The sequence below is a fragment of the Teleopsis dalmanni genome, chromosome X, assembly GCF_002237135.1.
Source record: "Teleopsis dalmanni isolate 2A chromosome X, ASM223713v2, whole genome shotgun sequence".
Taxonomy (NCBI): Eukaryota; Metazoa; Arthropoda; class Insecta; order Diptera; family Diopsidae; genus Teleopsis; species Teleopsis dalmanni.
In genome coordinates, this window is record NC_051848.1 from 48,537,473 (window position 1) to 48,593,986 (window position 56,514).

General features: G+C 28.6%; 4 protein-coding genes across 4 annotated transcripts; 2 read left to right on the plus strand and 2 right to left on the minus strand.

Annotated features, from left to right (window-relative positions):
- Positions 1-255: 255 nt before the first annotated feature.
- LOC119689272 lies at positions 256-3,202 on the minus strand. Its single transcript, XM_038104065.1, has 5 exons — positions 3,006-3,202; positions 2,863-2,940; positions 2,405-2,803; positions 622-929; positions 256-547 (listed from the first exon to the last, which is right to left on the minus strand). The coding sequence occupies exons 1-5, from the start codon at positions 3,119-3,121 to the stop codon at positions 264-266; spliced, it is 1,185 nt and encodes a 394-aa protein (XP_037959993.1). The 5' UTR covers positions 3,122-3,202; the 3' UTR covers positions 256-263.
- Positions 3,203-7,467: 4,265 nt separating this feature from the next.
- On the minus strand, positions 7,468-20,122 carry LOC119689130 (ras-related protein Rab-14). Its single transcript, XM_038103879.1, has 5 exons — positions 19,714-20,122; positions 10,034-10,147; positions 9,784-9,964; positions 8,768-8,950; positions 7,468-7,736 (listed from the first exon to the last, which is right to left on the minus strand). Exons 2-5 carry the CDS (start codon positions 10,137-10,139, stop codon positions 7,559-7,561), a joined length of 648 nt encoding a protein of 215 aa, XP_037959807.1. The 5' UTR covers positions 10,140-10,147; positions 19,714-20,122; the 3' UTR covers positions 7,468-7,558.
- A 2,632-nt stretch (positions 20,123-22,754) lies between these two features.
- Positions 22,755-25,963, plus strand: LOC119689628 (nucleolar protein 10). Its single transcript, XM_038104498.1, has 7 exons — positions 22,755-23,046; positions 23,166-23,429; positions 23,491-23,628; positions 23,689-24,114; positions 24,168-24,353; positions 24,796-24,905; positions 24,971-25,963. Exons 1-7 carry the CDS (start codon positions 22,981-22,983, stop codon positions 25,941-25,943), a joined length of 2,163 nt encoding a protein of 720 aa, XP_037960426.1. The 5' UTR covers positions 22,755-22,980; the 3' UTR covers positions 25,944-25,963.
- Positions 25,964-32,628: 6,665 nt separating this feature from the next.
- On the plus strand, positions 32,629-50,783 carry LOC119689093 (defense protein l(2)34Fc). The gene is made up of 3 exons (XM_038103830.1): positions 32,629-32,710; positions 50,101-50,433; positions 50,507-50,783. The coding sequence occupies exons 2-3, from the start codon at positions 50,122-50,124 to the stop codon at positions 50,666-50,668; spliced, it is 474 nt and encodes a 157-aa protein (XP_037959758.1). The 5' UTR covers positions 32,629-32,710; positions 50,101-50,121; the 3' UTR covers positions 50,669-50,783.
- The last annotated feature ends 5,731 nt before the right edge of the window (positions 50,784-56,514 follow it).

Genomic DNA, 56,514 nt, shown 5'->3' on the forward strand with positions numbered 1-56,514 from the left:
TATTAGATCATGATCCTGATGATGACTCTCAAGGAGAGTTGAAATGTAGAATAAATTAAAAAATATTAAACAAACATTTAATTTTAATTTTAACAAAAAGTGACCTATAGTTGGAGAGAAAATATATAAAAAATCATTATTAAAAAAACTAGATCGACAATCAAATTCAAAATTTAACAAATTACTTTTATTTTAAAAATATTGTATAATTTTAAATTATTAAAGATATTTAATAAATATATTTTAAAAATTCCCTTTGGTTTCTAATCGAGGCCCGGAAGTGGTGGGCAATTAACTTTACTACAGCTATCGCCATGAGCTTGTGTGTCGACCTTGCAGTAACAACTACTTTCCATAGTATTTAGGATTTCTTGGATTTCATCTAAGAAGTTCTCCATTTTTTCAGGGGCTTTCACTACTGCTGGATCAATCGCATACTCATAATCACTTATAATATTCCAACGCTGCATACTTTTTACGATCTCTGTACAAAAATCTTGAACACTGACCTTTTTTGTCACACGCGGAGTTAATGCTTTATGGCTCCCTGTAAACCACAATAAAGGTTTATATGAATATATACATTACTTTGCTTGTTTATTAGAAACTAGAAATACTTACTGCGTGCTCTATTCTGTGCTCGATATTCCCTCTCTTGAGCCTTTTCTTTGTTCATCTTGGCCTCATATATTTTTAGAATTTTATACATCAGTTCACCATACTTTTTATAACACTTCTTACATTGTGGCTTACATATGTCACATATATCAGCTCCGGGATAAGGTACCCTCGTCTCATATTGAGATTTGTAAAACTGTTGTTTCGCTTCGTGAATTGGTGGCTCGTTCTGTGCACGTTTCAAGCAAATTTCGTAATTGAGCTTCTTTATACTCGCAGTAGTAAGCAACTTTTCCACCTTTGACAAGCAGCTAAAAGACATTATTCAGATTTATAACAACCTATTTAAGATATCATAATCTGGGAGTCTATAGTGCGTACATTGCAATATAGTCACTCGTTGAACCTATTTCTGCATAAGTATAATGTATTGTAGTTCCATTATCTCTTCTTACGCTAGCAAAAACTCAAATAGTCATCAACCCAACGAAAAGTAATTCTCAAACTTCTATTATCTATATATTTTTAACTGGGGCACCATCAGTGCTATAGTAATCAGTAAACCATAGTTTCTCATGCTATAGTTTTCTATTCTGTAAGTAAGCGCATATCAAGAATAAATATTTTGGCCAAGCCTAGGTCAACAACAGTCATTCAATTATAGCGTTATAGAAACTGTTGCCCGGAAAGGATAGGAGTGGAAAAAATATTTCTTCTCACGAAGCTTATCAATTCTGTCTTATACCAAACTTTACAAAGGGACTATGTTTAAAATATATTAAAATACTGTAGATAGAATTTGCAATTGTCGATTTTTGTGGGAATGTTAGAAGATGATATCTAGCACGAATAATAAATTTTAAATTCTTTTACTTATACAAAATCTACAATTTAATTGATTATTAATCACTTAGATATCACAACTTTGAGCTGATCTTGGTCACGTTCTGCATACCCCGCCAATTGTGAACAATCCGCAATCTAGAATATTACTTTCAAATGAGAAAAGAAGAGACAAAGGCAAAAGCAAAGAGAGTTCTGTACTTGAAAATCCACAACACACGTCTTTAGGAAAATATTGACTGAACAAACAGATATATGCATGTATTAGAGATTCGAAAAGACGAAAGAATAGGTTGACTTATTATTTGCCATATGGATTTATCACAAAACTAATTTAGTCACATAAATTGATAAAGAAAATAAAAAATTTTAGAATCGAGTCTAATTTTCTTCCAGAAATAGAGTATAGTATATAAACAGAAGCAAATCAGAGGTATCTTGGTTAATATTTGTCTTTATAGGGCACTGGACCATAGGACGGCATGCAGCTAGACTTGGCCTATCCTGTGGTATTTCCTGTAATGCATGTCTACCAACTCTCGAAGAAAAGACACAAGAACACCTGATGTGACTATGTCAAGGCTTGACCAGAACTAGACTTAAGTTTCTGGGGCCCCCCTTCTTCAACGCACTCGGAGCATTAGCATTGGTCAGATTTTTGCCTTTATAAATGTCTCTGGCTAGTTCTAGCTTGATCTTCTCCCTACTACCCACTATTACGAGGTTTTATGAATTCAAAATGGTTTTTTTAGCTAATTGAGGAGGACTCGTTCCTAACTAACTAACTAAAATATAGTAAAGTATTTAAGCTACAAGTAGATTTTTAAAATGTGATATATCAGTATTAAAAGTAGATACCAGTATAAATCCTATATAATGTTATGAAACCAAGCTCGAGATCGAAACTGGCTCAAAGTGAATACTAATTAATCCATTTACCCACCTAGAATTACGAATGGAATATATGCCAGGTATTTGATGCGTGCGTAACAGATGATGTAATCTGTATGCAACACAACTAAGCAAATCTTCGGCAGCTCCCAGTTGTAAGCGTTGCAAACGATATTGATCGTGTATATGCTTCCTTACCAGATACCCACGCCAAAAGGCTTGTATAATCTGTGCCGCACGGTAATAGTGAGCTTCAATACTTTGTTGAACTGTGAACTCTAGTAAGCGATAATAGTAACGCTTTGCGAAAAAAGATTTCCAAGCACGTTGTATGATCTCAGCAGCTTCGGTTTTTATTTTCAACATTTTACGTGTATAATATCCTCTCCAGGCAGCCTGAATTGTACGCGCCGCTTTGAATTGAAAGTACTCGAGTAATTTGTCACGAGTACTAAAAAAACGGAAAATGATTATAATTTTAAGAATATTTTTTTATTTAATTGTTTATACTTCGGTGGTAGGTTTTTTAAACGTTCCCATAATAAATTTATTCTTCTCATTGATTTAACTGATGATCCCCCCTCCTCCCTACAATTTAAAGAGTTTTTTGAAAATCATACAGTTCATATTCCTCACATTATACATATACTAACCAATCCAACCAATCGTGCATGTCGGTGCCATGTGTAACCGATGAGAAATCCTTGTCAGATTGTAACGAAAATCGTACCGATGCAGATTTTTGTGAACTAGGCGCTTTGCGTTGCATTGTCTGTATCTTGACAATTAGAAATTAATGTATGGAAATTCAAAGATAATCAATTTTATTGTTTTGTAATATAAAATTTAACAAAATATCTTTAAAGAATTTGTTATTAAATTTTTTTTTTTTGATTTAAAAATCGAAGTTTGAAATAAAAAGAAAGGTAGATATTGTAGCAGTGAGATATTTATTATAAGCAGGCTACATACAGTCAAACTTCCATAACTCTAACTTCTATAACTCGAATTTTCTATGATTCGAACTAAAAAGAGTGCAACAGGGTTTTAGAGAGCAAATTACATACAATTCTGTTTCCATAACTCGAACTACTATAACTCTAGGTTCTCTATAACTCGAATAAAACTATTATCACGTATCAATAGGAATATAGAAAACTTGGGAAATAAATTATATTATATTATTATTATTAAAGAAATTTGTGTATTGGCGATTGCTAAAATTTAGAGCAATAAAAAACGGTTATATACAACAAGAGACTACTACTTAACTGTTAACGGGATCCAACGATTTTGAACGACCACGCCAGAGTCAATATGCCAGATGCGTTTTCAAAGTTACAGAGTTAAGAAGAAGTCATAGAAGAATTTTTATGATAACAGAAAAAACAAACAAACGTAGATTCAGGAAACTTTTATCTAAATATTCGAATATGGTATAGCTAATATGTAAAAAGACTAAAAAGTGAAATTACTGTTGTGAGTACTCACTAGAAGACCTCGTGAATACACATTCTCTTGGCTGTAAGGACGTTGTAGATTGCGAACAAGAGATAGCGTGAATTATCTCTTAACGAGATATCAAACATTATCACTACCAAAAAAATGGAATCGGAGTAAATAAGTTTGACTTATTCAAATCTCGTACAATATGCAATGGCAAATATATATATATATATATATAGGAATGCTTAAGGCTCAACTATGTGCTGTTTTCTGATTTAACAAACACAAGTGAAATTAATCCCCTACGCTCGAAGAAGTGTAGGTCCATTAGTTTAACTTTATTTGTTCTGAAAATGCTTAACAAATTATTAGAAACATTCATTAGAGTAGCTATAATGTTACTTAACCTATTCAAGGTTCAGTGTGTTTACACCAAAGATAGATAGGTACATGAAAACTGACTTCAATTATTAATACAAAATATAGAAAAACCTCTGAAACAGGTTTTTAATATTCGCCTATTATAATTAAATCATATTTCCCTAACTCTACTCTTTCCAAGTTATTACTTATTTGTTAAGTAATGCTTAAATGTAAGTCAATTTGGCTCAATTAATGCCCATATTTTTCGATAATCATTTTCATAGCACTCCAGCAGTTTCCTTATTTATAATCAGAATGCATATAGAATATTTAACACAGTATAAAATATTAAGTATAATAACGTATTCCTACGGTTCTGAAAGCAAACCGAAGCTACTTCCCTCAGCGACAATGAGCGTCTAATTGTCACCAATCTTGAGTGATGTCAAGAGCTAGTTACATACGATCGGATATGGTGGAGTCAAATTTGCCTCTAACCATGATAACCAGATCATCTGCAAAGCCCTGAACTTTATATTCGAGGTCACTAAGAGACTGTAGGAGTTCGTCAATGAGCAATAGCCATAGGAGCGGCGATAGAACGCCTCCTTGAGGGCATCCTTGACAGTTAATCTCTTCGCCCCCATTTCAAAGATTATCGTCCTATTTTTCAGCATATTGGTAACCTTCTTGTAAGCAGCGCATGAGATCTCATAAGCCTCAGTTCGTACTCTTGCTCATGTGCGTAAACAAATTTATCATTTAATGGTGGCTCCTGCTCATGAGCATGAGCTCGGCAATTATGCTCGCTCGTGAGCGTGAACAATCGTATTAAAAGAGTTTCTTGCATGCTCATGAGCTGTGAGCAGAAAAGAGTTGCTCATGGGTAGGCAAAAACAAACTCTGATTTTCATAGATAAGAACTTTTTAGACTGTAACAACAATTTACATACATATTTCTACAATATTGGACTTTAAAATCCTAATCTTATATTATAAATATAAGACCAAAAACTGCAACTTAATATAGGCGTTAGTGTCAATTAAAAACAAAAATAATTATTATAATTTCACATATTTAATTTATTGTAGTTTCATAATATTTACGCTATTTATTCTCAATATTTATGTCATTTATTATGTTTTATAAATTTAGTACAGTTTATATTTCAATAAACATAACATTGATATATAATACAATACAATCAATTTAATTAAAAATTACTTTATTAAATATATAATTTATTTCGTTTTTATATATACAAAATATATAGATTCATTTTTAAACGTAAAGTATTGCCAAAATTAATGAAATGTTTATGAAAACATTTTTAGATCTTTCCGGATGGATTTGTACATAACGAATGATATCATATTTTTATCAAAAGTAATAGGTTTAAAATTTTTTTAAGATAAAAATGAAAAATTTTGTAAATTAATCTTTGGAAACTAAACTTTACATTTTTATGTATTTATAAATCTTGGCATGGATTTCATTCGAAGACAACATAGTGAGTGCATGAGGGAAATTTCGGATACCTGTTTTTTTTTTTTCAAACAGAAGTACATCTCTAAGAATATTAACATTAGTTTTTCTAAAGTTAGGGCTTAATTCAAACTATATAACGAGTGATCATCTAATTTGAATCAATTATTATTAAAATAAAATACTTTTATATGAAATGCTAAATCAACAAAATACAGTCGTTTTTATATATATTTTTTTATAAAGTGGTTTTTTCGAATAGTAGTGAACTACAACAACAAAAATTCATTTTGTATTATTTTAATTAATTGAATTTTTAGCTGACCATATAGCTGTTTCGAGTATTACCCAATTAATCGTAAATAATTTTTTGAGACTGCAAGTACCAGGAATCGAACTCGTGTCCTGCCAAATTTGAAGCTCAGAGTCAGAGTCAAATTTTTTTTATTACAGTAATTAGACAGTTATCTTTAAAAAAAATAGAATCTTTTTTTAATAACAAAAAATATTTATAATACACAAAAAGACTAAAACTTTTTGTATTATTTTTTAATATTGAATACAATCAAGTATTATGTTATTATTTTGTTTAGTAATGTTTGTGAATATGTACCCATCTAAGTAATCTATGTAAGCAATAATTTATTAATGCTTTTTAGAAAACATAGTCAGCTGTCAAACAATAGATTTGTCGTCATAAATGTATGAATGTGAAGAATCAGCATCAAATTTTTGTAGCTATAATCTTTATAACTGTTGTTCAATATACACAACAGAATTAAGAGCATAATGCCTTATGTAGATCACATAAGGTGACCTACAATGTGCACAGTATAGTTTCAATTGTAATATAAGCTGATCGAAGTTTCGAACATATTGATATTCGATCATTTGTTGTGATACATATAAGAACTCAAACATTTTCGAACCTTTAAAGTGTTCCATTCAAACAACTTCGCAATAACATCGAATTCGCCTTGAACTTAAATAACATCGTTATGCTCTTTTGAAGCACTAGTGAGACATACACCTTTTGCAGTAAACAATTGTTATTAAAAATAATTTAAACAATTTTTTTTTTACTAATTCTTCCAATAAAAATTTTATTTGCTATTTTTTGATTTTTCATTTTTTTAATATTGTTGGCTAGCACTTCATATTTTACTTTTTTAATGCTGTTAGCTTGCACGTTAGGAATTTGAACTCGGTTGAGCACTGATGTACATGCGTGTCTGAAGCGGAAGGGTTAACTTCGTGATTGATAATTCATATGTAGTGTGACATTTTCAATGAATAATTTAATTACTTATGGTAATGTTCTTTAATTATCCATTATATAAAAAATAATAGTTATATAAACAAACAAACAAAATTCTAATTTAGAAAATAATTTTATTTGTATTATTCATATAAGAAATGATTAATTATAACAAAATTATATTTTTAAATCAGTTTAAATTATAAATGATAGGAATGTTATATTCCTTCCACTCATGCACTCATTTTTATATTCCGTTAGTATATTTTTCACATTATATAAAAGCTAAAAGATCATTTAGTACTATATACTATTAGAATTTAACTACATACATATATAATAAATGTACTAGGCTGTATATTTCATTTATAAAATTATACTACCGACAATCGAGCACAAGATTAACTAATTTTTCTCTCATGTATTTCTAATTTGTCTAACAACTTTTGTATTTGCTGCGTATAGATTAAATTTGTTCAGTTAATTATCTTAATTTTAGGAATAAAATAAAGATAACAACAATATAATAATTATAATAATAATAATAATAATAATAATAATATATTAAAATGTATATGAGAATTTTATTAAATAAGAGTAATAAAAAAATTAATTAAAAGCATATATAAGTAAAACCACTTAGCATAAATAATTTAGCACGAGCACTGATCCTTTACATTCGGTGTTTCATTTGTAAGTGATGTCCGTCCTGCTTGCGATGGCCGATGATGTACTCCCGATTCTGTAGCGTTCAAATCAAGACGACCCTCTTGTATATTCTGATAAATTTTACGCGCAGTTTCGAGAAAGGCCTCTTCTACATTCTGTCCACTTAATCGATACAAAGAAAATTTTATTACTACAAATTCTTTATATATATATTTATATTGAAACATGATATATATTCCAGTTTAACAAATATATTGTTAAACTCATACAAAAACTGTATAACTTCTACTGAATAAAAAAAAGAACAGGTTGGCAAGAAATGTCACGCATAGACATTTGAGTCCTATCAGTTGATTCAGAGAACCGTTGAGAAGTTTGTAATTATGCTTAAAAAGATATATATTCTTAACTGACAGACTTCCCAATCTAAACTTATATAGAAATGCATACGATTAATTTTAATTCAGATAGGCCAGATCTAGAATGCAATTTGTGGTCTTCTAGTTTTCTATGTTTTCTAGTTTCATATGTGGTGTCTTATATATAAATAGTAAATAGTTACGTTTCACTAAGTTAACGTATTTCTTTTTTTTGATATGGAATCTCTAAATCTCTACATATCTCTACGTTATCAACAAACCACGGAGCGTTTGTAATTCATCACAGAATTTATTTATCATAGATTGATATCTAAATATAACTGACTGACTATTGAAATAATTTTTATTATTCTTAATCAGCTTTGCTCACCTATGATTTTAAAAATCATTTAAGTATTTTAGGAACACTTTCTGTCATGTAAATTATGTTATAAAAATCGCTTAACAATAATTGATCAATGGATCAATCAAAGTCAATCCATATCATGTACAAATACTTATCATCACTCCCGTTACGAGTTACACTTTTCACAAAGAACTAGAATATTTCTATTATAATATATGAATAAAGCCATTATTGTTATATAAATATAAAGGTGCTATTTTATAGCAAGTGACACTTAATGTTTCTCTTGAAATTCTTTCATAAACAAATTTATCAGGTTCCAGAAATAGCCTTCCAACCTCTGTCAATAAAGGCAATACCAACAAATACCTTCACAGGTTACTATAAAAACAGCAACATATACTTTTTAAACCTATCTTTATATACCGTCGATTACTAATTACGTATTATTTTATAATTTCACTTACGTCATGGCGCTTGCCTCTAAGAACATCAAGCCATTTTCATCTGCAAATTCCTTTGCTTCTTCATAAGTCACTTCGCGTGTGCTTTCCAAATCAGATTTATTACCAATGAGAAAAATGACTGTACTTGGATTTGTGAGATTACGTGTATCAGTTAACCAACTGCTGAGATGATTGTAAGTTGATCTGTGAAAAAGTAAAAGAAATTAATCATTTGTAAACTTTGTAAACTGTAAACAGTTAATATGTATTAAATTTTTACTGGGGTTTTGAATAACAAAGCAAGAAATAAAGGCAAAAACACAAAAATTTATTTTAATTTTATTGAAGTTTGGCTGACCATAAAACACTGTTTCGAGTATTGCCAAGTACTCTTCATCAGTGGTCTTTGGAATAATCGAATTTTTATTTAATTAATTTATAGTCCGTATATAATTTGTTTGGACTGCAAGTGCCAGGCTTAGAAGTCGTGCCTGTCAAATTAGAAGCGATGACTAATCGTGTTTATCCACAAGAAGCCAAGGCTGCACAAACTTTCAATGCTCAAGTTCCAGGTTTTATTGTCACTTATTTTTATTTAATTAGTGACACCAACCAAAGCACGGCAAGTGCTATTTGTTGTGTGTGTTGTCGTAGCTCAAATAAATACGTAGAGTTAGACGAGATAAAAGAATTCATAGAATAGAATGATATATAATGAGAAAGGATTATATGATGTGTGTTGAAGAATGTGAAAACTGGGAGTTTACTAATTAAAGCTAGCCCGAAATGATGTAAGAGATCCTGTAACTTCCATGGACGATGCCATTAATCAATAGATCTCAAATTGATATATCAATTTGGAGATGTGTACACCTAGGTGCGGTCATGAAGACTTGATTTGCAATTCTAGGCATACACATTTTACATCATAAACAATTGTTTAGTGCGTGTCGATTTTCTGACCTTTAACCGGGTCAATGCATTGGCTATTTAATTTTAGTAGTATATGTATATGTATAATAGCTACATAAACTCACCGCCGTGTAATATCATACACCATGAGAGCACCAGCAGCACCACGATAATACGAACGCGTAACAGCACGAAAACGTTCCTGACCTGCTGTATCCCAGATTTGCAGTTTGATTTTTTTATCATTCACTTCTATGATCCGTGTGCCGAATTCAACACCAATTGTATGTGGACAATTGGCCATAACTAAACGAGAGAATTAATTGTATAATTAATTAACTTAAATCATAATTAAATAATTTCAAAACTACTTACATTTTTTCTCTGTGAATTGATGCAATAGACATGATTTGCCTACGCCCATATCACCGATGATGATATATTTGAAAATGTAATCATAGTTGTATGGTGCTGACGACATGATTGGACCTAAAAATATAAATAAAAGCACTTTGTTATTAATATATACTTTCCTATATTTTTTTATGTATATATATCATACAGCATGATATATATATCGTACAACATGATATATATCATATAGCATGATATATACATATACATGTATATTAGATAACGTAAACGGTTATACATTCTTCTAGAAACTGGTCAAATTTTCGATACGAGTAATTAACAAGTTTTAACATTTTGTCCTAATCTAGTTTAGAAATACTATGAAATGTGAGAAAAAAACTATTTCAAAATAAATGAGCTTAAAAACTGACAACTAAATATTTAAAAAAAATTTTACAAATAAAAGAATTGTTTATCGCTTTGGGAGCTTGGATATGAAAAACTCACTACACACATAAATTATTATGCAAATTTCTATTAAGTTAATTAATTATTTATTCACAACTGTAAATTGTAAAGAAAGAACACACTTTTGCATGGTGACAACAGCTCCGCAGGAATAGAGACGACACAATCTACCCATAGTATGTTAAGTATATTAATGCAGCAAATGATAGGAACTGGAAAGGAGCACACTTATATGAGTGAAATGATAATGTACACTCATAAGATTTTTCCAACAGTTGTTAATATTAGTTTACTACATGACAAAACCACCTTTTAGGTGCAATTACAATCGGCTCATGCTATATTGAGTGTATGTATACAGTACAGCAATTGTTCAAGCAACTAAAGTAACATATGTAATCCAAAGAGAATAATCACAACAAAAAATCTATGTTACAATTAAATAGAAAAAAATATATATATATACCTATATATAATACTTATATACCACACATAATACAACAATTAAAAATAATAAATCTGCAGGTGAATATAGAATTACAGCTAAGTTTATAAAATATGCCACGCCTCAATTTATACACCAAATGGTGGAAACATACATATATACATATATTTGAAAATGCAATACCACCAAATAGTTCCCTCCTCTCTATTTAAAAAAAAATGATACAAACAATGTTGCACATTATAGAGTGTCCACTATAATGGAATAAACTGTGTAGACAACAACAGAATATTAATTTCAATCCGGATTTCGTCAGGATTACTCTATGGTTGATACCATTTTTGTCCTCACTAGTGGAGCACAAGACTTCAGAGTTGTATGTACGTATTTTCTGTAAGCTTTAAGTAGCAAAATTAACCAGATGAGTCTCCTATGGGTCTCCTATGGGTCTCTCCACCAAAATTATGAAAACACTATACCAAAACAATGAGTCAACCATAAGGGATGCTTTGTTTATGGCTACCTTAAGTAAATTTTTTCCTGTTGCAATTAAGATTGCTGATTTGTTCCATAATATGTTTCCATATGAAGATATTGTGCTGTTTACAGATATTGTTACAACTAGTAGGGCCAGTCATAAATAAAAGCAAACCAAAAGTTATGATATTCGAGAAGTATGCCAGACTTCTATCATCAGAGAAAAAAGATAAATGGTGTCTAAATAATAATAATAACAAGTAAATATTATAATCGTAAAGGATTATAATAACCCACGAATAAATCTGAATTATAACACGAACTTTGATATAAATGAGAAGTTGAAAGAGGCTAAATTGACGAAACTGTGCCTGAACGATACTCCTAGGAGATCCGAAGGTAAAATAGATAGTTTTTGGGGCAACGGTTTTAAATTATGCAACGCATATATATGCGTGAATGAGGTCATAAGCCATTAGAAAAATTACAGACATCTATACAAGGAAAACTATTCGATACCCAAACAATATGGTTAATATAAGAACTGGACTACCAACGATATTATGATTAAATCCATCGTGTAATGAACTTGTAAAGATGCGGAAATCCAAAAAAAAAGTGCAGCACTTATTTAATGAAAAACTATTATTTTTTAAAAATTGAATTGCTTTGATATCCGAACTAAATGTGACTATAGACTTTAATAACGACAAAAACTGAGCTAGAAAAATACTTACAAAAAATTAATACTTAGTTCCATATTTACTAAGTATTCATGAATGGAGAAATTTTATAGAAAAAGCAAGGAATAATATCTTGTGGAATGTATCCATTTATTGAAATGTATCGGTAAAGCTTATAGTACGAGCCTCATTAAAATCACTCGGACTTAGTTGAATTATGATATATTATTTACTAAAGGACGCAAATAACGCTTGCTATACTCTACGGAACAATTTACTTAATTTGGATTAATACCTGGACGATCAGCTCTTTGTAAATGAGAAATTCTGGGTATAGTTAAAAGATTTCTACCGACGGGATTATTATTTTTTATCAGATTTTTTTAATATGGATGCTTCAATATTATGTACCATGGGTTGACGATGTTTGTTTTCAGTAACACTTTTCAGTTAACACTTTGACGAATTTCCATATTTGAACCACTGGCATTACCAAATAGCTGGGTTCCATAAGTTCATATTAGAGTTTTTTAATGATGTTATACAAAAGTATTTTTACTCTATGCACAGACGGGACAGTACAACAGAGGGGCTTAATGCTTCATTCCTACTTTTATGATTTGAGAAGGCTTAATACCACGATGTTTTTAACGTATCAAGATAATGCACCGATAAACATCCAATTGACATACAAAGAAGTTCCGCCGGTACCAATTAAAGTTATAAGTTTAGATATAATTTCCTCCATGATGGGAAGTTATCTAAAACCTGTGCTGTTCTTTGGGTCAAAGCATCCGGTTGAAAAACGCAAATCTATATCCAATGAAAGTAAATTAATACAATCATTCTACTAATGTATTTTTAGATCCTAACTACAGCCATCACAAAACAAAAACCCTTTAATGAGCCAATCTCTATTGGTCAGGGCAACCGAAGCTGCGGAATTAAACGAAGTGATACCAAATTTACGCTTTTGGTCAGGTGTCGCCATTTTGACAATCATTTGAAAATGTTAATATTATATATAAACTATTCAATTTCAAACAATTTTTTGTCAAAAAGAAATGCATTTGAAAGCACAATCATTAATAATTTAATTATAACTTTATTTTAAAACATTTAAACAATTCAGTACGCTCTGAGAGTACGTCCTTAACAACTCTACTATATAGTAAGTTGCACTGATGACCAAGCTAATATCTTGCAATTACTATATGATCACACTGAACCTATAACTCATGAATCTTTCGGAATTGTTTTAAAATAATTATACGATGGCCAAAGTTCAAACTGTGAGATAAGAAAAATGTTAATTAACATAAAAAATATTAGTTCACTAAAGAGTTGAACATTTTTATTTAACAACAAAGTAGCAACCTCAGATAGTTACAATAATTTTATTATACATAACATATATGAGGTTCTTTTATGATTTAAATGATGAAATATAATTTCATTTGACTTTTATTTATTCAATTGCCTTTTTTAAAATATGGTATGTACCTTTTATTAATTTTGCGGTTTAAAATATATTCACTTCACTTCGTTAAGCACTTATCGGTCAAATCACCAAAAAGAGAGGTAAAAGTGATAAGAAGTACATGTAAATTTAGTTATAAAATAAAAAGAAAATTGTATAGAAATCAGAAACCCCTACATAAAAGAGGCAATACGAAAATATACCTCAAAATACCTTGAAAGACGTTAACTCATTAGCTTTAGCTTTCTTAGACGATGAGGTCAAAAAGCTTAAAAAGTTGCATGTAATAGACCTCCAATTTAGAAATTAAAAATATATTTATATATATATACAAATATATAATATATTTATATATAAATATATATTATACATATATATAATATATATATTATATAAATATATATTAAAAATATATATAATGCATATATTATAAACATATTTATCATGCACTATGGAGCTAACTAATCTGAATTAGCATAAGGATATAATTAAATTTGTATATTATTATTTATATATATTAGATTAAAAATAAAAACAAAAAAGTAGAATCAATAAATGAAGTTTCGAGAAATAAGCTATATCGACATTTTGTCTAGTGGAAAAATTTGCTCAAAATAGAGGACTACTAAATTGCGTTGTCAAATTGATCTGCCCTGGAAATCGTAATCGCACTGTGACGTGACATTATAAAGAAAACATTAGTAACTTAAAAATAATAGATAATATAATTATCCACTTCTCTGTCACAAATTTGTTCTCAGAAACATACTCTGTCACAAGAAGAGAAACACAACACAAATTGGTTTTAGTTGCAAGCATTCAATGCATTCGAAATCCATTCGGTTTCGGGTAACTACACGTGGCATACATACAGTAAGTAAAACAACAACAACAGTAATGTAAATATAAGTGAAGCACGACACAAATAGCAACTACGTTTGCCTGTCGCTATAGGCACTAAAATTGGTTTTAGTTGCAAGCATTCAATGCATTCGAAATCCATTCGGTTTCGGCTAACTACACGTGGCATACATACAGTAAGTAAAACAACAAGAATAATATAAATATTTGACCAATTTTTATGTTCAATGTTGAAATAAAATGAAATGTTTTTTAGATATTTAAAATCAAACGTTTCACGAAAGTTTTGCTTGATAAGAGCGAATGCGGTCTGTGCTTCCAAGAATATCTCCAATGATATTGTGTATTCTTATGAATCAAAAGAATATATTGACTCATTTTCAGTAAATTGATATTTAATATTAAAAGCAAGGTTTTCTAGCATGTGTTGATGGTCTGGACGTATATTGTACTATGATTGCATTGAGCAAATAATGTCATCAGTATTATTATATTATATATTCAACGTTTTCAGTGTTAATGTTTATTTTTAAATCAGTAGTTTGTGATGAATAAAAAAATAAAAAAAACTATTATTAAATGAAGTAGTGTCATTGGTTCTTGAAAAAAAAAAACAAAATTGCTTTGTCATATATTTCGTATGCAATAGGTTTATTTTTTATCTTTTAAACTTAATTAATTATTTTATTACTTTTTTGTTTTTCACTTAAAATCATACAAACAATATTTGGAATATTTTTGCATATCAGTAAAAAGAATTTTTAAATAAATATTTTTATCTTTTTTATTAAATTTCAAACTAAATACGGGCACATAAATTTAATAAATCATACAGGGCCACAGTAAAATAGGGTCATTTAAATCAGTTTATTTGCGGTCGTCTTTCAGAATTTTCTTTTTATTTTTCATTTTCCACTTGTCATTTGTAATGAAATTATAATCTCACTTTCCATGACATTGGCTATTTGAGAGTATGGATTTTTTCTAATACCACTAATGTACCCGGTTGAGGGACAAACATCTAAAAAGTTTTTTTTTGTGCAATTTAAAAGTCAATACAAAAATCAATGAAAATTTAATTTTATGTTTTTATCATTAGGTTTTAATTTGTATGGACTTACAAATGGAATCAGGGTTATCTATCGCTGACCCTAACTGTTTGGAAATCTTAAGATAAAACTGAAATTGCATTGTAATAAATTTACTTTATTAGATATAATGATATTATAGCTAAAGCTGAAGAACTCACAAAGTTCTCTAAACCACAAAATTATGGATTATAGCTGAAGATTCAGTGATCGAACCCTAGACTTTCCTACATGTAGTCGGAGTTAAAATTGAAGAATAATATTTAAAGTTGATGAAAAGTGTCATGCATAGAGCAAATTTTTTAAATACATTTAATTTAAATGGAGTAGTAAAGTTCAGAGTGGATGTGTAAGCCTTTATACTATACTTTGAAGGCTATATATATATATATATATATATATATATACCAAACGAGGTTTCAGACAAGGTGGCTCCTTGTCGTGTGACTACTTTAACCTAATTTTGGAAATGATAATTCAAAATAATTCAAAATATTCTACAAAAGTGTAATATCCTGCTTGCGTATGCAGATATTGATATTGACATCATTAGTCTGAATAACTGCGCCGACATTGTGGCAATACATACTATTTTACCGACGTTAAGAGGTCCTCGAAATGTATCTGTTCTAATTTTACCACTTACTAGACATATTCATTTTTATAAAATGCTATTATACATATGTATATATTGTTGTGCTTGATTGGGTGCTAAATGCTGCCTCCACCAATTGGAGGCTAAATACTAGGTTGGAAGATCTAACGTATGCGGACGTCATTGTACTGGTTTCGCACTCACATCAGCAAATGCAGTCGAAAATAAATAAAAGAAAAGACGAATCATCGAAAGTTGGCTTAAAGATAAACATCAGTTAAAACTCAACTCACTTTACAATCAATGGGCATCACATCATAGACAACGAGAGCTTCATTTAAAAAGGACACACACTGTGTAAGTCTTATGAAGATATGACGTATGCTGCACTTACTTGGAATCCCCAGGGGCCTAGGCGCAGACGCAAACCAGCAACGACCTGGAGAAGGATAGTTCTGCAGAAGTCGGGCAAATCGTGTAACGAGTTGAGAGCAATAGCACAAAATATAAACCAGTGCAAAATTTTTGTAGAATGCTTAAGATCCTAATGGAGTATTGAAATAATAATAATATATATATTTATACTCTAACAAAACTATTCTCTTTTATTTAATTTATTAATGTTTTTCATAATTCTTTAATATATGTGTTGCTGACGTATAAAAAAACAATACTGATTTTTAAATAAATTTTTAAGATTTTAAAAATAAATATCTATAAAATTAGATGCAGTAATTGACCCTGAATAAAAACCATCTGATGATAACATGTGGTATATCCACATATCTCTTATAATGTTAAAAACAATTAACAATTTTGTTTATTTAATGATTGGTTTTCATAGTATCACCTCATATTATAACGAAAATATGTTTAACAACAGAACAATTCATTATAATTTAGTTGCCTTTTCTATTTCAGTAATTTGATATGTTAAAAAAAACAGATAATTACAGACATTCAATATATTTTTAATAAAATAATTTGTTTAGTAATAGCACATTTCGTAATAATTTATAATGGAATAAAAAAAATTAAATTGATTGCATGTTACAGTTGTGTGTAAAGCAATGCTCATAACTATATTTTATATAGTTGAGATATAGTTAGGCTAATAGATAGTTAAGTAATAATGATTATGGACATCTGAAAAACCACTTTTTCAAAAAGAAAAATTAAAAAATAAATCTTCTTAATATGATAGGATTATATGTTTGCGAACCTTTTATCATCTTGTTACATGAAAACGAGCAAGATACTCTATCAAGAGAGAACATTAAAGTTAATGGATCTTAAGCAATGCCCAGAGTCAAACATATTGATGTATGTATTAAGTATCTATTTTATTCAAAATAATCTTCTTTTAATTCAATATAACGACTTGACCGATTTTAAAGCGTATTGAATTGATGTTTCAGCTCACCAGCATCCGGAATGCTTCTCAAGAAGCTTCTACATCTACAGAACCCTTTTCTTTTCATTACCAAATATTTTTTTTTTGAACAGAAAAAAATTCGTACTGCCGAAAACAGTTAACATAAGTACCGGATGTACAATAATACGTTGATTTTATAAACGCTTATAAAATAACACGGTCACGAAATTTAACTGACTGGAGTGAAGGAACTGATACATTGAAAGAAGCAATGTATATCGTTCTTAAGAGTCATCACATGAAATTGTCTATTACATTTAATTAATTATCAATTAAATATTGTATTATTATTATTATAAATTTTAATTAATGTATGGACTTGTAAATGTTCGTACCAGAGTCGTACAGATAAATAGCTGCTAAGACTCCAGAAACGATTAAATCGTCATTCTGGACCCATATAGATGATCAAGTGCCACTTACAACACCTTTTTAAATTCCATTGTACGCAAGGAAGAGGAACCAAGTAACCTTCGTAATAAACGAAGGAGAAACCCAACCTACAACAACAAGAATAGCATAAGTAGATGCTAGTGAATTTGAATACTTAGGTAGTAAGGTAGCAACTGACGGGAGAGCCAATGCGGACATTCAAAACCGAATACGCAAAGCCCGAGCATCCTTCAGAAAACTTACTCGGATCTAGCGATGTCACGCTCTAACTGTTGTATGGTAGTAAAACATGGCACTTTACGCGAGCATCTATCCAAAAACTGCAAAGCTTCATCAACAGATGTCTTCGGCTAATTCTGCGCATTTGGACATCGAGAGCAATCTCAAATGAATGACTACGGCGTGCAACTATGCAGGCGCCCATCGAGAAAGAAATTCGACAACGGAAATATAGGTGGATTAGAAACACATTACCCAAAAGCACAAATGAAGTAGCACATACGACACTAACCTGGATTCCACATGGCAGTAGAACCCGTGAACGATAATGCAATTCTTGACGTAGAACCATAAACAATGAAATGAATAAATCGATAGGTGAAATAAGATCTATCGCCCGATATAGGCAAAATTGGAAAACTTGTGTACAAACTCTTTGTGAATAGGCTAAATTTATACAATCAAATATTAGGTCTGTTCCACGAGCTACTCATAGTAACTTTGAGTAAACACTGTGTATACACAAGCGCGTTCCACCAGCAAATTTTCAAGTATTTTTGTGTAAATTTTACTTCTGTTTTACTCATGTTTTACTATGAGTAGTTCGTGGAACAGACCTATTGTACAGAATACGCCATAATTATAATATAAATGCGGTTAAGTTTACCACGTGGAACCGCTGTTAGTATCAACAATCAAACTCTGCTTAGTAGACTGAACTAAGTAAAGAAATCGAACTAAGTAAATAAATCGAACCAAGTAAAGAAATCGAACCAAGTAGATGTCGCAAACGCTATCGACACCGCAAATCATCTTTAACAAAAATTTAAGTAATTTATATTTCCACAAAGATGTAACAAGACTTTCGAATTGCATTACGGTTTGCACTTTTCTCGTTAAATGCATATATGTACATATAAAGACAAGCAAAGCCTTAGAGAACTACCAAACATCATCTAATGCACTCAACTCCTATCTACCCTTATGGTGACTTTGGAGCAGCTACAGGTTGATGAAACTTCTTTGTAGTTTCTTCACTTCTACCCTATAATCAGTTCTTCATAAATAGTTTGCCAAAGCAATGACATGTACGGAATTCAATGCAAATATTGTTTTAAAATAAAAGAACAAAGTTGCAATTATTAAAAGAAGCAAAATATCAAAATAATAATAATTAATATTATGTTATTGACTATATATATGTAAATAAAAAAATCAATATATTTCTATATAATTCCACATATAGGTATGATACGATGCTTATTCTATCGAACTAATGTGCTGGCCACAAAGTGTAGCGCTACTTGGGGGTGCATTGGTTTCTTTTGTTTGTAATTCATTGTGCAGAAATTCACACACATCGTGTGTTACATATTATACACATAAATACAACAAAAAGGGTGGTTTGTCACTATCAATTGTAATATTTTTTTTTTAATTTTGTCCTGTGCCAAAAATTAATTTAATTTCTAACTCAACGACAACAACAAAACTGAACATTGCACAATGCAAACATCACAACAACAACAGACAAAGAGGAAATCCTGAAATACTCACCGATTTCTTTTTAATCGTTATTTAAGTAATTTTGTTAATAATTTTATATTGTTCACTATTTTTTGTAGTTGTTGATAATATATTACATATTATAATTAATTAAATTTACGAAGCACTTTTTTCTTTAGCTTTCTTATATTCGTAATATAACTTGTTTTGTAGAAAAGAAAAATTTTTATTACGTTTAACTTTAAATACTGCAAGAAATTCACGGCCTCTTTTCTGTTTTTTTATTAAACAAATTTAATAACGTAATTAAGTATATCAGCTGTTATAATTGGTTTATTAAATTGTATTATAATATTTGCGTTTTTATTTTGACTTGAACAGACATATTCACTTTTTAAAATACTAAAATTCTTTTCAATTTGTTCTGCACTTCTATCCTCGTTTCTATTTTTTTCTGTCTGTTTTGAAAATGTTAGTTTCTCGATAAGAGCGCATGAGCTAGTTATCGAATGTTGACAGTTCACAATAAATTTCACGAAAAGAAAGAATAATAACAGCTCTATATCGCAACAGATATAATCTCTATAATAAAATTATATATTTACATAATTAAAATATACATACAAACATAGCGTTAAAATTAAATTAAATAATATTAAAATATACAATTATTTAATAATCATGTAACTATATACAAAAAACTATCAATAATAAGCGTATTCTCATGCAACAATAGATGATCTCGGCAACTATTACGTGTAGGAAATAAAAAAAAAATAGCAAGTTACTGGACTACAAGCGTTTAGCGAGACACTGGTCTCACTGTTGCAACCCATCAAATGCTTTATTTTCTCAAATAGCATATCTTGTATATGTGCGCATCAATCAAGCGAACTACATTTTTTAAAAATAAGTAATTAATATAAAATTGAAATTTAATATGAATACAGATTTAAAAGAAATGGTAAGAATATGTGCTTTCGACGGCTCATAAGTGTGGCAAAAAACACCAAGTTGCTGGTCTATAGTTGTTTAAGTATACACTAAACAACAACACTAGTTTCTCTGTCTAAGCACCTAGTTCTGAAGTGATATAGAAAAAAGTGTTACCAATATAATAAGCACACTATTGTGAACCCTCATTGGAAATTTCAGCGAATATTCCAATCACATGACAAAAATTTGTAAACAAAAATGCAAAAACAATTAAAAAGTTTCACAATTTTCATAATTATGAAAAAGAAATGTTTAAAAATATGCAAAATTGTGGTAAATACATATTTTATAAGTATGTATACAAATATATACAAAAATTTATATGACTATGTGAAGAAAGTATAACCAAAAAGCACTTTAAATTTTTTAACTTTTAAGTTACATTTTTAATTTTGTTGTAAAGGCAAATTTCATAATATCCTGCATTCTTAACATTGCCTTAACTCATATTCATTTTAATTTTCAATTTTATATTAATTATTTATTTTATTGCAATATGTAATTTGCTTACATCATGTGCATATGTGTAAGATTTGCTCTTTGCGAAAACATAGTATTTGGTAAATTGCATATTATATATTGGCAACCCTATCAACATTTAAATATTAATATATTAGCATTTTAGCATTTGTACTCACAAAAAACGCAATTCAGATTTTTTATGAATTAAATTAACAAAAACTATTTTAACTTAAATTGGTTTATACATAAAATTGATAATGAATTGAAGTTAATGGTAATAATTTTTAATATCAATTTAATAAACGTTATTAAAAAAAGTTTTTTCTCTTTTATCTGCAGAAGTTGTTATATTCATTATTAATCAATTATTAAATAATTAAAAATACAAACTAAAACGATAAAAAATATATCTTTATACACTATCTTTTGGTTCGGTTAACAAACATTTTAAGTTGAGTATTATTAGCCGTAATTTTTTATAAAAAAAAATAATTTTTTTTTATTGTTTTTATAAAAAAAACAACATTAACCCTGGTTGAAAAAAGTTGACATCACTTTTAAAATAATGTTAAATGCTATTTTTGGACATATGTTTCAGTTATGTTGTGTACAACACGATGTATAAAAATTGTAAACAATTAAAATTAATTTAAATAAGAGAAAAGAAAATGAATATTAGAAGGTCAATGGAAAGCATTTTTATCTTATATAATCAAATTCTTTTATATATTTAGGTAATTTAAATTATTAGTGTATGAAATATTCATATGATTTATACGGATAACAGGAATTTTGCAACATATTTCCAGTGAACATTCACAATATACTGATTTTTAAATTTGGCTGCACTGAAATTTAAGGGTTAAAAATTTTTACAAGTAAAATCTAAAATTTTTATTAGTAAACGACTATAGCAAATCATGCTGAGATTTTTTAAATCAATATTGCCAAAACAATATATTAAGAATATGAAAAGTTATTATATATAATAATAATAATTTAAATAAATAATCGTAAGATTTTAAAATGCATTTTTTCTAAAAAGCAATATTACTGTGCACCAGCCATGCTTATACACAGACATTAACAGCATAAGTATCTGTTTTACTATAACTATTGTACATTAATTAAAAAACAAATGATTAACTTTTGCTATTGTTGCAAAAATAATTGATTTCTGGTTTTTATAAGTTCTTATATAAAATTATTAAAAGTGTTTTAATATCATTACAATAAAATTTAAAAATTTCCGAAACTGTATATGGTATGGCTTCCAAACCATAGATTATTGTGAACATAAGCTATCTGCCATTGACACTATTGTGAATAGCAAAGAAAATTGTATGAAGGGAAACTTCTTTGGTGGAAAATATTAATTTTTATAATATAAAAAAAATTTTGTTATTGATGGTAAATTGAGGGAAATAGCAAATTATGTCGGTATGGCAGCGATTAGGTGCTACCATTGTGAAAATTTGAAAAGATGTTTAATAGATAAATATATATAGAAACTTTTAATCGAAAATAATAAATAAGTGCAAAAAATAAATAAATATTTACATAAGTGCAGCGCCAAAAATTCCTAGGAAATTTCAATTCACTTTACCTCAATTTACTCGAACTCGCACACGGCCTTAGTACGTTGTTTTCAATGAAGTCTCCGTTCTTGTCATTGTTCTTTGCTTTTGACAATTTTGATTTAATGTTTTTACATCGCACGTGCGATCTTGGCACGACATTGTTTACAAATTCAAACCGCAAGTCGTTTATTGCCAAAGTTAAGGGAATATATAAAATTTTAGTGTTTTAAAAGACATTAATATTTTTACAGAAGTTTAGTAGTAATATAATGTTTTAAACATGTTTGTTAACGAAGTGAATGATGTAAAAATTTATAATTTAAGCGCGGGCAAATCTGTGCCTGATGTAAGTAAAGTATTATATTTCATTATTCTCCACATATTTCCAATTAACTCCACCTATTTATATAATATATATTGCTATTAAAACTATTAACTTTATTATTTATTTACTTTTATTCACAGTGGCTAACAGATCGTCGCAAACGGAGTCAGTTAATGAAAAAGGTTGACTCACGTCGGCAAATTGAGTTGATACAAGATTTTGATATGCCCGTTGTTTGTACGTCGATTCGCATGAGCCCAGATCAACAGCACATTCTGGCCACAGGCACTTATAAACCACGTGTGAAATGTTTTGAAGTCTGCAATTTATCCATAAAATTTGAACGTTGCTTTGACTCTGAAGTAGTCACATTTGAATCCATTAACGAAGACTACAGCAAACTGGTACGTAAATAAAAAATTCTTTATTAAAAATAAAAAAACCTTAAACATTTATATTTGTCAGATTTTTTTGCAATGCGATCGGTTTATTGAAATTCACTCTGCTTCTGGTCGACATTTTCGTATACGTATTCCCAGATTTGGACGTGATATGAAGTACCATAAACCTAGCTGTGATTTGTACATAGTGGGCACTACAAGAGTGAGTTAGAAATGTAATAATTGCATTAATAAGATTATAAAATAATTTACTTCTACTCAGGATATTTATCGTTTGAATTTGGAACGTGGCCAGTTTCTGCAACCATTTGAAACAGAAGCTAGCTGTTTAAATGCTTGCGAAGTGAATCCTGAACATCATTTACTAGTTGTTGGTTCAAAGGAAGGTACTGTCGAAGCTTGGGATCCACGTACTAAAGCGCGTTGTGCCACTTTGGACGTTGCAATTAAGTTAAGTGCATCAAAAACGTTCCCTTCAATATCTGCTATAAGTTTTAAGAATGCGTTGCAAATGGGTGTAGGTACGGCTTCAGGCCATGTACTATTGTATGATATACGTTCGAAGGAACCACTTTTAATAAAAGATCATTTAAATAAATTACCTATAAAACGTATTGCTTTTAATCCCAATCATCAGACAGTTTATACATTGGACAGTGCTATGCTAAAGTTATGGGATGAGACTACGGTAAGCTTAAGTTTTAGTTTTCTTTTCTCATTTTTAATGATTTTTTTGTGCAGGGGAAACCCACCGCTTATATTGAGTCAACGTCAGAGTTCAATGATTTTTGTACAATACCAAGTACTGGCATGTTTTTCCTTGCACAGGAAGATGTTAAAATGTTGACTTATTATGTGCCTGCAATGGGTCCAGCACCGCGTTGGTGTTCATTCTTGGACAATTTAACAGAAGAAATTGAGTCTGAGGTGAGATATGCAATATTTTATTTCGTATTTTATACGATCATTAATAATAGAACATGGTTGATTATTTTTTTTTATTTTTTGTACATTACAAGCATGCAAAGAGTGCAAAGACACATTTACAACTTTCAAAAATTTTAATGTCTTTAATAGAAATAGTTAATCTGTGTGGTACTTTTTTTTTTCTTTAATCATTTCTATTGAATAAGATTAATAGTGATATTTATTCATATGAACTTTTGATTAATTTATTACTTTGATATTAATTATATATTTTTATATATATATTTGTATATATATTTATATATATTTTTATGTATATTTTTACATATATTTTTATATTACTTCTACATATATTTATATACATTTTTAATTATTTAACATATTGTTATATATAAACTTATCTTATCAAATTCTGTAATTTTTTTTCATATTACAAATTAAGGTTGTGGAGAACTTGTATGACGATTATCAATTTATCACACAAAAAGAATTGGAGGAACTGGGTTTGGAACATCTTATTGGCACGAACCTGCTAAAAGCCTATATGCATGGGTAAGTAGTACATTATCCTTAAGTTAATCAAGGAAAGTAAAAATGCTAATATAATCTAATTACAGATACTTTATCGATGTGCGATTGTATAATCGTGCTAAAGCAGTTGTGGAACCGTTTGCATTTGATCGTTTCCGTAAAGAAAAAATACGTCAAGAAATAGAAAATGAACGCAAGTCACGTTTACAAATACAAAGTAAACTACCAAAGGTCAATCAAGAATTGGCCCTTAAACTTATAGATGAACAATCGAAAACCAAAACAGGCACAGTTAAAAAAGCAAAACAAACACCGAACTTACTCGAGGATACGCGTTTCAAGGCCATGTTTGAGAATACCGACTTTGCTATTAATAAAAACGCTGAAGAGTATAAAATGTTGGCACCTGTGCTGAATCGTTTGGATAAATCAAAACTAAAAGAACTGAAAAAACGTATTGAAGTAGCACCTGCTGCAGATTTGCAGGCTGATGAAGCAAAAGCACACGAGGATAGTGATAACGATGAGGATCTCTTTGGTTTAGATAGTTTTAATAATGAAAGAGATTCAAGCGATGAGGATGCATCATCCGATGAAGAATATAACAAAGAATTTGCTAAAGATATGAAAAAGGCGTATAAAGATGTTAAAAAACAACGTGCAGCTGAGGCTGAGGTGGAAGAAGAACTGAATGCAGTTAATGCAATGGAAACTGAAACAAATGGCACAGTTTCCACAAGAATGCCACATATAAATGAGACTAAAAAGTCTATCAAGATGATACCGCTTAGTAATAAATTCGAAGTGAATGCTGATCGTTTGCAGAGAAAAGCTATGAAAATAAGCTTAGGAGAACGAGTGCGTAGGGTACAAGAACTTAACTCAAATATAACTGATGTGGGCAGTTCATTTGGGAACCGGCAAATGGCTTTTGAAACCAAAAAAGTTAACAGAGATCAAAAGAAACGTGAACTTCAAATGAAAAAACATCACGAAGAACGTAAGAAACTTGTACGTCCAATTCAATCATTGAAATTAAAGAAAGTTAATTTTAAGTAAGACAGACAATTAAATTGTTAAATATGTATGTTACATAAATAGTTTTGTATTTATATGAAAAGTATATAGTAAAATGTATATTTGAAGACGTTATTGAATGTAATTAAATGTAATTAGTTTCTTATCAAAATTTAAAAATGTTTTGTTCAGTTTGCGTATTCTTTGAGTGCTGAGTACTATATGCCCCTTGAATATGCATATAGGTTGTAGCCCGTGGAGCTTTATATAGCTGGAAAAGTATCGAAATTTAACAATTAAATATAAAAAATAATTAATTACTTCAATTATTCTACAGCTGATTTATGATTTTGTTCTAATATAACACAGTGAATTTTTTAATAAACTTTCACAGTAAATTAACAAAATTTTAGAAAAATGCTGACCCTAAGCTTCAAATTTGGCAGGGCACGAGTTCAATCCCTGGTACTTGCAGTCTCAAATATTTATTTACGAATAATAAAATACAATAAATAATTTCAAGATCACTGATAAAGGGTATTCCGTAATACTCGAAACAGCTGTATGGTCAGCCAGAAATTCAATTAATTAAAATAATATAAAATAATTTTTGTTGTTGTAGTTTACTATTTTTCGAAAACACATTTTCAAAATGTGCTGATATGACAATGGATTGTAGTAAAGTCAACTATTTTAAGCAACTTTTCCACTTTAATATTCCTTACTTGTCGAGCCATAGTGGCTACATATATACATACGCCATTTGCAGGTAACAAGAATTAAATCATTTTACCATGATTATACAAACAACGGATAAGAACAAGTAGATAAATGCCAGAAGGTACTTCTATTTGTTTATAGTTTTTAAGTCAAAATTTTTAAATTTAAGAGCCGATTTTGTATTAATAACTTAAGTTTCAAAAGTGACTTTAATATGATTTATACCAGTTAATTTGATGAGTTAAGTATGACTTAGATAAATCGGCCCTAAAGCTCTCAAAAACTATAAATTATTGGTAAAAAAGTTCTACAATTGGTAGAACCTTTTTGGTAAAAGTATTCTACAAATTGGTAAAAGTTCTACAAAATGGACTGGTTTACTTAAATCCTTTGCCAAATGGACGTGGTCAGGAAACACGAAATAGAAATTATATTTTGTTTATGTATTAAATATAAATATATATTATCTTTGGCTCAAAAGTTATATACAGTGACTCCATCGCATAATCGGACAAGCATTTGTTCGATATAAATGTGCTCTAAACTTTAAAAAAAATCCTAAAAATATGATTTTTTTTTGCTTTAATTAATACTTAACATACTTATCTATCTGAATTATAAAAAAAATTAAAACATTTCTCATAATAACTATTAATTTAAAATAAAAAACAGAACCAACACAATTTTTTGGGCTCAACGTATAATCGGACAAAATTAAGCATTCATGCTAAAAATACTGTTATTTTACAAATATGTACTTCAAAACTACAATAATAATTGTCAGAACAATGTTTTTTACATTATTTATATTAATAAATTATAAATTATATAATTGTAACATAAATTAGTATTAAAATAGCACCAAATGGAAAGCAATCTACTGTCGAAATTAGGCAATTAATAATTAAATTGAATTTCGAAGGTAAACCCGTTAGAGAAATCGTCAATTTAGTTGGAATAAGTCAATCTACTATTCAAGACATTATCAAGAGGTCCCATGATGAGGCTGACCAATAAGATCAGAGCAGCTTAAGGCACTATATTAAATGATCGAGAAGAGCATTCGATATTGAAAGAAATGAAGAAAAATCCTTTCAAAACCACAAAAGACCTTAAATTATCATTAAAACCCCGCCCTGGGAAAGATATATGCTTAAATACTATTCGCAATACATTACATAAATTCGATTATCACGGAAGAATTGCCAAAAAGAAGCCATTTATAAGTATTAAAAATAAAAACAAAAGAATAAAATATGCTAAGGAATATTTACTAAAAACAGAAGGCTTTTGGAATCAAGTAAATTGATGGTAAATCATCTTAAATACATTTTCATTGATAATTTTCACTAATGAAAGTAAATTTCATCTGAATAGATCTGATGGTAAGATGTTTGTATGGCGTAAACCAAATGCAGAATTCAACCATCACAATACAAAAATAACTATAAAACATGGAGGAGGCTCTGTTATGGTTTGGGGTTGTATGTCGAGTGCGGGAGTAGTTTTTTTGAATTTTATAGATAGTAAAATGGACAAATCTGGATGCCTCGACATTCTGAAACAGAATGCAAAGCAAAGTACAGAGAAGTTGAGTATCACAGAAAATTTTAATTTTTATCAGGACAACGATCCCAAGCATACGTCAGGCGTAGCAATGCTTTGGTTGATCCATAACTGCCCCAAACTCATAGACACACCTGCACAGAGCCCAGACCTTAATGTAATTGAGCATCTTTGGAAGGAATTAGCTAGGAGAGTGTACCAAAAAAAATTTAACACAATAGTGCAGCTAAAGGAGGCTTTACTCGAAGCATGGTACTCTATTGAGCCAGAAGTGTGCCAAAAATTGGTAAAATCAGTTCTAAATCGTATTCAGGCCGTTCTGGATAACAATGGATATGCAACAAAATATTAAATGCCACATTTCTGTATTTTTAACACGGTTGCTTAATTTTGTCCGATTATACGTTGAGCCCAAAAAATTGTGTTTGTTCTGTTTTTTACTTTAAATTAATAGTTATTACGAGAAATGTTTTATTTTTTTTTATAATTTAGATGGATAAGTATGTTAAGTATTAATTAAAGCAAAAAAAATCATATTTTTACCATTTTTTTTAAAGTTTAGAGCACATTTATATCGAACAAATGCTTGTCCGATTATGCGATGGAGTCACTGTATATTTTGGAACGCTTGAGTAGAATAACTTTGAAGACGGGTAAGCAATCGGTGCCATTACTCCATCGATTGAACGGTATTATATATCAAAGCATTTTGGATAGTATGTGACACTACGTATCATAACAATGCATGCAGTTGTGTACATTTTTCACTGCTCAGGTAGCAGAGTGGCGACACCAAGAATTTTTACCCACTAATGTGGACCATCGAGTGTTCCTGTTCTGCTTATGTATCACATAATTTAAATTATATAAATCCAATTATTGTTTTAATTTATTATTATTTTTTTTGAAACGGACTAAACAGCTTGCTAACTCCGGAATCGAAAGAAGATTCCGGATTCCGGAGATGTCTTTTTTTCGAAAGACAATCATTTATCAATCTATGCCTGCGCAATATATTAGGCATAAGATGGCTTAGAACGATTTCAAATGAAGAGTTATGGAGAATAACGCACCGAACAAACGTAAACAGCGAGATAAGAAGAAAAGAATATGGTTGGATTGGATACACACTGTTTAAGCCTTATGAAGATGTCGCGCATATCGTACTTACTTAGAATCCACAGGGAGTTCAGCAGGAGACGGGCAAATCGTTTAACAAGTTGCGAGCAATAGCACAAAATAGAAACCATTGGAAAACTTTTGTAGACTCCTTAAGCTCCTAATGGAGTATGGAAATAATAATATAAACGAACCAGTTAGGTCAATTGTTTAAATAATACACACATTTTTTAATTATTTTTGAATATATTATTTTATTTTCACCAATATTTCGACTATAGTTTATAGTCATATTTATATTTATGATAGATAGATGGTCACTTATGCTCACTATATTAAAAATGAAAAAAATATATAAAACGTTCCATTCTCCATTTTTCGAGTACATACTTTCTTTTTAATATAATATGTCCATGCTAATTAGTATAGATTTTTATTTCTATGTATTAAATTAAACTATTTTTGTTTTATGAAACAACTAATTAAGAGTCGCTTTAATTGTAAAATATGAAAGCTGATTAGTTTCTATATACGAATTGAATTTTAATTTAGAAAACTTAATAGATCACAAATAAATAGTAGCAGTTCACTGCTCGAGAAGCTCTATGGTGTTAAAGTGGCCTAAATGATAGGGAAGTGAGAAGAGAAGCTGTTGAGCGGCTTTCAAATTAACCGATTTGTGTGTTAAATAAAAATATTGTTAACAATACTTTCATGATTTTATTAGTCATACTTCCAACAGATAAACATTTTTATTAAACAAGAGTAAAAATCCGTAAAAATTTTTAAAAAAGAAGTTATTAAAAATTTCTTTATTCCATCTAAACTCACTTTTGCCTCAACAAACTTTTTAATTTTTATTTTAACTCTTAGATCTTTCAGAAATAAATATCTGTCACTTCTGTATAATTAGTATTGAAATAACTTAACAGCAGACTTATCCATATTGATTAAAGACTCACATTACATGTGAAGCAAAACAAAATCATCACGTTCATTAATGCAATTGGGACTAGTAGCATATGTTAGACCACCTGAATTTAGGAAATTAGTCGTATTCCAAACTTAATAAAAATAAAAATAATTTGCAAATGTCAGTGCTCTTTTGCTTATAAATCATTAAATTACTTTTATTGATTGATGTTTTCAAATATCATCATACTATAGCTAAAGCAAAGTCTTCCTATGAATCGACTTCACTACTGCTTTGTTAGTTATATTTATAATATAAAAATTGCAGCCAATTTTTTAATTTTTATTATAATCCACATAAGGCCTTTTCTTTTGTAAGCATATCACAAAAGAACAACCGCTTGTTTTAAAAATAACATATGACAAAATAACAACAACACTGCTGGCTTATTTAGTCCAACCTTTTTGAAATCGGTTAACTAATAAGCAGCTCAAATCGCATGGTTGCCAAGACTAAAAAGTCGTTCAGGTTCTTCCAGAGTTGCCATCGAAAGTAGTACTTATTTTATTTGTTCTTTTGCGACATGCTTACAAAAGAAAAGGCCTATAGGTATCCTAGAAAAAAAACATGAATAGATTATACGCAAGCATATAGAATGGTTGATGGAAGATACGAATAGAAGATGGTGAAAGTGTAGATATAGCAGTATTGAAACTAGACCGGATTGTAATGAAAAAGCTTTGACATCTCTATAAAGTTCAATCATACATCAATATGATTGAAAGGCGTATTTGCAGTTGCACAGGAAAACAGTTGGACAACATCATGAGCCGTAGAGTGTTATGGATAGACATGTTTAAGCATAATAATCCTGATCAAAGTTGCGATAGTACAGTTCTTATTGCACGAAAAAGTCATGTCGCATTTCTTGACATGATTCATAACTAAATGTATTTTGGTTGTTGACTAACCAAAGATTAGACTGTGGTTCACATCTGTGGAAACTTCCTCCCATCTTAACTGTCCGTTGATCACCAAGAAATAAGTGAATAAAAAACAAAAAAAAATGAGATTTACAACCAAGTAATATTGTTAGGTTTGTCAATAGCTTCAAATGTCCCGTATTATTTTAGAAAACTCTCTTAAGGAATAGCACAATAGATCTTATAGATGTAAGTGTATCATTCTTCTAATCATATTGATAATAGTAATAAGAATCACCAGATATTTTAAATGAGAATTTGTTGAAAAGTTTTTCTCGATGCAAATGTTCTCTTATAGAACATAGCGTGTCACTGTCGTGGGTAGTTAACTATTTTTTGATGGATTATACAAGAAAAAAAAAACAAATTAATTGATTCATACAGTATTTGGTCCAAAAATATAAATATAAAACTATTTTCAAGCAACTATTATAGAAAAAGATAAGAGAATTGGAGCAAAACTTCTACAAAAATGTTTGCAAGATAATAAGGTTTTGATATATATAATTAGGGTTCCACTGAAAGTTTTTCATAAAAAACAACTTTGAATTATTTGAACATCTAAAGTCATTTAGTTAAAATGACCTCTTGTGGATCAAGTTAAAGAATATTTAATGAACTAAAAATCGATACACATATAACTTAATCTATTCAAATAAATCGCTTTTGAAATTTTTTTGACTTTCTACTTTTTGTTTGGACACCATATATCGGGAAACATATTTATATTGAATTTCCTTCCGATACGATTTTAACTGTTGCTTAGATTAGACGTCGAGTATTACTTTCCCCTTCTGACATTAGGAGGTCCTCAATGGGTGACAATTTGGCTTTTATTCAAAGTGCGGAATATCTTAAGGGTCTGTATCAGCACAAAAGATCAACTCAGGTCGCGGTGCTCCGCTCTGTTAGAAGACGGTACCCCATTTATTTCTATTCTATTCTAGACCAGGGCATCATCTGAAGTAATTGCGAAGGGTATACCGGAAACACCATGTACATTTTTTGGTTTTGGTTATTTATGTGGAATATAGGTTTGGTAGATATAACCAGATATGGCAAATCAATTCTGGTCAATTAGAATAATTAATCAATTAACTCTAACTCAGTCACTGCTAAGTCATATATTGAAGTTCTTTAGTTTGTATTTGCTTTTGTACTAGTTGAGATTATTTTTGTGGCATTGCTTGTGTGTGTGTGTGTCAACATTACCGGCCATGAATTGTAGCGCAACATGTAAAAAAATTGTTAAAATTTTCATAAGCTTTTTTTGAGCTTTGAACAAAAAAGTTGCAAATCAAATGTTTTAAGTTTTCTAACGTTCAACTTTTTTTTTTAATTTAAACTTATAAACTAAAGTTTAAAACAAGTTTAAGGGTTTTTTTTGGTAGTTTGTATAAATAAAACTGCGCTCAAGCAGAATTAAATTTTAATTGCAGTTTGTGTTTCGAAGTGCGAGGTGTTGTAGTTTAAAAAATTTTGTTTTTATTTGTCTTTAATTTCAAAAGGTATTTTAAATAATTTATTGTCTACAAAATATTTTCAAGTGAACAATTTATATGAATAAAAAATTCAATATTATAAAAATAAAATTATATATGTTATAACTAAAAATTAAATTAAATTAAATATTTAAAAAAAAAAAATTAACACAAAACAAAAATTTTTTATTTAAAAATTTTTTTTTTAATATAAATAAATATAAAATTTAATAATATATAATGTAATGTAAAACAAATATATTATCTAAAAACTAATATATTTTTTTTTTTGAATCGGTGATCAATATATCAAATTTAAACTTAAGTGTTGTGCAAAAAAGGATCTGAACACTTTTAATTAAATATTTTTTTTTGTGGGTTTTAAAAATAAAATTAATAGTGTCCAAATAAAAAAAAAAATTTAATCTTTAATAGAACCTTCTTTTGTGGTAGTTTAGGAGGAAATTATAAAGTTTAAATATATTATTAAAATTATTAGAATTAATTTAAAAATTAATTCTAATTTTTAATTCGTATATTGGTTAAAAGTGTGCAAAAATAATCGTCTTATAACCAATATTATATTGATTATATTAATATTAAAAAAAAATTATAATAAAAGTAAAATTGCATAATTTTTTAAAATTTTTTTATGTCTATCATTTTTATTATTTAGTATTTATTATTCTTTTTTTTACTCAAATGATGGACAGTTAGTCCATCATTTTCGACACGACAGTTGTTGTCATGGACAGGACCAGTGTTTGATCAAATTTTAATCTGTGGCTATATGTCGTTAGTACCCAAACTACGTGTACTTTCTTTGTCACAATAAACATATACGATTGCCCACTGTATTATTTGTATATTAATTAAAATACAAAATACAGAAGTATCTATATGATTTACGTAAAATAGAAAATAGTTTCCAATACTTTAATGTATAATTTTGTATATATAATTTATAACATCCGATGCTGTTTGCAGCAGAACCGATATTATTGCAAGCGATTTATTATTTACTATATGTGCTTCACTTGATGCCGCTTGTTCTTAGACTTAAAGTCACCTTACCTCTTCAATCCTATTAGAAAAAATATTGTCTATATCTTCTCATTCTCAGTTTCAAACAGAAATTTAATGTTGATATTCCAATTGGACTTATTTGAGAGGTCCCTTATTAGGAGAGGGTTTAACTATTTAAATGATAACTGTGAAATAGGTAGTGGTATAGACACTGACATTTCTTTGGAGGAACTAAATAAGTCCATATGATATACGCTTTTTGATAGAATAGCTATGGCTTGTCTGGAAGTGGGAAATATTTTAAATAGAAATATGTAGACTATATCAGGCAGTCAAGTTACCTTTAAGTCATTGAGTTCAGTCGATTTTACACTTACAACAGTTTTTGACGACTACACATCTCTGAATGAGATGTTGGCTGTCTCTTCAGCTTGGGAAGAAACATTTCCGGCAATACTTTAATGTAAGGTCCTTTTTAAGCGTTTCCTGCGCTTTTTTTTTCAAGTTTATGCCTGGGTCCAGGCCATGCAGTATTTAGTATCTAAATAAGTAGTAATAATAGAAATTATAATTAGCAATAGTAACTGTTACAGAAATTAAAAATGATAAAATTATGAAAAAAGTTAATATAAACAATGTGATTATAACATAATTAAAAAGAAAATATTAACTACAGTAGTTATAATAAAAAATAAAAAATTATAAAAAAAATAAAATGACTACTAAAGCGTGTAATAATTTATAATAATAATTTTAAAAATGTAAAAGCAAAATTTTATAAAAAAAATTTACAAAAATATAAATCAAACAACTAATATTAATAACTATTAATATTTTTAAAATAAAAATGTTTATAAATAATAATAAAAGTAAATTAATAAATAATATTTAAAAATTTTATAATAAAATAAAAGTAAAATAATAAACAACTATTAAAAGCAATATTAAAGCAATAAATAATATTTAAAAATTGAAAACTATTAAAAATAAAATAATAAATAAAAATTAGAATATTCTATGACGAAAAATTTACTTTGACAAATTAAATTTTTTATTTAATGTATTTTAGACTGACCATTTATATCCATCGTTGGCGGTCTTTAAAAGTATCTATTGGTTTTAATGACAGTTTATATTTTTTGAGAGTGTAAATGTCCGGTTTGAAATAATGATTATTATTGTTAGGGGATGTGGCACTGCGACTGTTGGGTCTATTGTGCCTCATTATTGGGTTAGAGTAGGTCTTTAAGTCCTGTTGTGTTAATAAAAAGTAGTATAGAACCTATTATACAGAGTTTTGTTGTCTCGTCCATATTAATGGTCTGTCTTTCTAAGTATTTTTAGCTAAATTTATTTGTATTTATTTGACTGTAGTTATACTTTAAAATATAACTAGTTCAACACTTTTCACAATCAAGTACTTTAATAAACTAGTTAGTTCGCAATATACATAAACTTAAAATGCACCAAAGTACTTTCAATTCAAATTCTCATAAATTTACTCCACTCCCATAACATGCTGTTTTCCTATACTTTGTTTACACCTAAATTTATCGAACTCTTTGGCATATTGTTGTATGGATTTGGTAGGGATTTAGTATGGATTTAGTATGAATTTAGTATGAAAATCTACATATTTTTGCATAATTGTCGAGTTAAGCACGAGTACGTCTAAGCTTTATAGAGAAACTATTACGTCTAATATGTAGTATATTTTAAAATATAATATAGAATATATAGAATATTTGAAAAACTTCACTTAAGTTTTTGGAGCTCTATAGAGAAACCATTAAAGGTATATACTGCAGAAAAATGGATTATAACTAATAATATTGATAAAGTAATAAAATAATTTCATAATATTTTAAATCCTCCGATTTAATTAAACTTCTAATTAAAAAAAAACTATTTTGAATATTTTTTAACCGATACATTAGAGAACCCACTTCAGTATTTGCCTATCCTTCTAAACATATCTACTGCATCTTAAGTATCATTTATCAAAAAAACCTCAAAAAATATTGTTATTAAATAAACTGAAAACTAGTTTATATATTAACAGATATACATATATGTGTAACATCTACAAATATGTATATAAGTAATAACAATGAATATAAATAAACAAAACCCATTTCTTAATTAAAAAGACTGTGTATTTTTTCCTAGAAAAACCGCAAATTAATTTGATTACAATTTGGGACAAAACAAAGTCTTAAACATAATAAAAAAATTATTTCTTATGCACATTTTTTATAATAATTTTAGAGAATATCAAACTACAATTTTTTCTAAGCATTAACTCAATTTATTATTATTTTCATAGGTCATAACTGGTTTGTTTAGTTTGACTGGGTATGGCCAGAAATAAAACAAAGTAGAAGCACTCTTGGCATTGGATGTGACAGACGGTCTCATTAACAGTGCTTATGGTACTTTAAGTCACGACTTAAGAGTGTTAGACATACATACGTGAATATATATTTACGAGTAGTATTTTATAAGACCAAAAACTCTAAAGCTGATAAGTTAAGGTATTGATTAAGCACCAAAGACTTGAAAAAAAGGCAATTTTAAATCCATAAATAAATACATATAATATTTAACACCACTCAGTTGCTAAAGTTTTATTCAACCTTTCTGACATATTACACTCAGCACTATTACAAGCTTTCTCAGACAACGTTTACAATATATGAAGTCTATTTGTAGTATATAGAAAATTATATTTCTTCTTACTTCTATTTTATTTCTAAGTTAAGACCTAAAGTTAAAATCACTTAATGTAATATTATATACATAGTAGCGTTTAACCAGAGATAACATAGATCACATAGATGATCACAAAATTATTGGATAAACTACACTATTTATAAATGTGTATTTAAATAGTTTTTGCGAGTTAACTTTTCAATACAACATTTATTGAGAAGTATCTGCAATATAAAATATAATTCTGTGTTCTCTTGGGTTCAATAATCAGAATCCATCAAAAAAATCAGAATCAATCAAAATTGATTCTTGAATTTGTCCTTGGTCAAAAAACCAAGGACCATTATTACTGTGGAAACCGTAGTGGATCCCAAGTGGATGTTAACCACTGTTCTAGTATATTTATAATACTGCAGAAATACTGCAGAAAAATTATTCTCGTTCTTTTATAGACGTTATAATTGATTAAGACCTAAATTGAGTATTACGATTTTAACTGATTTATTAAACCTTTAAAACCTTAAAATATTAGTGGTTCTATATTTAGTTATCTACATTTTTATTATATAAACTGTTATTAAGAATGTTTATTATATTCTTTTCAAAGTCCTCACTTTAATACTATTGTCCTTAATTTTTAGTTTAAAAAAATACTATTGGAAAACCTTTTTAGGTATGGTCCTGAACTCATTCGGAGATTTGGGAAGAAATAGAGTCATCTGTTGTTATATATATAATATATAAAATGCAATGTGATTGAGCATGAGTAATACAATGATGTCGCAGGGTACTGTAGAGATGTTAAGTTTTATCACGACTATACAGATACGTTCTCACAATCACACCCTTATCCTTATATATTTAAAATTCTTGGTTTGATTGTTAAATATAATACTTTAACATAACAAATTCATATATAAATTAAATTTTAAAAATTAATTTTAAATTTTATTCTAAAATCCATTACAGCATTAAATACAGGAATTAATAATATCGTATAAAATGTTTTTTTATAAATATCATTTTTATAAATTATAATTATATTTTTTATGCAATTTTTTATTAATTTTAAAAAAAAACCTGAAATGTTATTAAAGTTTAGCATTTTCTATGCACTTCTTGCATTAGATTTAGCATTAACGAAGCTTAAATCTATCATTCTATTCTACCTATTAAATCTATCATTGAAAACATAATGTCTTTGGTAACAATAGGCGTGGCTCTTCTAACCGAATGTTTATCGATTACAGAAATTGTTCATTAAACTGAGCTCATAAAAATTTAGCTAATGAAAGCTTAGCTCATAAAAGTTTAACTTATTAGCTTATTTACGGAAATGAAACTTGTTTTTTAATGTTCAATTACTTTTTATTTAATTCTAAATATGTTTTTAATTAATGTCAGCTATACATTTACTAATATGGCTTAAGTAACTAATTAGGAAATCACAACACATGTAAACCCTGAAATAATATAAAAAAACTAGTAAATATTACTTTCTCTTATTTAATTATGAGGAATATATTTATATAGATAGCTTAAGTAAAAATTTCGAAGTTTACGTTTTGTGTTTCTAAAGTAAAGGACCTCAATAATTTTTCAGAAACAGGGTCTATTCAAAACTTTAACAGTAAATTTATTCCATCTTTTATCAATCGTTTTGCGTCATGCAACAGCCGGAATTTCTCATCCGGGATTAACATTAGGATTTCATTTAAGTTTTTTCACGGAAGTATGTTATCAGGTAATGTAAACTAAAACATCACCTTAACGTACAAGACTGGGTATACTTACGGGTGTAAACTGTAGATTCTGTGAAGAGAATAAGAAGTCGGTCACGAAAGTGCTGTTAGAATGCCCTGCGCTAATGCACAAACAGAATAAGCTTCTGGGAATGTATATTCTTACAGAAGAGGCAATAAAACTCTGTTAAGTAGATTCTATATTACTTTTTATTGACGCAACAGGGCTTAAAGACCTACTCTAAGCCGAGAAGGGGGCACAATAGACCCGAAGGTCGCAGTGCTACATCTCCTAACAAGAATAATAATGTTATCGAGTTGTTGCAATGTACCATCAATCGAAGCTCTTTGCCTTCTTTTGATATTCTCAACAATTTTAATTTGAATTGGAGAACAAAGTGATTTATTAGAGATATTTTCAGATTTTGTTTCAAGCAGTTGTTAAGATTTATTTAAAGATTGCTTTTAAGCATTTTCATATTTGAAGAACGTAGCAAATAACACTTCTTATCTTTGAATCAAACATATGAAAAAAAGTTTTTATTTTTAATTGTCTTAATTATATTTTTTTATTTTTTAAATGCATAATTAGTATTTGCTAGGGGTCAGGTTATTACTATCTGGGGTTAGATTATTACTATCTAGGGTCAGATTATTACTATCTAGGGTCAGATTATTACTATCTGGGGTCAGATAGTCATAAAACACAAACAGCTTATCATGTTTATTTTTCCAGTACTCACTCAGTTTATTTCCTGGAATTTTTCTAAGATTATTTTATAAAAACATGCTATAATGAATTATATAATAATTTGTAAATTATTTGAAGGGAACTCTGATTAAGTAATTAATCAGAATTAATCTGATTAATCAGTATTATTTTTAGGAAAACAGGATGGCGGGTCTATCAATCGGTTTTAGTCTAGAAAAAGGTCAAGAGGTCTAGTCAGATTATTACTATCTGGGGTCAGATAGTAATAAAACACAAACAGCTTATCATGTTTATTTTTCCAGTACTCACTCTGTTTATTTCCTGGAATTTTTCTAAGATTATTTTATAAAAACATGCTATAATGAATTATATAATAATTTGTAAATTATTTGAAGGGAACTCTGATTAAGTAATTAATCAGAATTAATCTGATTAATCAGTATTATTTTTAGGAAAACAGGATGGCGGGTCTATCATTCGGTTTTAGTCTAGAAAAAGGTCAAGAGGTCTAGTCAGATTATTACTATCTGGGGTCAGATAGTCATAAAACACAAACAGCTTATCATGTTTATTTTTCCAGTACTCAATCAGTTTATTTCCTGGAATTTTTCTAAGATTATTTTATAAAAACATGCTATAATGAATTATATAATAATTTGTAAATTATTTGAAGGGAACTCTGATTAAGTAATTAATCAGAATTAATCTGATTAATCAGTATTATTTTTAGGAAAACAGGATGGCGGGTCTATCATTCGGTTTTAGTCTAGAAAAAGGTCAAGAGGTCTAGTCAGCGGATTCACATGGTTTATAAGATTTGAAATATATTTCTGCCTTATTCTCCCGAACGCGACTTTTCTATGATTTGAACTTTAAAGTTAAAGTATTCAACTCTGAGAGTTAACTTTTTTATATATCTTGGATTATCAACTTCAATGGGTTTCATAACCTCAATCTAAGAGTTTAAAAATATTGATTTAAAACTTAAAAAAGTGTACAGGATTGAGAATTGAAACACAAATTTTCGACCATGTGTGTATGTTAGAATAGTTATATAGAGACCCTATGCTACAATGGGAGATAAAGAACTAATAGTTTCTTTATCTAAATATTAAAACGAAATGGCCCCAGCTAATTTTAATCTAAGTTAAAATGTTCGGAAATATGAAATCTTCGGATTTCATATTTGGATTATGAAAGTTAGAGACCTGGCAACAAGAAATTTTAGAATTTATGAAACCATATTGATTTAAGAGAAGTTTTAGATTTGATTAGGTGATTACTTTAATTTTCTAGTGGAAACTTATAATTTAGTTAATAATTAAAAAATTATTGTGCCAATTGGGAAAAGAATGGATTTTATATAAAGAATAACAACTGTTTGCTCCCTGCCATGCTTTTGTGGCGTTGTGTCATCTACTCAATTTATGGACTGTGGACTGTGTCTCATATAATATTTAAGTATGCATATCGTGACTAGATAGAAACATTAATTTTTTTAAATACACATATTTATGTATTTATTTATTTACTGATTTTTATTTATTTACTTTATCTTGAGATCTTTCAAGCAATAAATCTTTTAATTAGATTTTTTTGTGTTGCTTTGTTATTTTGTCACTTCATGTGGGTATCTGACGTTTGAAGGCCGTCTCCGCAATGCCGGGAGCCATCAAAGCTTTGTTTGCTATTTTAAATGTTTAATGCTTCACTAATTTTTTTAAAAATGAAATTGAAACTTATCAGCAGTTTTTTCTCAAACAATAACAATGAATCTTTGTTATTGTTTAACAAAATTTTAAGAATATAAAGTGTTGACTTTGCTTTGAGAGTTTTTGTTAAGACATGCACAGAGTACTTGAATGGAGTACTAAAAAGAGACCTTTGTAGAACTAAAAACTGTGGCCACTTAAGTGGTACAAGTTGTAAGATGTAGTTTTTCTTTTTTTTTTTTTGAAGATTTATTTGGCGTCTTACATATCGATTTGAAGGTTCCCACCAAATTCTCAATTATTTTCTGTAGCAGCAAAAAAAGCTTCATTCATCTTCAATATCTATCTTCAATTATGTTTAATGAGAAAATGTGATTAGACCTTGTGAATAACTAAACTAGAAAATCTATTTAATATTTTTTTAAGTCTATTATTCTACTTGAAAGTATGCACTACCCATTTTATTATAGATACTAAGTATCGTATTCCAAAATATTAATATTTTCAAAGGCTTGAGAACAGACGTTGATTATATTATGATATTTCAATTAAGTTTTTATCTCCGAATATATCTATCTCTAACCAAATGATGGGTTTAGGTAATTTTACATCGAATTTTCTTCTTAAAATATCTTTTACCATATAAAGTAGCCAACAGTTTAGTTGATAAAAGTATTTTTCTTTAGTATTCTTCTATTTTTATATTCTCATATATACCTATATATAAAAGAAATATCTAATTTCGCTTATTATCCTTATTTATAAGACTATTATTTGAAACAGGGCTGTCCAAAGCACAACCCGCGGCCCACATGCGGCCCGCAGTCAATATTTATGCGACTCGCGACATTTTTTTAATCTACTTCAATTAAGCAAATTATTTATGGTATTCCAAAAAAAATAAATTTAAATTGATAAATTAATAAAACTTTGACAAAAACTGCGGCCCTCCAATCCGTACAGTGGTTTGTATTTTATTGTTAGGATGGAGAATATGAAACTATAGGCGCTAAGAAAACTATGTTTCTATATTCTATATAGTCAAATACAAACGAGGAGTGTGCGGTTCCATTGTTTATAAGGGGAATATATATTATAGCTTCTGGGCACATTCTCATTTTAACATATAAAGTTTCAATATCAAAAGATCTAATAAGTAGCATGTGGAAGAGCAGAGTCAGTCTGAATATAGATATATTAAGTATGAGCTATTCGTTATTAATTTATTATTAAATTAAACATGACGGTTTTTTAATACCATTTGTGAGAATCTATAACTCCATTCAAGATATTTAAAGTGATGGTTTTTATGCAAAAAAGGAAATATCAGTAATCAAATGTCTTTGATTGAAAGTAATGATTAAGCCTGTAAATCAACATTAATTTGTTGTTCTACCTGATATTATCTCTATATGCATATATGATGTGAATTTAATTATCTTCAAGCACTGAATGTAACTGCTCTTCGAAGGCGGAAATTGCAAGTGTTTTGCGTACCAGCCTCATCAATTGCTAGACGGTTATACATCATACAAAATTATTGATTAAAAGCCGAAATAGAAAAATCCAAATGAATTTTTGTATAATTGATTAAATAGTATAATTTTATTTACACATACGTCATATGAAATAAGCAATATTTGAAGATAATCAATACTTGTATACACTACCACAAAACTAGTTTCGCTTTGCTAAGGCTGGTAACACTGTCATTACTAAAAATTCGGTAAGCCTTCACCTGAATTCAAATCGATTTTAGAAATACAAAAAATAAAAATTAAATAAATTATGGAGACACAAAAAATAAATATGCTTATATATGTACACATCAGCTACATATTAATGACACAACAAGATAATATCTTTATGCTCTATTATTGCCATATCGAATACTGTGTACCAAAGTATGACGTTCATAACATGCAATATTCGATACAATATATGATATGAATTGTACTTGGAGGTGAGATTCAATGAAATCATCTTTTTTATTTAAATGGAATAATGATGATAAGCACATCATACTAAAGAGAAATAACGTTTAAGCTTTTTTGGAAAAAAAAAATGTCAATAAATATTTTTGAAGTTCAATTTTATCGTACAACGAATATATGGATGATCATTAGCATCTAGTGTGAGACCTGAACTTATCTTCAGATTGCATTTCTTAAAAATAACTAGTCAGAGTTGAAATCGTCTCTCTACATACATTTCCAACACCGGAATATTTTTTGAATGTACTCCTTTACTTAGGACGTGTGCGAGTTAGGCTAAGTTGATGCTAAACCAAATGGGAGATTTTTTGGGATTTTTTGCACTGCACACATTTAGCCATTTATCAACACGTATCGACACATCACTACATTATCGGCACAACTTAGAATTTCCCTCATTTAGAACGCAACTTAGCCTAACTCGCACACGACCTTAATATATAAATAATAATAGTAGGGACTCTATAAGACGTTTTCTTATTCTGCATTTATATAACGCTTAATTTGGATATTGAATTATAGCATATAACAGATTTAATGGATGTTTAAATGTATTCAAAAAAAGGGAAAAAGAGATTTTAGAATATCATTTCACATATTTCTTATTTAATATGTTTTTTCGAAATATAATTATAATTTATGAAATGGACCTAAAGTCCATTTGAAAAAGTCAAGACTTCAAATTTGCAGTATCACTTTGATGCAGTTTCTTCTTCTTCTTTGATGCAGTAATTGTATTAATTTAGTTTGTTATGTTAATAAATAACGAATCAGTTGTTTATAGTGCTTCGAACCGGAAATTTTTCCGTTCCGGTTTTCGTTTCTGTTCAAAACAAAAAAAAATATATCGGTTCGGTTCCGGTTTGAGGCTCTGAATTTTTTCCGTTCTGGTTTTCTTTTTGGTTCAAGACAAAAAAAATTTATCGGTTCGATTTCGGTATTCGCTCCTACAAAATATCGTTTTTTTCAGGTTTTCGGTTCGGTTCCGATTCAAAACTCAGACAAGCACTAACAGGTTTATTGAAATAAAATAAATTCTGACTGTGTTCGTCTAAAACTTCTTATTTAATCTAAATACCCATACTATTTTTAACTAAAGGCCAACTAAACAAAAGTCTCCATAGTCAATGGTGATCCAAGATTATAGGTATATATGTTTACAGCTATACCAATGAATATGAGAGATATAAAATCCTAACCTTATGTATATAGCGATAAGCTTTTAAAATGTTACAAAAAAGTATTAAGTCAAAGAAGGGAGTGATGTTTAATGAAACATTTCAAATAATTTAAATATTTAATGATATTAACTTAAAGATATGCTAACTTTTTGCATATATTTATATTATATATATATTTCAGTTTTAAAAACCTTGCTATGAATTAAGAGTAGTGACAAATAAGTTACATTGAACTATAGCAGATGCCAACTGCCTAAAGTCATTTAATATTTTTCCATGAAGTAGCAGTTTTAAAATGTCTTCCATATCTCACATGGATATTCGGGTCTAATAACAATTTTGGATTCTTTTACTGATGCTTTCCTTATGTCTGCATTTAATATAATTTAGTTACTTACGTATTATATATTTTCGGGTCATTATTTCCTTCATAATTGTTGACTGCCAATTATCAGTTAACTTTTGAGCCAAACCTTGCTGATAGTTATGTTAAGGTGCTACGAAACTGTACTTGATTTCCAGTCAACTATTAAGTGTTCCTCGAAAAATTATATATATCATATATATATACCTATATCAAATGTTTGTATATTTTGATCTTGTTTATTTTTAAGTTATTAATATTGCCTTCATCTTCCCTTTGCTATACAGTTTATATTTGGAAGAAGATTCTAGTCCAGAATCTTATTATCCAGCTGTGTTATGAGATGGCTATTGCCATTGTTCTTTATTAAAATTTGAGATTCCATTATTGTATTATTCATTCTCGCATAGAAAAAACTAACTATATATAAGCGTGTTTAAATATTATTTTCTTATATAAATTTATTATTTATTGAACAAAAAGTAACTGTATTACCGAATGAATCACTCTAAGTCCATGTGTTTCTACTAGTTTTATATTATACATTCTTTTGTGATGAGGATGAAGAAAAAACTCTGAAAATTTTTTTATATCTCAGTTCAGTTTTCTCTAAACAAAGAACTAACTTGTTCTGAAGTTTTTATTTTGACTTATTCGAATAACTTGGTACATCTGATATGATTTTATCACATATCACTACTCACTCGATAGTTCTTCTGAAACTTTTATTTTAATATTTAGTATGTCTGATACCAAATATATGTCCGGGTATATTGGATATTCTTTTATACTTATTTTCACAATTTAATAGTTTTATTATATTATCATAATTTTGTTATTAGATCGGTATAATTTAATTGAGTGAAAGGTAGGCGTGGCTTGTAAGAAATTATTGTTTATAGATTTAATTTCTCAAGGGTTTACATTGACTTTCAATTATTTTAAGACTGATATTCTAAAAATGATAATTTGCTTTGAATCCAAATTTACAAAAATCTGCACAGTTCTACTTTTTAATATCTTTAAATCTTTAAAGTTTAGAACTCTACCTTAAAGTGATCATCAAATACTATAGATACCAAACTTATTTTTGTGTAAATAACAGATGATATCGTTAATCTTCCAAGTCATTCTTTATGAATGATATGTTGAAAATATGCAGAGAGATCTTATATAGGGTCTATGAAGCTATATATTCAATGTAATTTATGGACTCAGAAAAACAATTAATTTTATTAACTCTTTAGCAAATCTGAAAAACGATTTAACTTAGCGAAATTTATTGCCAACATCACTTCAGTTCGACTATGAAACAGATAAATAGTACTTTTGCATATGTGAACATAATTCCATTGGATTTTTTTAAAAAAACATTTAAACAAAGTTAAGGATTCTATTATAGAACAATTAATTTGACTAATTGAAAGATTTAGTCATCACCAGAAAGTGATAGAAATAAATTGATTTGGATATGTTGACTCAGACATTTCACCTTTTATTCTAACTGATCAAATAAAACCTTTCTCTAGATTAATGCAGAACGAGTTTCTTGATTAAAATTGAATTAACTAGACAACAGCTTGTATCGTTATTATTAATAATGATAATTAAGTTTGACACATACAAAAATTTATCGCTCTCACGATTATAAAATCGTTGATAGACAATAAAACGCTCGAACGATTAATCGCACACGCGATTTTATCGACTGACTTAAAATTTCAATTATGAATTCCGTTTTGAGTTAATTGGCTTTTACTGTTCGGAAAGCATTAATATTTTAATTTATTCGGAAGTTTATAAATTCAAATATCTATTCAAAATAGTGTATAAATAAAATTAAAATAAAAAAGATGAATAATAAATAATAATTACACGGCATTAATATATTTAGTCATAAAATATTGTATATATATTAAGGCAAAATACAGTTTTATTTTCAGCAGTTGGGTTATTATAATTTTATAACATAAATTGATTTATATAATTGCTACTCAATTAACTTTTGAATTCATATTTACGTTGTTTTTTTTTTTTATTAATCTTAAAGAACTTTATGGGTCAGTTGAACCATAAATAATGCTGGGAGAACCTGTTCTATGATTTTTTATTTTGCATATCTAAGCCATACTTCAAGCCAACTTTAAATAAAGTAATTCAATAAAAAAAGCAATGCTTGACTTAAAGAAATTTTATATATTTTCATAATAATAGAAGCAGTATCTATTCATAAAATAAAATTACATTAGGTTTATATTTATAAATAAATAGAAGGCAGATTCCAACGTGAGTAGACACTCCATCATTGTCTGTCTAAACCAAAACGTTGAAATTTGTTAAAGTTATAGTATGTTTACACTCTCGCAATTAACTTGATAAATGTGCAGCGGTAATTTTTATACAAAATGCATACAAAAATATTGTAATGAGGTTCAATAATTGTAAGTGGCAACATAGTAATTGTCCTTAAAACTTTTCTATAAAAACTTTTGGAACTTGTAATTCTAGTCTATCAGAACTTCCGTTTGAAGTAAGTTTACGTCAGAGTGCTGGAGTTACACGAATTCCAACAATAATAACAACTGTCAATTTAATGACTATCTATCTATTATAAATTTATTTCTTCTATATACAATCTTTTGTAGATTGTTGTACTTAGAGCTCGCCTAAGATTCACAGCTTAGAGCTCACCTCCTAGGTTTCGATATATTAAGGAGCTCAAGATTGATTTCCCTAATATTGCATATGTACATGTGAAGAAAATTTCATTTGTTTCAAAATTATGTACGATTATTACAAATTTTCTGTACCATAATAATGATATTCACTGGATTGACATTCATTTTTAATCTTCTGTTGCATAGTTCATAAAGTAATTCCGTAAATTTTTATCCCGTCAAAATGACTATTGTTGTAGTCTCATTTTACACACACCTATTTCCTAACAGATATCTAAAAAAATCAACTATTAGAATAATTTATTATTGAACATAATAAAAAAGAATCGAATGAAATATAGTACATTATAACATGTTAGTTAAGATTACAAAAGCTACCATAAACACCTTTTTTAAAAATAAATAGTTATATTGGATTCTCCCAAAGGCGCAAAAGCAATATATATCCAACAAAATTTTTTAAATAACGCGTGCAATATACATATATTGTATATATCTCAATTTTTTTCGAAAATAATAAAGAAGAAAGACATGTATATAGGTTCAACTAGCTATTGATATTGCGAAATCAAGAACCCAGTACAAATGATATAGTGCAATATATTAATAAATTGTTGAATGCAAAATTCAAAATTTTGTGTTTAACTGAACACATAACTGTTCAGTTGATCTTGTAGGATTTAAAGATTAATGGAGATCTTCCCGCTAGTCTCCAGTGTTCATTTTTCAGAAGGACTACTTCATTCTTCACACAAGTAACTCATTACACAAACTAAATGGATATTTCTTTTATACGGATAGAGTGACTGATGCCATCCAGCACTTCCGACCCCCGATCAAATTCAATTTTATTTGCATGTCTAAAGGTTACGCTAGTAGCACTCTCAATAACTACACGCGTAACCTGCCTTGTATAATAATATAAACACAATTAAATAAATACTTATTGACATATTTATAATATTTTATTATTTGTTATAGTGATATTTTTGTTTTTTATTTCCACCAATAAGTTAAGTGAAAAAAGTTGTAATTAATGTGCTCGTTTCATGGTTCAACAACTCGAAATAGTGCCCAAAACATGACTTCACTAAATGCCTTATCGTCAAGCCCACTTAAGAGCATTCAAACTTCATGCAGAGAAAATGTTTTTTTTCTTTCAAGTTATTGTATTAAGCAGTAATTATGATACCAGTGACTTATTATTAAATTTTCATATAAAAAACGCTGGCCATAAGTTCAGTTGCTCACCTTGGTTTCAATAGCAAATCCAACAAACTACCGGTACTTACGTGTGTCCAACACTTCTTACGTCTGCTTACAAATAAAACTACTCATGAACTTTGAAATTGTATAAATCTCCAGAAACAGATCCATTTATAACGCTCATAAATATATATATGTATATGTATGAGAATAACATATACCATACTCCTCTGTTCTTAAGCTTGTATCGAAATTCGACTAAGTCAACAATTTTTCCGCTCAATTTTCATATTATGATGACTAGTCTGCGTCTGCATTTGTCTGTCTGTCCACACAATTTTTGCTGTCTAGTATTGCGACCGCTTTTGCATATGTGCACATTTATTCAAAATTATTTATTATTGTAATGTACATGCGTATATATATATTCATATATATGTTAATATATATGTTAATATATATATTAACTGCAAATTCATGCTGATAACTGCGAAACCGCATACATATGGCCAATAGTCAAAGCTTATAGCTTCGTCCAAGCCAAGGTAAAGCCACCTACAACAGCACCAGAGTAATTGTGACAACTGCTAATTAAAATTATTATATAAATTAATTACCATTGTAAATTCTTGAATTGTATAAATTACACCAATTATTAATTTACGTGTTATTATAAGACCAAAAACCTGATCAACACATTTTTACATGGATTTTGTATGGATTATATTTGAAAAATGACATTAGGTCTGTTCCACGAGTTACTCGTAGTAAAACTGAAGTAAAACACAAATAAAATTTACACGAAATTACACGAACATTTTGTTGGTGGAACCCGCTTATTGGTCGAGTTAATATCGTCAGTGTAAACGTATTGTCTCTATAAAGATTTAATTAAGTGTTGATTTGAAACACCTGTTGACGCAGTTCTACATTTCTTTCCTCTAAGTTGACTGTCGTGAAGACAATTCGCGGACACATGAGCTCGTCAAACAGAATGTATCTCAAACATATTCCGCACATCTGCAAGAACCTGATATACACTAGCATTATGCAACTAGTTATTAAAATCTATATATATTAACAATTTAATAGAAGATAGATAGACGGAATAATATAAACATCTATATGCAATTTAACACTCTTAAATAGCAAAAAATCTAGTAAACTTATTTAGACAAAGCTATCAGGCACACAATTATATTTGCAACAGGATTACTGACGATTAGAAAACTGTGTTGGGATATGGAATCTTAGCTTTAATGATTTTTGCTGTAACTGTGAGGAAGAAAAGCAAGTGCTTGAAATCTGCTGTATGCGTGCACTATAAATATTGAAGTATTTCTTGTTAAATGTCATCTAAGATTTTAAGTAGTTTCAAATGATTTAAAACCCTTCGAGTTTTTACATAATAATATAAGAGTCCAATAGATCTAAGTGGACTTCTAGAATAACCGTTGCAACCTAACCTAATCTAATTGTTTGTCGACTATAAATATTGAACATTTTAGAGTTTTCTAAAGTCAGGGAAGGTATTTCTTGTTAAATGTTATCTAAGATCTGAAGTAGTTTCAAATGATTTAAAACCCTTCCAGTTTTCACATAACAATGTCAGAGGCCAATAGGTCTAAGTAGACTTCCAGGATCACCGTTACAACCTAACATAATCTAATTATTTTTTAGAACAGAAAATAATGTTGTTGTTGTCATATACTTACAGACTAACTTATTTCACTTACTTACTGCAGTCCTCTTCTCCCAGCAAAGCATAGGGCCTATGCTCCACTATAAGTCTATAAGCATAGACTTATTTTACTAAGTCAAATACAAGTCTTGAGCATTTAATTCTCGTACTTAATATATTTATATATATATATACATACAATAATATCAATTATTATATATTTAAGTATAAATATTATATACTTTTATTCACTACATTTAAAAATTTTAATAATTTATTTATTTTTTATTTGTAAGTTAAAACTAAAATTTTAAAGTTAACTAAGAATAAGGAACTGGACTATAAGGTCCTTCGTCATGACATTCAAAAATTAAAATCTATTAAACTACAAAATTATTTTTTTTTTCAGTCTTTTCAGTTGAAATAAGATATGTTTCGTTTCATCTTAATCGCTGTTTGTTTGGCTGTGCCAGTATTATCGTATTCTACTGGTGCTCCAAATAAAATTTGCACAAATGGTCTTACACCAGAGCATCATCTTGAAGGTCAAACAAGTTCACCACCCTATAGTTTTTCTGCTGCACAAAGCGTACGTGCTGGCGATAAATTATCGATAACCCTTAGTGGTGATGATTTCTTGGGTTTTGCTATACAAGCGCAAGATAGTGACAATAAACCAGTAGGTACCTTTAACCCTGTGGATAATCACTCATCTCAGACACTTACGTGCTCCGCCCCCGGTGTAAGTAAAAACTTGCTTAAAATTTTATTTCCCATTCTTATTTATAAAATAATAATAATATATATACTTCTAGGACACATTGACACACAAGAAATTGGCTGAACCTATTAAGAGTTTAAAAATCGAATGGACTGCTCCTCAAACTAAAGGAAAGGTTAGATTGGTTGGTACTGTTGCCAAGAATGGTGCTACTTTCTGGGTACGCAAGGTTTTACTTGATGTTAATGTGGAATAAAAAGCAGAACAGATTAATGATAGTTTTGTTTTTTTTTGTAAATCTTTAAAAATTAAACTTTTTCGATCTAATAAAATTAAGTAATACACTTCTACTTGTGATAAAAATTGGTAAATTCTCTCATTTTATTTACAAAATTGAATTTAAAATAAACTTAAAGAAAAAATAAGATGTTATATACTTCTAATTATATAAGCTACAACACTACAAGTTTATATATAACATATATATATATATGTATATATATATATATTAGAAAAGGGAACAGCAAATAACTTTTTTCTGACGTCATGCAGTTTCACTTTGACATTAAGGAGAATCATGTATAATTTTCAATATGATCTCATACAGATCTTTTTAAATTTGGTTTTATCTACATTATCTAAATTGGATCGTATTTAAAGTTCTTGTATATTTGTTTTCATTTACAAAGTTTTTAATTGTATGCATATTATATTGATCAACCAAATTTTCTAAATCACAAAATATCACTCCGCAGCTGAGCTAAATCGTGTTTTACTTCAATTCATTCTCATACTAACGTGTGAACTTATATATTTGCTTGGAACCAGAAAGTTTTAAATCCAATAAATATTAAATAGATCAATATTTGATTAAAAAGAAAATAATAAAATAGTATTCAAGTGACTTAGGTCGTGTGCGAGTTAGGCTAAGTTGCGTTCTAAATGAGGGAAATACTAAGTTGTGCCGATAATGTAGTGATGTGTCGATACGTGTTGATAAATGGCTAAATGTGTGCAGTGAAAAAAATCCCAAAAAATCTCCCATTTGGTTTAGCATCAACTTAGCCTAACTCGCACACGTCCTTAGAACGTTTCAAATTCTAAGAAGTAAAATCAGCAACATTAATGTAATGGCATAACAGAAACAATTATTTGTTCTTAGCATTAGTTCTTCAGAGTCCCCCTTATAAACTTCCACTCACATTCAACCGGTCAATGTGTTACGTACCAAGGTCCTTGCGGTGTTTGCGCTTACAATTAATGAGCTGCATTAGCATATTTTTGTATGGATTTTGTGTGAAAAAATTATACTTAACTTTACACATTTGACACGTTAAGGCCGTGTGTGAGTCGAGTAAATTGATAGTAAATTGATGGTAAATTGATGGAAATAATAAATTATGTCGGTATGGCAGCGAATGTTGGTATTTACCAGAATTTCGAGTAGGATAAATTAGATAAAAATTAAGTAAAATAGGTATTACGATTGTAAAAATTTTATAAAATGTTTAATAAATAAATAAATTAATTTGAAAACTTTTAACACAAAAATAATAAATAAGTGTAAAAAGTGCAGCGCAAAAAATCCCTAGGAAATTTCGATATAAATCTTTGCATTTAAACAATAAGTCAGATGTTAGTTTTTGGGATTTTTTAAACCGTTTTGAAAGCTTCCTTTCATTGAAAAGAAGCTAACTACATTTTGCATACTCTAAATTTTATTTACTTCAAATATTAAACTAAAAGAGTATCAATATGTGGCTCTTGTTTGATTAAACCAAACATCAAATATATTTACATCATGTTATGCTGGGAACACAAATGACGCGACTACCATCATAGATAATTAGAATAATTGTTGCTGTTAAATGTGGAATCTTCAAAAGATACTGATATCTCGTGCTATGAGTATGCACGATTCGCAATCAAGACTTACTCTTTAACTTGATATTTGCACCTACTTACTAAACCTCATCCTAACACCGTGCCTTTTCTAACCATACATCCCTCCGGAACCACATTTAAGCATTACTTCGGAGAGTGGTGATTCAGCAATTAGTGTCATCTATTTCTGCAGTTCTAGCCCTTTCTGCTGCTCTTTATCTTTTCCAGTTTTATGTTGACATCAACATCAGGTGGATAATGTTATCAGGTGTGACCTGTTTTCTGATTACTCGCAGCCAAGAAGCTGCGATGGCTTTCATATCTCGGACAATCGAAGAACATATATTCCACGGTTTCTTTTGTAACTGTTGCTGTGTGAATGTGGTAAAACTTTTAATCGGAATATACCACAGCACCGTACTGCATCAGTCAGTCTGCATCTCATACACCTCCGCTATACCGCTGCAGTATGTACGTACATTGTGACCGAAAAGTTTTCGGAAGTTCTCATTTAAAATTCGCGCGCTGTATATTTTTCGATATTTTAAGTTTATGTAGTTTGGCAGCAATTAACGTCAATTACTATGCCAAAAATGAGCGCGATCTGTCAGACAGTTCGTTTACGGCAGCTGTTGAAACCAGTTCACCTCAGTAGTGCGTTGCGAAAAAAACAATGGAAAAAAATATTGAACAAAGAGTTTGCATCAAATTTTGTGTTTCGAACGAAATTTCGTGTGCAGAATCGTTGCGAATGCTACAAAAGGCTTATGGGGAATCAGTTTTATCGAAAACTCAAGTTTATGAGTGGTACAAAGCCTTTCAGGACGGTCGTACGACCGTCGAAGACATGCCGCGTTCTGGACGACCTTCGACCTCTACCACCGACGAAAACATTGAAAAGGCAAAGGAAATCGTGTTCCAAAATCCTCATGTGAGTGTTAGAGAGATAGCACGAGAGCTAGGCATCGGTCGTGAGATGGCTCGTTTGATTTTGGTGGACAATTTGTGTATGCGACGTGTAATTCATGGATTTTTCATGACGATAATGCTCCCTCGCACCGAGCCAACATTATCAACGATTTTAAGGCCAAACATTCAATAAATACCATCGAACAGCCCCCGTATTCACCTGATCTTGCACCGTGTGACTTTTTCCTGTTTCCCAAACTCAAATTACCACTCAGAGGAACGCGTTTTGAATCCATAGAAGACGTAAAACAGAATTCGCAGAGGGAACTCAAAGCCATACCGGAAAGCGCCTATAAAATCTCGATAAATCTCGATTCAATCTAGATTTACTTTAGTGATCTTCAGCAGTTTATAGTGACATCGATGCCAGAAGAATCACAATGGCATCGATGCTTTATTGATACTTTAAGCATTTTTGAGAAATCAATGTAAGAAATTTATTGCTGTATTTCACCTCTATATTTTGCAAAACTTTTATGTGTCGTTTATGATGGTTTATGATTTCGTTCTAATATAAACACAGCAAGTGAAATTGTTAATAAAACTTTCACTGCAAATTAACAAAAACTCCAGAAAAATGTGCGAACATAAAAGTCAAATACGGCTTTGCGTCAGTTGGTTAAGAAGCACTGACTCTGAGCTTCAAATTTAGCAGGGCACGAGTTTAATTCCTTTTTTCACTTCATTTTTTTTTAATTACAATTATTTTTTAATTTTTGCTGTTGAAATTGCTTTAATTTATTTATAATTATAATTTAACATTTTTCTAATTAACTTATTTGAAGATTAACTATATATATCACGTATAACATGAATGATATCAAGAAATACTTAACTGATTTAATTAATAAATTTAAGGATTATAGTAAAATTTTAGATTAGATTTGCACCCAAAAAATATTACTTTTGTAATCTGTCTTGTTCGGAATATGAAATGACTAATCATATTTAGTTTCGACCTAAAATTTGGTGACTTTACCCTTATTCTTTAATTATTAATTGAAACTAAAATAGAGGTTTATTACTGTTAATAATAAAATTGAATAAAATTCCAATATAAGAAATATGATGAACAAAAACTTTATTTTTTAATGGTTAAATTTCATTTATTTTTCTATTTATTTATTAGTTTAATGAAAACATTAAGCTTTCATTGTTGAAATGAATAAATATTATTTAAAAATTACTGCATTTATTTAACTAATTTATAAATTATTTAAAGATACATATACCTCCCATAAAACTTTAACGTAATATTATAAAAAAAAATATAAGTTATTTAAATATCAAATAATAAAAAATATTAAAGTTAAAAAAAATAAACTCATTAATATTATTATATTTAATCTCTTATTTAGTAAAAATTGATTAAATTTTGAGTAAATTGATAAAATTTTAAACAAATAAAATTCTCCAAAAAATTTAGATCAATCTTGATCAAATCTTTTACATAAACTTTTACCTAAAGATAATAAATTATAAACTAACCCATAAATTACAATATTGATATTAAATAATTTTGTAAAGATTTATTATAAAACTATAATGAAATTTTTAAAATATAACATCCCATAAATTCTTCTAATAATTACATAAATAAAGTTAATATTTTTAATATTATAGGTAAAGAAATTATAGAAGGAGTCCTAAAATATAAACAATTTCGTATACCATCTAAAATATTTCTTATAAATAATAATCCTAATATCTTTTAACATAACTTATCTATTATCTCTTAATATATTTAATAAATTGTTATTACAACCGATATTTATTTAGTTTATACATATATATATATATATATATATATATATTTTGCCAGGTTTAATAAAAAAATAAAAAATATAAAAATTAATATATTACTGAAAAATTAAAATTACCAATTAATGAATAATAAACTAAACGAATTGAATATCTCAGACTTCATCTAGTAGAAAAAAATAAAAAAGAAAATATATTAATATAACTTAAAGACACAATTTCTAAGATTACATCCTGAGAATAAAATTTCACCAAAAAAGGTATACCATATACAGCTAAATTTATAACATTAAAACATCTACAAGTAAAAGGTATATAAATTCTTTAACCTCCTATTAAAAGAATATCCTGTAAATTATTTATATTGTGAATAATTGCTCCTGTCCATATAAATAATAATGCTTTGAATATCCATGAGTTATTAAATGAAAAAATGCTAATTTATAAAATCCTATTGATAATAGGATTTTAATAAACCTAATTGACTTAATATTGATAATGTAATAATTTTTTTAAGTCAAATTCAAAATCCTAGCTCCTTACCTAGATAAACACATTGTTAATCCCGAAATGAATAATAAACACTGTCCTAAAATTCTAATTAAGTTTATTAATAATTAATTTAAAAGACACACTAAGTCTTTCGTTTTTGTTAACCAAAAGATTTAAATAAAATAATTTAATAATTATTTCAATAGATATTAAAATGCTGATTGAATGAAATTACTTTTTTTTTTGATTTTTTAATTTTAAAAAATTAATATCAAAAGATAATACAATGAAATAAAATAAATTTAATTTAAAATTAAACATTTTTTATTTATTAAAAACGCATCATTAATGGAGTAAAAACAGTAATAAAGTTCAATATGCTTACTGTGCCAATAAATATGTTCGTCACTGTTGATCGAATATGTTCTTGAAGACCTGTTCTAATAAATTCTTACGTCCAATATAAACACATTTATTAGACCACATACAAACCCATATTACCAATAAATACATAATCTTAATGTAAATGGAGATTATTAATAATTATTGATTTTTTTTTTAATTGTAGTTGTTGAAAACTTTTGAATGTACAATAATTCTCATAATGATAAATTATAATTCTCATTTAGTTAAATATTATTTTTGCATAAATTCTTTCAACAGAAAGTAGTACGTTGTTTTCGATTTTAATATTATGAATAAATTTAGTTAATTGTCAATTTTCTTTTTACTCTTATACTTTGCTTTATTAAATAGTTTAATAAAAATTATTAATTGATGAAAATGTATTACATATAAATACTATAAGTCATAATACCATATTATAATAAACCCTTGATATTATATAAAAGTACTTTAATTCTATCAATTTTTTAAAAAATAAAAAAAAAAAACATTTTTAATGATATGAATTTGTTAACATTCTTCAATAAAACTCTTATATAATTTTTTTTCTCTAATTCTATTTGATTCTTCTACTTTGAGGGAAAACATTTT

Coding starts and splice junctions, on each gene's coding strand:
- LOC119689628 (XM_038104498.1), top strand. CDS start 22,981: ATGTTTGTTAACGAAGTGAATGATGTAAAAATTTATAATTTAAGCGCG. Junction 23,430..23,490: donor ACGAAGACTACAGCAAACTG/GTACGTAAATAA, acceptor TATATTTGTCAG/ATTTTTTTGCAATGCGATCG. Junction 23,629..23,688: donor ACATAGTGGGCACTACAAGA/GTGAGTTAGAAA, acceptor ACTTCTACTCAG/GATATTTATCGTTTGAATTT.
- LOC119689130 (XM_038103879.1), bottom strand. CDS start 10,139: ATGTCGTCAGCACCATACAACTATGATTACATTTTCAAATATATCATC. Junction 9,965..10,033: donor TCAATTCACAGAGAAAAAAT/GTAAGTAGTTTT, acceptor TCTCTCGTTTAG/TTATGGCCAATTGTCCACAT. Junction 8,951..9,783: donor GTGTATGATATTACACGGCG/GTGAGTTTATGT, acceptor ACTTTTTCACAG/ATCAACTTACAATCATCTCA.
- LOC119689272 (XM_038104065.1), bottom strand. CDS start 3,121: ATGCAACGCAAAGCGCCTAGTTCACAAAAATCTGCATCGGTACGATTT. Junction 2,941..3,005: donor ATGCACGATTGGTTGGATTG/GTTAGTATATGT, acceptor TTTAAATTGTAG/GGAGGAGGGGGGATCATCAG. Junction 2,804..2,862: donor TTAAAAAACCTACCACCGAA/GTATAAACAATT, acceptor CCGTTTTTTTAG/TACTCGTGACAAATTACTCG.
- LOC119689093 (XM_038103830.1), top strand. CDS start 50,122: ATGTTTCGTTTCATCTTAATCGCTGTTTGTTTGGCTGTGCCAGTATTA. Junction 50,434..50,506: donor TTACGTGCTCCGCCCCCGGT/GTAAGTAAAAAC, acceptor ATATACTTCTAG/GACACATTGACACACAAGAA.